Source organism: Ochotona curzoniae, unplaced genomic scaffold (assembly GCF_017591425.1).
Source record: "Ochotona curzoniae isolate NIBS_2020 unplaced genomic scaffold, NIBS_Ocur_1.0 contig_409, whole genome shotgun sequence".
NCBI lineage: Eukaryota > Metazoa > Chordata > Mammalia > Lagomorpha > Ochotonidae > Ochotona > Ochotona curzoniae.
The window spans coordinates 116,481-188,569 of record NW_024466121.1 but is presented as its reverse complement, the minus strand read 5'-3'; the positions used below and the strand labels follow the sequence as shown (position 1 = coordinate 188,569).

The 72,089-nt window shown below is 43.7% G+C and overlaps 1 protein-coding gene, 1 long non-coding RNA gene and 1 pseudogene across 2 annotated transcripts; all 3 read left to right on the top strand.

The window, feature by feature from the left end:
* Nucleotides 1-17,639: 17,639 nt before the first annotated feature.
* Nucleotides 17,640-18,421, top strand: LOC121159195 (annotated as a pseudogene).
* Nucleotides 18,422-36,700: 18,279 nt separating this feature from the next.
* LOC121159198 lies at nucleotides 36,701-54,477 on the top strand. The gene is made up of 3 exons (XR_005884320.1): nucleotides 36,701-36,757; nucleotides 43,009-43,066; nucleotides 54,347-54,477. It is a non-coding gene; the product is annotated as an uncharacterized LOC121159198 (long non-coding RNA).
* Nucleotides 54,478-57,259: 2,782 nt separating this feature from the next.
* Nucleotides 57,260-60,082, top strand: LOC121159194 (zinc finger protein 84-like). The gene is made up of 3 exons (XM_040984176.1): nucleotides 57,260-57,267; nucleotides 57,354-58,567; nucleotides 60,060-60,082. The coding sequence occupies exons 1-3, from the start codon at nucleotides 57,260-57,262 to the stop codon at nucleotides 60,080-60,082; spliced, it is 1,245 nt and encodes a 414-aa protein (XP_040840110.1).
* The last annotated feature ends 12,007 nt before the right edge of the window (nucleotides 60,083-72,089 follow it).

Below are 72,089 nucleotides of genomic sequence, written 5' to 3'. Positions count from 1 at the left end.
GAAAGCACTTGAGATTTAGTGCTGTGGGATAATTGTAAAGAGTGTGAATACCTGCAACTGCAGATTTCAGTAGATTTTAAGAATGTGGAAACCCAAGAAGCCCATAAGACAGTGACAAAAAAACTCTCAATAGTCAATATTTCCTCATGAAACATGACCTTCATTCACATTTGTGGGCTTTCTGTCTCCTTGTTTTTCAAAAATTTATCAGAAAACCGGCGAGAAAGAAAGAGAGAAAGACAATCAGAGAAACTGGAGATGGAGGTACCTAGGGGAGTTCGACTTCAGGGCCTCGGTGGTGAGAGGTTCGGGGCCTGGCTGCTGGATGATCTGTATGGATGAAATTGATACACCAGCCTACCTGTCAGTCCTATGTAGGTTTTGTTATCACCAAAGAATAGCAACCCCACAGAGTCAATGTGAAGGCTAGGACTGGAGTCCAGTCTAGCAGGGCTAGATCCTAGTACCTAACACAATGTCGGAACAAAAGATGGGTCACATTAGGCAGGGCTATAATACTAACCAGCATGCGAGACAACCAGGTCAGTAGGTAGATTCTGTGTGTTTGTGTGTGGGAGGGTGGGGGGGGAGGTGTGGGTCAAACCCTGTGGAAATACAAGTCCCAATGGTCAGCTTCAGAGTTGGGGTAGAAATGGGCTTAGCTAGGTGTGACCATGGAACTTATCATCACTCCTGGGTACAGGGACCAAGATTAGGATGGCCAGATCCAAGTTGCAGCACTCAAATGTGCATCCTTAAACAGGATGTGGGGTGGGTCAGGCTGCAATGTACACCAGCTCATATAAAGCCAAGATGGAAGGACACTATGCTGGGCAAGGACCTAACAGCAGCTGGCATGTATGAGATCTGGGTCTAGGAGTGGCCCAAGTAGGGGAACTTGGGAAACTAACCTACTGGGTCATAACTCCCACTGCTGATCACATGGTCCAGGACAAGGGGCTGGGCAACTGGGGAAAGAAGTTCCAACTGATGGCTAATGTGCGGGTTGTTTATGGAAGGGTGTGAATCAGGCAGGGCTAAGCAAAGCTTGGCTTACCAGCAAGAACAGAAACCAGGCTAGAGCACAGGTCATGCTGAGCTAGGCTCTTATACATATTGGTTTACATGAGCCAGGGATGGGACTAGACTGAGCATAGCTAGGTTCGATCACCTGCCAGAACAATTGAGACCAGGGCAGGCCGAGTCAGGCCAGGATACAGAATCTAAGGCAAAGACCAAGTCAGGGAAGGGACTATGTTTACATGGGTTAGAGCAAGCACTGGCACGTATGCAATCTACGGCTGGAAACAGGCCTGATTGGGAAGCTAAGGGGACATCGTGGTTGAGTTGAGGTTCTCACTGGTGAGTGTGGGGGCTAGAGTGGGAGCTGTGTTCTGGTCTGGATATGGCTGCAGTTTTCATTGGTGCAAGTGTGGACTGGGCCTGGATCCACTGTGCTAGGCTAGACTCCACACCCACTGGAGCTCAGGAGGACCAGGGTAGGCTGAAAGACAAGCTAAGCTAGGTCTCTGCCCCTACTGAGCCATGTGTGAGCTGTGTCTGGGTGTGTACCAGGATTGGCTGGTCTGACACATCCAACAGGAAGAACTAGAATGGGTTAAAAGCCAGTCAGGAAAGGCCACTGTTTCTGCTAGGACAGGAGGTGGAATAAGGTGGGCTGGCCTGTGGACACATCAGCGTGTGCAAGATCTAGGACTGGAAGAGGTTCTGATGGAGAACGTTTGAAACTGTTGGGAGAGCCCAAAACCTTTGGACCCTGCACCTGTACGGGAGACCCAGAAGATGCTCCTAACTACCAGCTTGTGATTGGTTCAGTTCCAGCCATTGTGGCTACTTTGAGAGTAAACTAGCTTAGGGAGAATCTTTTTCTTCATATATCTGCCTTTCCAATAAAGAAAAATCTTTTCATATGAATTTTTTTTGTTTTACCTTTAGTTTTGATTATACTAACACAGATGATAAGGATGGTATGCTTCAAGGCTTAGGGAAAATTGGGTATGATCTTTGTGTCCAGAGTTTCTATTTCTTCTTGTATAATCCTTAAAAAAATTCAAGACACATGAAAAGTCCAAGGTGTAAAAGCCAAAATATGAGAATCATTAGGTGGTTTCTCTGATCACACGGAATTAAATTAGAAATTATTTTTAAAATAAATTTAAGGCACAGCATAGGGTACAGAAACATCTGGGCTGATGGAGCATCTTTGGATAGGGTGAAGCACAGGGAGCAGAGTACTGGGGAAAATTAGGGGTCAGACAGCAGGAAGGGTGCATCCCTAAGACACCTTGGACACAAGAATGTGCTGGTGATGGCAAAGCAGTGTTGCAGTGAACAGGAAAACCCACCAGTGGCTGGCAAGCAGCAATCCAGACTACAGTGATCTGGATCCAGCAGCAGACTCTCCTTGGCTCTTGTGTCAACCAGGTGGGAACTTGGGTTCGCACAGGGAGCTCAGGAGGCGAATGCAGTCTGAGACCTGCCAATCTCACTGAACTATTTGCACCAGCCAGAAGCAGAGAAATGGTAATGTGCTCCGGGCTCCATCCATCTTGTGTGGTGAAGCAGTGGGGAGGGAAGCACCAGCTTTGAGCCCTGCAGGATCTTTGTGGTCTCTGGAGATGAAGGCCCGGAGGTCATGGTGGGTGCCAGGCTGGTATCGTCTCCATGCTTGGACCCCAATTCCAGCCACCACATCCACACAGTGACCTGTCCCTGTGCCTGCCTGAACTCCAGAGACTGCTCCATTCACGGTGAGTAACCGAAGGGGGACGTTTGGAGGGCTGGCCGGGCCCAGGCCCAACCCGCCGCCATCATGGCACAGTGGATGGGATTGGGGAAGGGGTGCAGCAGATGGGATTGGCTGCCTGCTTTGAGGTTCTGGGTTCTGAATTGCTGCTTAGGTGTCTCCATGCCAAATCTACTGTACTTCTGGGATGTTAATCAATCCTGAACGAATCCCAACGACAGAGAAACTTTTCCTTTGAAGGTTAGCAAGGGAAATGAGACCTAGTAGGTTGGAGGAGAGGGACCAGATGATGTTTATAGATAAGACTGATATACCAAACACTACTCCATGCAAAAGCTAAGGCTCAGGACTTGTCTAGCAGGATCATATTCCATTACCTGACATGATGATGGGTCACATTAGGCAGGGCCATGGAATTAAGTAGCACAAGAGAGAACCCTATCAGGGGGTAGATTCTGTGGGGGATATGAGGGCCAAACCCCATGGAAATTCCTAAATGGATCAGTGCCTTAAATCTACACCCAGAAACCATGAGACTATTTAAAGGAAACATAGGAAGCACACTCCAAGATATAGCAACAGGAAAGGTTTCTTAGAAAAGACACCAAAAGCAAAGGTAGTCAAAGCCAAAATGAACAAATAAGACTACATCAAACTTAAAAGCTTCTGTATGGCAAAGGAAACAATTACAAAGTGAAGAGGCAACCAACAGAATTGGGAGAAAATTTTTGCACACTACACGAGTGACAGAGGAGCTTCAGAAATCCAGTACATTAAACAAATCAAAACAAAACAAAACAAAAAAAAACTAACTAACAACAAGAAACCCTATTGAAAAAAAAATGGTCAAAGGAAAGGAACAGTCATAAAAAACACACACACACACACACACACAAAATTCAAATGGCCAACAGACATATGAAAAGATGCTCAGGCTCCTAGCCATCAGGGAGATAAAAACAAAAACCACATTGAGATACCACCTAACTCCATGACTGGCTACATTTAAAAACTCTCCTAACAAAGCTGCTGGCATGGATGGATGTGTGGAGAAAGGTAAACTCTTTTGCTGCTAGTGGGAGTGTAGGCTAGTACTACCATTGTGGTAATAAGCTTGGAGAATTGCAAATAAACATGGCAAATGACCCATCTGTCCTGCTCATAGGAATATACCCAATAGAAATGAAACCTGCATATGAGTAAGGGATATATAATCCTATATTGACAGCAGCATAATCTACAATAGCAAAGACATGGAAACAACCCAGATGCGTAACCAAAGAGGAGTGCGTAAAGAAGCAGTGGTACATCTACTCCATGGAATATAGAATGAAATTATACCATTTTCAGCAAGATGTTCCCAGCTACAGACCGTCATGCTCAGAGAAATACATCAATCCTAAAAGAACAAATGCCAAATGTTCTCTCTGATAGAAGGAACCCATCATGTAAAGTCTAACTTCAGTAACACATTCAATAATGTTATTTATCGATTTATCTATTTGTTTTTATTTCCTTATTTATTTATTTGTTTACTTGTTTGTCTTTGGCTGCATGCCATGTGTTTTTATTTCAGTTCCACTCTTCCAAATACTTTCTTTACTCTTGCCAAATTCATGACTCGCTCAAGGATTACAGGCGCAACATTTCACACAGAGGACGATTTTCTTTCTTTTTGTCATCCATGCGTAGTTACCCAGTGGGTGTTTCCTCATGGTGCTGTCATTTTGTTGTTGCTCTCTCAATTCATACCGGTTGTTTACCTTCTTTTTGGTTCTCAATCATGGGAATTATAGTGAAAGAAATAGAGATTACTTACCATATTCCAGATTTGGGAAGCAAATTGGCAAGCACCATTGGTGACCACGCCCCCTCCTGCTGGCCCAACCGCTGCCTCTCTAAGAGTATTGGTTCTTTGAATCACTGCATAGTCACACATGCCAAACCCTACTTATGCTCTGGGATGTGAATCAAATCCTATAGATTCCATCCCAACGACAAGAGAAACTTTTTTCCTTTGAAGACTTGTTTATCACTGAACATTGCTGACCACCGAATAACCAGTCCTGCAAAAGCTAAACTCCTGGCTTGTCTAACAGGATCAATTATTCTATTACCTGACAGGATGGTGGGTCAGGAAATGGGTCACCTTAGCAGGCCATGGGATTAAGTAGCACAAGAGAGAACCCTATCAGGGGGTAGATTCTGTGGGGTATATAAGGCCAAACACTGGAAAATTCAAGCTCCACTAGTTAGCTCAAAAGTTGAAGGGGTGATGGACTAAACTAGGTGTGACCAAGGAACCTGCCAACAATCACAGGTTAATGAACCGACAGCAGTCTGGACTGGTCAAAGCAGCAGCACCCAAATGTGCATCCTGAATACGGTGTGGGGTGGACAAGGATACAACATTCACCTGCTCATACAAGCCTAAACGGAAGGCAAGGCTAAGCCTGGTACTGACCTAAAACCCAATGGAATGTATGAGAATTGGGTCTGGGAGTGGGTCAAGTGGAGGAAATTGGAATACTCCCCTGGCGAATCACAGCTCTCGCTGGTGAACATGTGGCTAGGTCTCAACCCCTACTGAGCCATGTCTGAGCCATGTGTGGGTATGACGAGCCATGGCTGGGCTGAAACATCCAACAGTAAGAACCAGATTGGGTTGAAGGCCAGTCAGGAAAAGCCACTGTTCCTGCTAGGACAGGAAGTGAACTGAGTAGGTCTGGCTCTTGGACCCCCTGGTATGCACAAAATCTGGCATTGGGAGAGGTTCTGATGGAGGGGCCTGGGCAATTCCTCTGGCAGGACACAGACCCGGCAGGTAAGCGCAAGACGCACGCTAGGAAACAGCCCAGAACAGGCCATGGAAAGTTTCCCACTGGCATATATTTGCAATGGGTCAGGAGCAGACCATGCATGAGAACCAGGAAGGGAGAGGGTGGAGCCAACAGAGGGAATATGGTGGGGTTCCACTGCTTGACAACTACTCCCACTGGAGAGCGTGAGCTGGGATGGGTGCAGACCAGACTAAGCAGGACTACAACACCTGTGGGCCTCCTGTGGACAAGATTAGGGAAAAGCCAGGCTGGGCTGATGGTTCCTCATGGTGCAAAAAAAATAATAATAATAATTAGAGTGTGTGAGGGATGTGTGAGCTTAGCCGCAGCATCAGATGTCAGAAGCTGGCACTGGGGGCTAATTCTGTCAAGTTAAACCACAGAACCACCTGCAGAGTGCATAATCCAGGTGTGGGAGCGGCCTGGGAGGGAAACAGTGGGTTCCTCTGGGTTGGGTTACCACTCCCACTGGAGGGCACAAAAACCAGGGCAGGGGCTGGGGTGGCTTGACAGAGAGACACCCAACAACATCCGAGAGGACTGGATAGTGGAGCTAGTTAGATGGAACTAGACTTCAATACCCATTGACATGTGTGAGAGCTGAATGGGATGGGGGAAATACTGGGCTAGTCTGCTACACAGACTGGCAAACCAGGGTAGGGGGTGGGCCTGGTGGGGATTATTATGGGTCCTTCCAACTAGGCTAATCCCACTGGTTTATGTGACGGCCAAGTGTGTGCTGGGCAGAACCAGGCTGGACTGCAACACCCATTGGTGCCAGTGGAAGACAGGGCTGGAAACACCACCAACCCAGTAATTGCAACAACCAGCTGATCAGGGTGATGCCAGACTCAGAACACTAGCCATGAAAAGACACAGGGCAGAACAAGTTAATCAGCCGCCTCAGCCATATGTTGGCAGTGAAAAACTGGGCAAACCAAGCCTCTATGATGGACTATATCAATCAGTGGATTCTTCCACAACCTCTTCATTCTTGAAGTTGTGAGACTGACAGCCATTCATAACTGTTGAACTATTAAAACCACTTGAGCAAGACCCTCAGAGCATGCCCCACGTAAGGGACCTGGGGTGGGTCAGAGATTGGGTGAGGCTTCCTCCTTAAAATTCCCCTTTACCTCAGATAAGAAGGAAACAATACGCAAATAATGGTTTAACTCATTTTCCTGTAGCAGTTAAACTTTTTTACTCTAATTTACTATGTAAAGATTGTCAAAAATATAATTTAAAAATGAGAAAAAAAGAATAGCATTAGCAGCCAATTTGTAGTTACCAAGATTTCACTCCTATTTGCACATCACAGCACATTCAGTGTGGGCTGGTTTTAGGAATTGCTTTCCCAACATTAAACATTGTTGTGACATTGAAAAAAATCATTAAGTGTCACTGAGTGGTAGAGTTACAGGACAATCTCAATTTTTAGTTTGTGCATCAGTTGCAAAGCAAAAAATTTTGTATTATACTAGAAGTATGACTGTGAACTTAAATACCACCTGCTGGGCATGACTAACAGCCCACCTACCCGTAACCTCAGGCATGGCATGCACTGGTGTGCAGAATATGACCTGTGACAAGACTGGAGGGTTTAAAGGGATACACATGTCTTATAGTCAATTACAGTGTCACTGTTGGGTGGCAGGCCTGTCAGGCACTGCTCTGTTGCCATCTTCTTTCCGAGTCCATAGCAGTTGTGCTCACTTCACAATAAATGGACATGCCCTCAAACTGTCCACACTGGTTCTTGTAGCTGGAGAACACTGACGCCTCACCCCCTCAGATGGCACCCTCTTGGGGCCATCTGGCTGGAAACCACTGAACAGGCTCAAAAGCAATAAAAACAGATTCCAAAATGGACAAACAACTAAACAGTTATTTCTACAAAGATCAACAAAACCCTAATTAGCACAAGAAGGTTCTCAGCATGATTCATCATTAGGTGAGTGAAAATGGCAACCACAATGAGATACCACTTCATACCCATTGCAATGACCTTCATTCAAAAATGTTCACAGAGAAATGGAAATCAGGTATGCTGATTGAAGTGTAAAATGATGAAGCTAATATTACAAATGGTACTCAAGGACTGCCTATAGTGTTAACCATCTCACAAACTTTGGAACCAGTACAGGATATCATCTGGCAGAAGCAGGGAGCATGTCATATTTTCATGGTCTGTCCAATTCCTTTGAAAGAAGTCAGTATCTATGGACTGAACTGTGGCCTGATGGACTGAGCTGATCATATCAGTGTAGTTCATGTCCTGTGTGTTCCACTTCCAAACCAGTTTCCTGCTTTTGCCCCGGGAAACCAATGGAGGATGGCTCAAGCTCTTGAGCACCTGCACCCGTGTGCCACATCCAATAGAGGCTCCTGGCTTTGGATTGGCTTAGCTCTTGCCATTGCAGCCAAGTGGAAAAACTTTGCATTTGAAATGAAAACCAAACAGAATGAACAGGGACCCAGTCTTATGGTTTAGCCAATAAAGAGACTGGCATCTCACTGGCATTCACATCCTGGATGCTCCACTTCTGACCCCACTCTCTGAAAACAGGCCTGGAAAGCAAGTGGAGGATGGCTCAAGCACTTGGGTTCCTGTAATCAAGTAGGAGACCTGGACAATACACCTGGCTCATGGCTTCAGACTTGCTCACCTCTGCACATTCTGGTTATTTGAGAAGTAAACCAGCACATGGGAGATGTCTCTCCATTTCTTTCTTTCTGTGCAGATCTGCCTTTCAAATTAAAAAAATCTTAAAGACAAAACAAACAAAAAGGAAACCTTGCAATAGCAAAATCACCGTTCAGTAGTGAATGGCATTGTGGCATAGCAGCCTAAGCTACCATCTACGTCACTTCCAATCCAGCTCTAAGTCAATGTGAATTGGAAACAGTGGGAGATGACTCAAGCACTTGGGTGGGAGACTCATCTGGGAGACTCAGATGGACCTCCTGGTTCTTCTGTGACATGGTCCAGCCTGACCATTGTGACCATGGGAAAATCACTCCGCAGAGAGCAGACATGTCTGGCTCTGTCTCTCCTTCTCTTGCTGCAAGTCAGTCTTTAAATAAATAAATAGGATGATCAGTAAACACCATTTCAAACTTGATATCCCACAGTCATTAACAAATTCTTGGTTTCCATTTGAATCATGTAATAATAACCATGTCTTGGCTATGGCATCAGAAAATCTCATGGGAAAGATTCAACAAGTTTGACACCTCCAATGTCTTGGTTATGACAATTCTGCCTTCTTTCTTATACTTGTCTTTTCATTTTAGTTTAAAACCATCATACAGTTCCTAAAATGAAATGTAAAACAAGTGAGAAGTAAACAAACAACTTACTGAAGGTGTGCGTGTGTTCTGCAGCCTTGGAAGCATGAAGCACGCCGCAGGGCTACACCTGCAAGAGAAGGTGGGCAGAGGGAGTGATGAGTTTTTTTGCTTGTTCCCAGTCTCCTTGGTGATTCCTACGGTGCTAAGTAATGTGAAGGCAGGAAGCAGACACAATGGCTGGAGAAACGAAAGCAATCAGCTTCCCTGGGCAAGAGTAGTGCTTTACAAGGACCAGGAAGTCTTTCTTGAAGCAATATCAGCAATTTCAATAACTGGCACTGACTAAACTAAAACAAACTCAAGGAAACAACTATTAGTTATTTTAAAATGTGACTAGGCCCAGCACCATAACCTAGTGCTAAAGTCCTCACCTTGCATGTGCCAAGACCCCAGATGGGTGCTGATTCATATCCTGACTGCTACATTTTTATTCCAGCACTCTGCGTGTGTCCTGGGAAAGCAGTCAAAGATAGCAAAATACTTTGGGACCCTGCATCCACATGGGAGACTTGGAAGAAGCTCCTTGTTCCTGCCATGGATTGGCCGTCTTCTGGATGTTGGGGCTACTTGGAGGGTGAGCCAGGTGAAAGAAGAGCTTTTGTTCTGTCTCTCCTCTCTATAAATCTGACTTTCCAATGAAAAATAAATAAATCAATACAATCAAATAATGTGAATGCCAAGCAGCAACCATTTTTCCACAACTACTCTTACTATTGCACAAATTACAAAATATCATAGGGCCCGGCGCGGTGGCGCAAGAGGTTAAAGGTCCTCGCCTTGCACGCCCAGGATCCCATATGGGCGCCAGTTCTAATCCCGGCAGCCCCGCTTCCCTTCCAGCTCCCTGCCCGTGGACCGGGAAGGCATTCGAGGGCGGCCCAAGGCTTTGGGACCCTGCACCCGCGTGGGAGACCCGGAAGAGGCTCCTGGCTTCGGATCGGCATAGTATCGGCCCGTTGCGCTCACTTGGGGAGTGAATCATCGGACGGAAGATCTTCCTCTCTCTCTCTCCTCTCTGTATATCCGCCTTTCCAATAGAAAAATAATAAAAATAAATCTTTAAGAGAAAAACAAAATATCATAGAAAATATCATATTGTCACTAAGATGTCCACTACACAGAAAGGATTGGGAGGTATAAAGCATTTCTCTATTTCTACAATGAGCTGCATAGGACTCCACGTAACGACTTCCATTGGAACACACTTGAGGTTCATGCTAACATCTGTAGAAGGCAAACATCTTTCCATCAGAGCAATTTTGTCCACACAATATATGAAACATAGATATAACACACAATGACATGCGACTCTGCCATTTCAGTGGCCCTAGCCCATAGATATCCATATACATGACAGCAATATAGCTTGAAATGTATTCTTTCTGGGGCAAGACGCCAAAGCTTAGAGGATAAAGTGTTTGCCTTGAATGCACAACGATCCCATATGGGCACTGGTTCTAATCACAGCAGCTCCACTTCCCATCCAGCTCCCTGCTTGTGGCCTGGGAAAGCAGTCAAGAATGGCCCTGCCTTGGGACCCTACACCCATGTGGGAGACCTGGTGCAACACCAGTTGGTGCAGTCACAGGGAGAGTGAGTCATCGGACAGAAGATCTTTCTCTCTGTCTTTCCTCCTCTCTGTATATCTAACTTTGGACTAAAAATAAATCTTAATAAGAAAATACAAAAAGATGGGACATGAATCCTATGGTAAGAATCAACCTGCAATGCTGGCATCCCATATGGTGCTGCTTTGGTTTTGGCTGCTACACTTACACTCCAGAATCCCGCTAATGGCTAGGAAAGCAGCAAAGCATGGTCTATGTCCCTGGGCCCCTCTACTCACATCAGAGGGCAGGAGAAACCCCTAGCTCCTAACTAGGACCAGCCCACCTTCAACTAATGAACACATTTAGGGAGTGAAAGAAGGAGGAGAAAGAAGATCCCTCTCCGTCTCTATTTCTTTTTCTACAATGCTGTCTTTCAAATAAAAATATGGTGAAGATGGGAGCCAGGTGTCCTCATGCTCAATAAGAGCCTCATCACCCTTGCGGGCCCTGGGCCCATTCCTCTCACACCACTCAGCAGAGCATGGTGATGACAACAGGTAACTGAGGACAGAAAAAGTGCTGATGTCATCTTCTGCTGGCACTCAGCACGAGGGGGAGGACTGTGTTCTCAGTTGCAACTGCCTGGAGAGCAGTTCCCACTTGACCTGGTCCTCATGGGGGAGGGAGGAACCAGGTCTAGATTCAAATAACATGGAGTCTCCCCGCCAGGATCAAATCTTGATTTTTCTTCAAATATGAATCCATTTGCTGTCTCTCTGGCACCATTTGAGAATCTTCATAAGAACATTTTTTTTCCTTTTCTTTAAAACTAGTTTTTGAATGAGGGTTGTCATTGAGACACGACAGCTTGAGCCACTACTGGTACTGCTGTCATCCAGGTAGCAGAGCACCGGATTCTGCACCCGCCATTTGCTTCTGGTCAGTGTATAAAATACACCTGACATGGCAGGGAATGATGCCAGGAATTAGGCCCTGATACCTACATGGAAGACCTGTCGGATCCTGGAATAGAGACCCTGGGGTCATGGTGGGAGTGACCTGGTGAATGCAAGTTCTGTTTATCCTTTCCACTCTCATGAGTGCTTGCATACTCTGAATGTGCATGTCTCTACTTGCCACACAAGTAGGACACACTAGGCAAAAGAAAAATGAACTCAGTGATATGCATCCCATTAATGATCCTCATGATTTGTGTGCTTCAGAGGCTTTGATGATATTCACATAACATGTTTTAATCTTATAAGTACAATATAAATTTTCTTTTTACGCTTGCAAATGTCACCCCAAGCTCACTACATGGGCAATATCAGCTTCTGTGTTGACAAATACTCTTATCATGTACTTGACAATTTGAGTATTACAATTGCTTATCACAGAACAAAAAAATGCATTGATTCATTTTTTGTGCAACCATGGTATTAGGCTTATGCTTTTGGAAACGCATCATTCCATGTTTGCTTTAGTCCCAAGTACTACTTTCCAGTAACTGTGATTTAAAGTAGTAGGTACAGACATAGGAAGACACCCTTCATGCTGACTGTTGAGTAGGACTATTATGTCTGGACATTGCTTCATTTCTCAAATTTTAGAATGTATATTTTGAAAATTACAAATGTTGTTTAGTGCACATGTTACTTTTATCATTCTTTCTACTTAATGTTTTGTGGATTACCCAATGTTGACCTGCATATGTTCATCAAGCATATTCACAATGCTGTATATATGCTTATACAGGTGATCTGGGTATGTGTGGGTACGATTAGGCATGAAGCACTGCTGACAGAGATAATATTTAAAATGAAACCATGAGCAATCATAATGCTAGTTTCAAAAAGCAAATAAACTTCAAAGTTAATTGTCATTGTGTCAGATCACTGGCTCCTTCTAACTGCTCTAGACAGAAACGGGTTTCCCTAAATTTTATACCGTGGGGGCTGGATCCCCAATGTGACATTACTTTGAGACAGACAGCACATTCTTTTCTTTTCTTTCCTTTTTTAAAATTTCTTTTCATTGCATTGTCACATATACAGAGAGGAGGAAAGATAGAGGAAGGTCTACCGTCTGATGATTCACTCTCCAGGTGACCACAATGGCCAGATATGAGCCGATCGAAAGCCAGGAGGCCGGAGCCTCTTGGGTGCAGGTCCTGAGGCATTGGGCCATTCTTGACTGTTTTCCCAAGCCACAAGCAGGGAGCTGGATGGGAAGCATGCCCAGCAAGATTCAAACCGGCGTCCATATAGGATCCTGGCACCTTCAAGGCAAGGACCTTAGTCTCTAATCCACCATGCTGAGGATAAAACAGTACATTTTTTTCTTAAATACTTTTTACTTTTTCATTACAAAGTCAGACATAAGAGAGGAAGATCTTCTGTCCATTGATTCACTCCCCAAATGACCACAATGGCTGGAGCTAAGCTAATCTAAAGCAAAGAGCCTGGACTCTCTTCTGGGTCTTCCACAAGTCCAGAGTCCCAAGCCCTGTCCTCAACTGCTTTCCCAAACCACAAGCAGAGAGCTGAATGGGAAGTGGGGCAGTCGGGATTAGATTGAACACCCATATGGGATCCCAGCACGTATAAAGCAAGGACCTTAGCTATTAGGCTATCATTGTTGGCCCAAGAAAAGCACTTTTAAGGAGGTAAATACTGGGCCTAGCATGGTAGCCTAGTGGCTTTAGTCCGCACCTTGCATGTGCTGGATGAAATATTTATACTGGTTCTTTTCCCGGATGCTCCACTTTCCATCCAGCTCCCCGTTAGTGGCCTGGGAAAAGAGTCAGGGGTGGCCCAAAGACTTGGGATCCTGCACCTATGTAAGCAATCCAGAAGAAACTCCCGGATCCTAGCTTTGGATCAGCTCAGGTCTGGCCTCTTCATCCATTGCAGAGTGAATGAGTGCATGGGAGATCTTCCTCTGTTTCCCATCCTCTCTGTTTTTAATATTCCAATAAAAATATTTAAAAAAAAACTTTAAAGAGTGTGATTACCAGAAACGATAGTCACTGTGAATCCACTTCAAACTAATTTCAGTTCCTTTAAGGATGCCCAGGGACAGAGCAAACACCATGAAAGCTGTGAGTTGGCCAGGCAGTGACCTCAGGAGAAAACAAATCTATTCTCATCTTGTTCTTCAATGTTTAATCATTAGAACCACAAGAAATGAATGATAAGACTTGGGATGGTGATTATTCCAGGTTGGGAAGAGTGAGACCTGGGGACAGGAGGGAGATGGAACAGCTAGCAAAGAAACTGAGACAGAAGGAACAAGATCCAGGGTTCCATCCCAGCGTGTGGTGACTGCACTTCACAATATGATAAGCTTATGCAGGACACTGGAACGGAGGACCCCGTGTGCTGTCTAACAAAGCCTGGGCACCTGGTTTACTCAGCTTATGACATATATGTACTCAAATACTGCACTGTACCTGATGATAGCATTCAAGTACATGCTGATCAAAACTCACTAGAATTTGTTTAAAATCAGAGTCATACCTTCAAACTAACAGTGAGCCATCTGAAACCATTAAACAGTTCCAATCTACACAGTATACAGTACAGTTACCACCTTTCAAACTCATAATTGCATTTAAACTTTTTATCTATTCATTTACATTAGAAATTCAGATTTATACAAAGAAGCAGAGACAGAGAGAAAGAGCTTTTATTAACTGCTTCACTCCTAATTGGCCACAGTGGGCAGACCTGAAATGATCTGAAGCCAGGAGTCAGGAGACTCTTCAGGGTCTCCCATGGAGATGCAGGGTCCCAAGACTTTGGGCTGTCCTCTATTGCTTTCCCAGGTCACAGGCAGAGAGCACGATAAAAAGTGAAATACCCAGGACATGAACCGGCCAACATGTAGGATCCTGGCTCATTCAAGAGAAGGACGTTAGCCACTATGCTACCATGCCAGGCCCTTTTGAATTCTTTCAAAACAATTTATCATTGGCTTAAATGTGAGAATCACAGTACAAGAGTCAAACACAGAAAGACTGAGATCTTCCCTCCACTTGTTCACTCCCCTATGGGCACAACAATTAAACAAGGTCCAGCCAAAGCCAGGAGCCTGGAATTGCATTCAAATCCTCCACAGGGCTGCAGGTGTCCTAGAAATTGGGAATTGAGATGTTTATGTTATCTTCCACACACTGTAGCAGAAAGCTAGGTCATAAAGGGAACATCCCAGTGCCTATAAAACTGTGTCACATAATGCAATGTAATTAATAAATAAATATATACATACAGTCAAAAAAAAAAAAAAGAAAGGGAGCATCAGAGTATAACTGATCCTTATATGAAATGCTGGCATTGCATGCAGCAATGTAACATGTTAACTTACAACATCCATTCCAAGTATCATTTAAATACTCAAAACCCGGGACTGACATGGTAGTCTAGCGGCTTAAGTCCTCACATTCAGAGGGATCCCATATAGGTGCCAGTTCTAATCTTGGCTGCTCCACTTCCCATCCAGCTCCCTGCTTGTGGCCTGGGAAAGCAGTGGAGCACAGCCCGAAACCTTGGCACTTTGCAAGCACCCATGTGGGAGATCAGGAAGACACTGCCAGATACTGGCTTCAGATGGGCTGAGCTCCGGCTGTGCTTCACGTGTCGAGTCCACTTGAGGAGTAACCTAGAAAGCAGAAGATCTTTCTGTATCTGCTTCTCTCTGGATATCTGCCTTTCTAAATCAATCTTTAAAATAGGCAGATGAGTAAGCAGTAAATAAATAAATACACATATAAATAGACAAACAACATTGTAATCAAACCACAGGGCTGCTTTTCTCATCGAACCTCTTGCTCCTCTTGTACATGATTTGCAGTAAAATTTCTTGGTATTTTGTACATGCCACTGTGGGAAAGCTAACCTTGAACCTAGATAGAAAGAGAGTTACACTGCTTTTGTTGCTTTTGTTCAGTTGTGCCTATGCACTTGAAAGGAAGAATGATGGAAAAAGCATGTTTTGCAAAATGTTTTTGTTTGTTCTTCTGATTGCCTTGAACAGCTGTGGCTGTGTCAGACTGACTCTAGGCCCAACCCCATGCCTTGCAGGTCACATGTGGATGGGAGACACTCAAGTACTTATGCCACCACCAGCTGCTTCTCAGAGGCATTAGTAGGAAGCTGGATTAAGGGTAGAGTAGAGACCTGTGCTGTAGCCTAGTGGCTAAAGTCCTCACATGAACACACCCCTGATTCCATATGGTCACTAATCCATGTCCTGTTGGCCCCTTCTTTCATCCAGCTCCCTGCTTCTGGCCTGGGAGGGCAGTCCAGGACGACGCAAGGCCTTGGGACCCTGCACTCGCTTGGGAGACTCGGAAGAAATTCCTGGCTCCTGGTTTTGGATCAGCTGCATCAACCATGGTGGCCACCTGGGGAGGGACTGAGCAGACAGATGATCTCTCTGTCTCTCCTCCTCCTGTCTGTGTCTCTCACCTTCAAATGGAAACAAATAAATCTTAAAAATAAGACAGAGTGGAGCATCCAGCTTGAATTAAGTGCATTGAAATAAGATGCATTCGTTCCACCTCAACCAAAATATTCTCCTCACAATGTTTGATTCATTTTAATTCTACTGTCAACTCACAGACAACATATTCAAAATTGGATCAATGTACCCCAGTGGACACTAATGACTAAAAATATGACAAACAAAAAAAAAAGCCCCATACATGATGAGTGTTCAGCCTAGCAGGTAAGGAACTTCTACCTTACACTGCAGTCCGTGGGTTCCATTCCTACTTCTGACCTTGACTCCAGCTCTGTGTTAATGCAGACCTTGGGAAGCAGCGGTGATGGCTTAAGGCCCTGGGGTTCTGCTACCCACAGGAAAAATCCTGCATTCAGTTCTCAGCTCCCAGCTTAGCCCTCATTGATACTGTGCAGCTGTGGGCGTCTCAGAAATAAACCAGTGAATTCAAATTCTGATTCCTCTCACATCCTCCTAAACAAATGGAGAAATTAATCAGAAAGTACAATGTGATTTTGGAGGGTGGGTCATTGAAAAATGGGTTTAACACCAAACAATGGTACAAATATTCACTCTTACAATTTCCCTACCATTTAATCTATAAATCTTTATTCAAAATGACACTGCCAACACTGAAAAAATTGTTAGTTTTTAATAAGTATGACAGTAATTACACACAGAAAATGTTAAAATACTTGGGACTATAACACACCTTAACTTCTCAAGAAATAGTACAGTACAAATTAAAATTGGGTTTAGATTATATGCAAAAGCACAAGGCATACTCTAAGAAAATGATACAAACAAAAATATAGGAGACACATATCCTTGATATCTTAAGAAAAGACAAAAAACGCTATCCTATAAGTGCTCAGTTAAAACGAGGAGATGTGGGTCTGTGGGTGAAGGGTGGAGAAACTGCGAGGAGACCCTCACCCTATACTGGACTTCCTGTGTTTCCGTGAAAGCTAAGCACCAGTTGTGAAACACTGCCAATCTTGCCAATCGTGTTTATAACTAGTGAACCATCAAAACCACTTCAGCAAGAATCTCGGAGCATGTCCCACATCCAGGACCTGCGGAGGGTGGGAAATTGGGTGGGCCTTCTCCTTTAATACCCACCTTTTAAACTTGAAAGAAACAATATGGAAATAATAGTCTTACCCGTTTTCCTATAGCCCTTCAACCTTTTTATTCTAATTAGCTATGTAAAGACTGTCAAAAATATAACAAAAAATAAAATAAAGCTAAACAATGAATTCCATCTTGCTGCTAACGCACACCCTGGCAGCAAGCAGGGAATTTCTCAAATATGCAAGTCTTTGCAACTGCTGTCATGGACACAGATTTACTTCCTGGCTCCTGTTTTACCCAGGCCTTGTCACAATCTTGCAGGAATTGAAGGAGTTAACCATCAGATGGTAAATCACTGTGTCTCATGAATTTTTACATGAAATATATGAATAAAATCTTATTTAAAATAATGAGATCAACTCCCCAGGGGTGGGGACGCGGAGGCCCAGGAGGAGGGGGAAAAAGGCGGAGGCTCCCGGCTAACACTCCTCTGCATTGGATACCAATTCTCTTAGATCCCAGAGACCCAGAAAAGGGGAAAGTTATCCCTGTTCCCTTCCCTCCTCCTCCCCTCAGCCATAGCCATGGCGGAGGCAGGGGCCGGGCTGAGTGAGACCGTCACTGAGACAACGGTTACCGTGACAACTGAGCCCGAGAATCGGAGTCTAACCATCAAACTTCGGAAACGGAAGCCAGAGAAAAAGGTGAAATGGACAAGTGATACTGTGGACAATGAACATATGGGGCGCCGCTCATCAAAATGCTGCTGTGTTTATGAGAAACCACGGCGTTTGGCGAGAGCTCCACGGAGAGTGAAGAGGAGGAAGAGGAGGGCTGTGGTCATACACACTGTGTACGGGGCCACCGCAGAGGACGACGTCATGGAACCCTGGGACCGACTCCCAGCACCCCTCCCCAGCCTCCCGATCCCTCCCAACCCCCTCCAGGGCCAATGCAGCACTAAATTCCTCTCTCCCCACCTTTCCTGTGTGTGTCTGGCCCTGAATGTATCCACGTGGCTACTTGGGGACTAAACCCATGGTTTCATCCCTTCTCCGGCCCTCTCCTTCCCTCTTCTCTGCCAGATAGAGAGAAAAGGAAGTGGAAGTGGGCAGAGATCCTGGAATTCTGACTTGCTGCTATTTCCAGAACCCAGCTTTTCCGGGGTTCCCTCAGCCCTCACTTCTCTCAGTACCCACCCTCCTCTCTCTCCAGGGATCCAGGCACTTTGGTCCCAGGCTCTGCCCTTTGTTCTCACTGCCAAACTGCCTGTCCTGGGATCCAGTAATCTTGGCCCCTTGCATTCTCAACTTGAGTCCCAAATACTTAAATTAAGCTTTGTCATCTTAACCACTGTCACTCTCACACAGGGCAGTGATTCCTTCCTGTGCTGTGCCAGGTGGGCATGCACTGCTTTCCCCTCATGCCTGTTGTTGACAGTAAACAGTCCTGATCAAGAGATAATGCTGACTTTATGAGGGAAAAAAAAGTCCAGTTGCTAAAGTTAAATAAGTTGTATCTTGGGGGAAAGAGTGGATAGTGTTGTGATTTTCAGGGCAGATGGCAGCACTTGGCATTGTGGAAGAGCTCTGGACACTGAGGGGTTTATGCTCTGCCTTATTGCACTCTGTTGAACCTGCCTCATCCCCTCTACAATTCATGGGGACATCTAGTCCCCATCGTGAGAACTTAAGCAGTGGGGACGGGCAGCACCATGTCAGAAGCCAGCAGGATACATCAGTGCAGGCAACTGGTGCCCTCATGGTTTATAGCTCGGGTTCTGCTACAGAAGCCCCGTGACGTTCGTCCCTGCTGCACTCCCTTGACTTGTCTACAAGGTCGCTGTGCCACCCGAGGCCTCTGCCCAGCAGATGCCGCCCCTCAACCTGGGAGCAAAACTGTGAGGAAAACAAGACTGTCTGTTCTGACGGCTGGAGTCTGTGCTCAGCTGCCATCAGCAACAAGAAATCTGCCCAGACCTTTACAGGGGCTACACTGAGGACTGAGCTGTGGGCTTGAGACGCTGTTTCTCAACTCACAGAATGCAGCGTCAAAGGGAAAAGAAATCTTAACAAATTTAAAAAGGAACGAAAATCAGGGCCCAAATCAAGATCAGACTGTCCCTGGCCACTCTCCCCCCCTCACTGCACAATTTGGAAAGATGGGAGTCCCAAGATTCAAGGTCAGGGCTGCAGAGTGGGACAACAAGGTCCCCCTGCCGTCCCCTCCCGCCCTGGGGCCCGAGGAGATGCGCTCACACACTCACCCTTCCCAGCTCCTGAGGAGTCGGGTGTCCTCCAGAGGGCTCCTGCGGGCCACGGGGTTCACAGGGCAGCACTGCCTCAGCTCCCTGGGCCTCTCTCAGGAGCAGGACCAGCCGCGGCAATGGCGCCACCTCTACACATCAGCCCCCTTCATCCACAGGCTTTCAAGGCCGCGCGTGATTGGGCGGCTTGCACAGACGTCAGACTGTGCGCAGCCAATGAGATCGACCCTGGTCTCAATGGTGGACATGTGTGTTTTAGGGCCGTTGGGGGACAAAGGGGCGGGGCTGCACCTCAGCTGTTGGCAGTTGGAGCTTCCCAACAGCAGGGGACTCTGTCACTTCTCAGATAAGTCCACCTGCTGGCCTCTCTCCTTCCCTCTCTAGTTCAAGATCCTGTTGAAGTCTAGAATCCAAAAAATGGGTGACAATCCCCAAAACAAGTTAAAATACACTGAATGTTCAGTAGGTTTTGAGGCTTTTCTTCTTTGTGTTGGTTTTTGGCGTTGGTTCATTTGACTGCGTTTCTTTAAAGATCATTTATTTTTATTGGAAAGGAAGATATGCAGGGAGGAGAGACAGAGAAGAAGACCTTCCGTGGCATGTGTCACTTCCCATGGTACCACAAAGGCCTGAGCTGAGCCAATCTGAAGGCAGGATCCAGCAGCTTCCTCTGGGTCTCCCATGCGGGTTTAAGGTGCCAAAGGTTTGGTCCGTCCTGGTCTGCATTCCCAGGCCACAGGTCTGCTTCCCATTCAGCTCCCTGCCTGTGCCCTGGGAAAGCTGTCAAGGGCGGCTCAAAGCTTTGGAGCCCTGCACCAGATTGCTAGATTTCCCAGCTTCTGGCTTTTGTTTGCCTCAGCTCCAGCTGTTGCAACTGCTTAGGGAGTGGACACAATCATTGGACACAAGATCTTACTCTAATCCTAGTACTAACCATAGCATTGATCCTAATCCTAACCCTGAACTCAGTCTCTTGACTTTTGATAGCTTAGCAATCAACCTGGTTGCCACAAGAGCTGACCAGATGCTGCTGTTGCTGTCGGGACTGTTGTAGTCTGAATTGCTTCTCTCCAGCCACTGGTGGGTTTTTCTGTTCATTCACTGCAAGACTGTTCTGCCATCACCACCACTTCCTTGTGTTCATGGGGTCTCCAGATACCCCCTACCTGTTGCCTGACCCATATTTTCCCCTCTTTAATCTGCTTCCTGTGCTTCACCATTTGTGAGGATTCCCCATCATCCCAGACGTGTCTCTACCCTAAGGCATGCCTTAAATTTATTTTTTAAATAACTTCTAACTTAATTCCATGTGATCAGAAAAACTACCTAATGATTTTTATATTTTGGCTTTTGGATCTCGTAGTTGTCATGTGGGTTAAAATTGTTTTAAGGATTATACAGGAAGAAGAAATTAAAAATTTCGAAACAAAGATCACACCCACTTATTCCTAACCCTTGAAACTTCCCATCTTGATCATCTACGTAAACATCATCAAAACTGAAAATATATTTTTAAAAATTCATATGAAAAGAGTTGTTTCATTTTTTAACTGGAAAGGCAGGTATACTGAAAGAAGGTGATACAGAGAGAAAGATTTTCCATATGTTGGTTCACTCCCAGACTTGATTCAGTGACTGGAACTGAACCAATCAGAAGCAGAAATCAGGTGCGTCTTCTGGATCTCCATATCTCACTAAACCATTCTTTCTTTTTATTTAAGATTTATTTTATTTTTAATGGAAAGGCGGATATACAGAGAGGAGAGACAGAGAAGAATTATTTCCATCTGATGATTCACTCCCCAAGCGGCCAGGGAAAGCAGGCAAGGATGACCCAGGCTTTTGGGACTGTACACCCGCGTGGAAGACCTGGAGGAGGTTACTGGAGCCAGGTTTGCATTGGTTCAGTGCCAACCTATGGTCACTTGGATAGTGAAACATCAGAGAATCTTCCTCTATCTCTCACTTTGTAATTAAAAAAAAAAAAACTATTTAAAAAATAATAGCTAGGACCCGGCATGGTGGCCTAGTGGCTAAAGTCCTCACCTTCAGCGTGCCAGGATCCCATATGGGTGCCTGTTCTAAACTTGGCAGCTCCACTTCCCATCTTGCTCCCTGCTTGTGGCCTGGGAAAATTGGCTTTTCAGATATACATAAATCACCTGTCACTCTGTAACCGCATGTGCTGCCAACCGTGGAGTTCCTGGCTTCAGCCAGGTGAGTGCCGGTTGGAATGAGCAATGGCTTGCTGAGAATGTTTTCATAAAGTAAATTGATAATTTTTTAGAATTTTTTGGTAATGATTCTTTAATCAAATGGTGGAAATAAAACAACTGGATGTTGTGTAAAAGCTTGTGATGCTTCCTATGAAATAAGGAAGGCAACTATTCTGAGTTGTCTATTATGAGCATCACACTGTAGTGCTCTGTGTCTCACCTTGCCTTCTGTTCTGCCAATCATGCACCCTTCCTGAGCTCTGAAATTGGCTGCAGCTGGTCTCCAGCAGAATTAGCTTAGAGTTACAATTATGGTAATAGTTATGGTTACACATATGGCTATGGTTATTGCAGGAATTAGTGTTAGCTTTAGGAATTTGATTTGTGTTTGAGCTGGGGAGGCTCCAAGTAGGGTCATCATTTCAGTCAAGGGGCATTGTTAGGTAAAGCATAGAGCTTGGCTTAGCATTGCACACAGGGTTGGACTTAGGGCAGTGTTATTATTAGCGTTAGGGCTAGAATTTGAGATTTGGGATAGTGCTGGTATGAGAGCTACAATAGACTACAGTTGGTTATAGATTTAATGATAGGACTTGAACAAGGATTACGATTTGGGTTACGAATAGATTTAGAATCAGGGCCAGACTGAGAATTAATAATCAGTTTAGTGTTAGCAATAGGGTTATGGTTAGTGCTCGCAGTAGGGCTAGATGAGAGTTAAGATAAGGGTTGTGGCTAACCCTAAGCATAGACAGTAGCAGTCTCAAGAACTAACCCCAGGCCTAACTCTAACCCCAACCGTAAACTTTATCCTAACCCTCAATCTCCTTCCACCCCTAACTCTAAACCTAGTACCAACCTTTGCAATACTCCTAATCCTAACCCTGACTGTAATGTTAACTCAATCTCTTGACTTTTTACATCTGTAGCCATCAGCCAAGCTGCAGGCTGAATTCTAACACTAACATTGACCCAAGTCTTAAACTCAATCTGAATATGCATAATTCTTTTTCATATATAATTTATTCCTTTTCATTTCAAAGTCAAATATACAGAAAGCAGGAGAGACAGAGAGGAAAATCTTCCATCTGATGATTTACTCCTCAAGATGTCGCAATGGCTGGGGCCGCACCAATCTGAAGCCAGGAGCCAGGAGCCTCTTACAGGTCTTTCACATGAGTCCCAAAGCTTTTGGCCATTCTAGAATGCTTTCCCAGGAGACAAGCAGGGAACTGGACAGGAAGCAGGGCTGCTGGGATTAGAACTGGAACCCATATGTGATCTCGACACATGTAAGGCAAGAACATTAACTGCTAGGCTATTGTGCTCGACCTAGAAGAATTCATACTAAGATACTAGCCAGAACCCTAACCCTTGCTGTGACCATGCCCCTAACCCTATTCCCAATATCCCTGATATAGCCCTAGTCTTAATCTAAATCTATCGACAATGCTAATATTAACAAAACTCAAACCCTAGCCATTAACCTAAAACTAAACATAGACCGGGCACTTACCCAACTCCTATCTCAAAACCTAGCACTGATACGTATTACAACCTAGGGCACATCCTAAACCAGAAATGATTACCCCTAATTCTTGCCTCATACTGACACTAGTTCAAGCTCTAGCCCAAACCAGAAATGTGATCCTAACCCTAAACAGAAACTGAGCCATAGTCCTAACCCTGACTCCAGCACTAACACAGATCTGGTCATCAATGTAATACTAAGCCTAGCCGTAATACTGAACCTTACCATAGATGAATTTCTAAAGCTAACCCTAATGCTAACTCTAATCATTACCCTGATTACACCACTAAACGCAAATGCAACACTAACAGCCAAAACCTTAGTCACAAACCTAACACTAGATTTTGACCTAACCTTAATCTTAGAAGAACTGTAGCACCAGCTCATACCCTTACCTTAACTCTAGCTCTAAGCATAATAATTCCAGCATTGACTCTAACCTCACCATAATATGAAAATTAACACAACACAACTTCTTAATCCTCAATGTAGCCACATTTTTAATCTTAACACTAATTGTAACCCTAACTGTATTCTAAAATGACAGAGCCCTTACCCCAGTCCTAACAATAACCCTCAATCTAGCATTAATGAAAACTAAGTTTGAATCTAAAATATAACCCAAAGTCTACATTTAGCAATAATCAAATCTATCTGTACCTAATACTAATCTATCCCTAATATTAATTATCCTAAATACTAATCTTGATGCAAATCCTACTGCATGCAACATACAAAAAGTGCTCTGTACCTAATGCTAGTTGTAAGTTTAAACCTAACCCTAACCATAGGGCTAACCATAGCTCAAGTCTCAATCCTTACAGTCATCTCACTACTAAACCTAACCTTTAGCATTAGACCTAGCCCTAACCCTAATTACATCTAACATTAATCCTAGTTGTATTCCTAATGATAACCCAAGTCACAGGCCTAAATGGAACCCTAACACCAAAATTAGCCCCAATCATAAAACTAAGCTTTGACCTTATCACTACCATATCCCAAGATATAATGATAACCCTGATCCTAACCCTACAATGAACCACAACATTAAAACAATCCACGTCTTTGACAGAACAACTTTTACACTATGGCGCGCCGGTTCATGACACTGTTCTAGCAGGGAAAACTCACTGAGAGCCAAGCCAGGACGTCATGGGATCTGCCTACAGAAATTGGCCTGACTTGGCTCTTGTACATTCCATAGATTTTTCCAAACACTACCTTTAGTGAAGAACTAGGATCAGTTTGGCTCCTTCAAGAGACATAAGCATTCTCATCGATGGAAAAGTGAAATGCTTTGATAGTACCAGGGTTGAAAAGGCCCTAGGCTTCACTACATTTTCAGCCCAGCCACACAAACTCACGCTCTGCCGAATTTCATGGAGTCTGAATGTCCTCCCTGCCAGGGGCCTTTAGTTAAGAAAAACCGGAGAAAGCAGAGCTTGAGCCACTCACCAGCAGTCTCCACCACGCAAATGAGGCTGATGCTCCAGCCCCAATGGAAGTCCACGTTTGGGCTTATTAGCATGGGACATGGCTGAACCCCACGTGACAACACACAGATAAGCTATCGCTGGCAGGACTAGATCCTAGTAGCGGACAGTGAGTTTGGATCAGGAGATGGTTCACGTTAGACTGGGCCATGAAGCCAAACAGCACAAAAAAATACTGAGTTCCCAAGATGGATTTGTGGGGGCATGTTGGCCCAAAACTATGGAACTACAAGTCCTGCTGTTTAACTTGAGAGTTGGGATGGTGATGGGCTGAGACAGGCATGACCATGGCACTTACCAATGCTTACTGGCATTGGGGCTAGGAGCAAACAGGCATATTCACATTACAGCACCAGCCTGACACCCTGGGATGGTTGGGAGGCAGGGTGTGGCTTCTCCCCTTATATCTCCCCTCTCCCCAGATACAGGAAGGAAGAAAGAATGTCAAAACAATGGTCACACCCACTTTCCTCTAGCCCTGACCCTTCACACTCTAATCAAACATGTAAAAAGTACAAAAAATAAAATTTATGCAATACAAAATGGATATAATACAAGGCATTAATCCAAAATATTTACTCAAGAAAAGAAAGCATGGAGAAAGAAAGGAGGGAAGGAAGGAAGGAAGGAGAGAGGGAAGGAATGAAGCAAGGAAGGAAGGAAAACACCAGTAAGCAGAGTAATTCTAAGAAATCAAAATGGTGGCGTCACAGCACCTCACGGAGATTATTCTGATCTCACTAGCAATCTCAATGTAATCATTTCACATAACACATTAGTTGATGCAACCGAGTATGGTGTTAATTTATGCTGTGTACACATGTTGACCATTTTTTCAACATCACTACAGTGTATCATGCTAGAAGTGTGTCAAACATTTTAGAAACTCAGAAACTTAAAAAAAAGAAAAAACAACACTGATAAAGTGATGTTGACTCTAGAACTCAATGTCTGTAAGTACCCTAATATTTATGATTACTCCACTGATGATCATGATGTTTTCTGAATGTTTAAATGATAGGTAATGCCAGGGGGACTAATTACATCTGAAATATATACACTCATAATACTCCTAGTCTGCTATGAGCGACAATATACCAAATGTAGATCTAGGTACTAAAACATTGTATGAACAATATACTCTGCACAGCCACAAGCAATTGTACAACTCTTCGTGAATTTTTCCTACCAGGGTACAGTGCCATGAAATAGTCCTGCCATAGTGTAAGAGATGTCACTTCAATGGATTCTTCCTATGTGCCTGAAAGTTGTTACGCACTGACAAAATTGGCTACAACTAGATCCAGTCTTTTTCTTCATTTGGGAGCAAATATTCCTGTGGTAATAGTTAAGTCTGGCTTTCTCTTTCATGAACCACTCATTTCATGTTCTGGAAGATAGCAATATCCTCCCAGGACATGCATTGCTAGGATCTTCTGGTTTCGAGTTTCATTTTGATTCTCTTTAGAGTCACTTAGCGAGACTATTGCCATTGCAAAATCCCACAAATGTATCCTGGAGCAGCTATGGAAATTACATTTGTCTCAGTGAAATGGGGACTGAAGAGAACAGTTTTGCACAGAATTGTGGGTGTCCCATGTATGAAGTGAGCCATCTGGTCAGTGAAGACAAACTGTGGAAGACACAGATATGTCAGCAGCTTTTGTTTACCGTGGATTCACTGAGTAGAAGTGTCTCAGCAGGGAATGCAGCAAGATGTGGGCATGAGAAACAGAAGGGACATTCAACTGCAGAAAAGAATGTTTGCCACCATTTCCAACTTTGACACAAAAAGCATCAGCGCTGAAGAATCAAAGTGAGCATGGAGATATTCTTTTTCAGTTCTGGAAGTCACCATCTTCAGTAACACAGTTCAATATACCTTGAGAATATATGAGACTTTCTACAGTTCTGTATGCCTATACTTCCATGGTGTCAAACTGTAGGTGTAAAGGTGGGACTATACCACTGCCCTGAGATGGGTGTGAATAGGGAGTGAGGAAAGGAAAGTGGGACTCCCTAGACCTACAGACTGAATCATGGAAAATGTGGCTTGCACTTTTCTTTTTCTGAATTTAGGATTACTACAGGGCAGTGGTTATCCAAGAAGTGTTTTCCTATACCAGAAACAGAGAAAGGTAACAAAGGAACAGAATGGAAAGCCTAGAGGTGAGTCTACACATGTGTAGGCAACTAATCTCAGCCAAGAGAACTGAAAATATCTAAAGTGATAAGCATACATGGACAAGTGGCTGTTAGCCCAGAGCCAAAGTAGATGGACTTCAAAAACTTGTAACCTGCATGTCACATAGGCAGGATGAAGGAGGGTTTGAAGCAGGATGTCATTTATTTGCTAGCAGCAAAGGATGGTCCATCAGTCAATATATGCTCTAGCAGGCACCTCTGAGATCTGAACCCAAAAGGGTAATTGGGGAGTTCCTGCATTTCTATACCTACTGTGGCATGATGTTTGCATTGCATAATCTGAATTGATGGTGTTAGAACTGCAAGGCTTCACATCCACTTTGCTGTCTTCCCAGAATGGGTAAGATCCCTGTGCCTTGGGAAAATAGCAAGATAAACAAACAAACAAACAAAATGGAATGCAGGAGCCCATATTGGCACCAATTCTAATCCTGGCAGCTCCACTTCACGTACAACTTCCTGCTTGTGGCCTGAAAAAGAGGATGAGGATGGCTCAAAGCTTTGGGACCCTGCTGCCTTGTGGTAGACCTGGATGAAGCTCCTGAATCCTGGCTTCAAGTCAGCTCAGCTCTGGCCTTTGTAACTGATTGGGGAGTGAATGCATGGACAGGAGATCCACCCTTCTGTCTCTCATCTTCTCTGTATATCTGAGTTTCCATTAAAAATAAACTAAATTTTAAAAACCAATGGAATGAATGAATTCCCACAGTCATGCATAAAATACTTTCAAAAAGTTACAAACATCATAACTTGCTTACTCTCATCCACATAGTCACAAATAAGCCTAGAAGATATAGCTCAGGTAACACAGGATTATTGAGAAGGTTTCCCTAAGATTGGATGCACACTGGGTTGCATCTTCTCATGACCACACTACATACTACAGTGTAAATGTAGACATTGAAACATTCAACAGAAAAAATAAGACCAGAGACTCCATTATGAAGCAACTACAGATAAATCAATCAATGAATCAATCAACCAATAAGTCAAAGCATATTCTACAAAATCTAAGTCAACCTTCCACAATTTGGTAAGAGGTCGAGACACAATGAATGGAAAACAAGAACCTAAGCATCTCTTTTTAACCAAACACAAATAAGTTCTTGAATCTATTTTACACCCATGCAGAAAATATATTGAATAGAATCAAACTTTTTTTTTTTATTGGAAAGGCGGATATACAGAGAGGAGAGACAGAGAGGAAGATCTTCCGTCTGATGAGAAAAACTTTTAAAACTTAATCTTCTTAATCTCATCCAGATTGTTACACATAACCCTACAACATACAACACAAGTAACACAACATTATTGAAAATGGTTCCACTGGGATTGGATGTAAAGAAGGTTGCATGTTATCCTGAGCAGGCTCCAGGTTTACAACGAAAATGTGGTCATGGAAACAACCAACAAACAGAAAACACAAGGTCTAAGCATCTATGTGAAGCATAAATACACAAATAAACACTGCGAAGAATACCCTACATAATCCAAACTCTAAATTGCCCAATTCTCATGGTGACTGGATCCATATTTATGGATAGAGGAAGAATAACAATTCACACAATGATACAAAGGCACCAAGATCAAACACAAAATGGTATTCCATCAAGAAAGGGGGGAATGCAGGGGGTGAGGCTAGGAAGCGTGACTACCTAAAAAAAGAAATGCATCAAAAATTAGATGTATGTATGTAAGATTTGTAAGTATTCTTTCTCGCATACTTATAAATAGCACCCAGGAGAAAACATAACACATGGGTGGGGAGCATGAAGAGAAGTTCTAAAAAAGTGTAGGGGTGAATGGTTATGGAAGTTTATCATGCGTAGGATTATAACAGCTTCCACAGGTTGAGAGATAGTAGGCCCATGGACAGACGAACTCGACCTATAAGAAGGTGACCACAGATAAACTTTGGAGGGCTATGACCAAGTGAATTATCAAAACTCTGAACATGAGCTCCGGCCTAAGCCCTCACTCTTACTTCACTCACATAACACCATTTTGCTGTCCTGGTAACAGGGAGCATTCTGATTGGCTGCCTCTCTTTGACCTCATTGGGTTGCATGGCCATATAAGCTGTCCAATCAGCAGCTGCCTGGTCATAAGAGCCCAGAATCCTGCAGCCTCAGCATTCTAGAAAAGTCATGGTGACAGACAGCCTCCTCTGTGTGGTGGAGAAAGATGGTGAGTGGCTGAAGCTCTGCTTTCTTTTGCCTTTCTTCTCCACAGCCCCTGGCAGGGAGGACATTCAGACTCCATGCAATGCAGCAGAGTGTGAGTGTGTGGGGCTGGGTTTATCTTGAGTGGGAGTTTTCAAATCTGCTGAAAATGTAGTGAAGCCTAGGGCTTTTCAACCCTGGTACTATCAAAGCATTTCACTTTTCCATCGATGAGAATGCTTATGTCTCTTGAAGGAGCCAAACTGATCCTAGTTCTTCACTAAAGGTAGTGTTTGGAAAAATCTATGGAATGTACAAGAGCCAAGTCAGGCCAATTTCTGTAGGCAGATCCTATGACATCCTGGCTTGGCTCTCAGTGAGTTTTCCCTGCTAGAACAGTATCATGAACAGGCGCGCCATAGTGTAAAAGTTGTTCTGTCAAAGACGTGGATTGTTTTAATGTTGTGGTTCATTGTAGGGTTAGGATCAGAATTATCATTAGATCTAGGGGTATGGTAGTGATGAGGTAAAAATCTAGATTTATGGATAGGGTAAATTTTAGTGTTAGGGTTCCATTTAGGCCTGTGATTTGGGCAATCATGAGGAATACAACTAGGATTAATGTTAGATGTAATTAGAGTTAGGGTTAGGTCTATTGCTAATGGTTAGATTCCGTAGTGAATTTACTGTAAGGATTGAGACTTGAGCTATGGTTAGCCCAATGGTTAGGGTCAGATTTAAACTTACAACTAGGGTTAGGTTCAGACTTAGGTTTTGTGTGTTGCATGAAGCAGGATTTGCATCAGGATTACCATTGGGGAGTGATTAGTGAATGGGAAGCAGAGTTGTGGCCTGGGAATGCAGACCAGGACGAGTCAAACCTTTGGCACCTTAAACCTGCATGGGAGACCCAGAGGATGCTGCTGGATCCTGCCTTCGGATAAGCTAGCTCAGGCCTTTGTGGCCCCTTGGGGAGTGAACCACGTCATGGAAGGTCTTCTTCTCTGTCTCTCCTAGCTGCATATCTTCCTTTCCAATAAAAATAAATAATCTTGGGCCCGGCGCCGTGGCGCAAGTGGTTAAGTCCTTGCCTTGCACGCCCGGGATCCCATATGGGCGCCGGTTCTATCTCGGCAGCCCCGCTTCCCTTCCAGCTCCCTGCCTGTGGCCCGGGGAAAGCAGTCGAGGACGGCCCAAGGCTTTGGGACCCTGCATCCGCGTGGGAGACCCGGAAGAGGCTCCTGGCTTCGGATCGGCTTAGTATCGGCCCGATGCGCTCACTTGGGGAGTGAATCATCGGACGGAAATTCTTCCTCTTTGTCTCTCCTCTCTGTGTATCCGCCTTTCTAATTAAAAAAATAATAAAAATAAATCTTAAAAAAATAAATAATCTTTAAAGAAACGCAGTCAAATGAACCAACGTCAAAAACCAACACAAAGAAGAAAAGCCTCAAAACCTACTGAACATTCAGTGAATTGTAACTGTTTTTTGGGTTGTCACCCATTTTTTGAATTTTAGACTTCAACAGGATCTTGAACTAGAGAGGGAAGGAGAGAGGCCAGCAGGTGGACTTATCTGAGAAGTGACAGAGTCCCCTGCTGTTGGAAAGCTCCAACTGCCAACAGCTGAGGTGCAGCCCCGCCCCTTTGTCCCCCAACGGCCCTAAAACACACATGTCCGCCATTGAGACCAGGGTCGATCTCATTGGCTGCGCACAGTATGACGTCTGTGCAAGCCGCCCAATCACGCGTGGCCTTGAAAGCCTGTGGATGAAGGGGGCTGATGTGTAGAGGTGGCGCCATTGCCGCGGCTGGTCCTGCTCCTGAGAGAGACCCAGGGAGCTGAGGCAGTGCTGCCCTGTGAACCCCGTGGCCCGCAGGAGCCCTCTGGAGGACACCCGACTCCTCAGGAGCTGGGAAGGGTGAGTGTGTGAGCGCATCTCCTCGGGCCCCAGGGCGGGAGGGGACGGCAGGGGGACCTTGTTGTCCCACTCTGCAGCCCTGACCTTGAACCTTGGGACTCCCATCTTTCCAAAGTGTGCGGTGAGGAGGGGAGAGTGCCCTGGGACAGTCTGATCTTGATTTGGGACCTGATTTTCGTTCCTTTTTAAATTTGTTAAGATTTCTTTTCCCTTTGACGCTGCATTCTGTGAGTTGAGAAACAGCGTCTCAAGCCCACAGCTCAGTCCTCAGTGTAGCCCCTCTAAAGGTCTGGGCAGATTTCTTGTTGCTGATGGCAGCTGAGCACAGACTCCAGCCGTCAGAACAGACAGTCTTGTTTTCCTCCCAGTTTTGCGCCCAGGTTGAGGGGTGGCATCTGCTGGGCAGAGGCCTCGGGTGGCACAGCGACCTTGTAGACAAGTCAAGGGAGTGCAGCAGGGACGAACGTCACGGGGCTTCTGTAGCAGAACCCGAGCTATGAACCATGAGGCACCAGTTGCCTGCACTGATGTATCCTGCTGGCTTCTGACATGGTGCTGCCCATCCCCACTGCTTAAGTTCTCACGATGGGGACTAGATGTCCCCATGAATTGTAGAGGGGATGAGGCAGGTTCAACAGAGTGCAATAAGGCAGGGCATAAACCCCTCAGTGTCCAGAGCTCTTCCACAATGCCAGGTGCTGCCATCTGCCCTGAAAATCACAACACTATCCACTCTTCCCCCCAAGATACAACTCATTTAACTTTAGCAACTGGACTTTTTTTCTCTCTTAAAATCAGCATTATCTCTTGAACAGGACTGTTTACTGTCAACAACAGGCATGAGGGGAAAGCAGTGCATGCCCACCTGGCACAGCACAGGAAGGAATCACTGCCCTGTGTGTGTGTGTGATAGCGTGACAGTGGTTAAGATGACATGGGACTCCTGTGTCTCCATCAGAATGCCCAGGTTTCAGTTCTGTTTAAGCCCAGTGGTCCTCCACTCACCCTTCTCTTTCAGTTTTGCTGAGTTTCAAAATTCTTTGTAGCAAACCAACATGACCAACTTTTCCTGGCTCACTCCTTCCCCCTGAAAGATAGTAGAAGAAGTGGGTTGGCATTCAGAGTGGCATCTGATGCCCTAAAACTGGAGGACATCTGTTGTGTTTCCTCTATTTTATATAGCTAACCCGTTGGAGCAGTAACACTCTCTTTATGCATCCATAGTTCCATTCCTTGGTGACATATTAGTATCACCTAATTCAATGCTGATATTGAAGGGTCAATGCAGAAATGATTGAACTCTTGGTTGTCTCAGCCTTGCCTAGCTGGGGAGTAAAACCTTTGCAAAGGCCTAGGTAAATCCTAGGACAATGTGCTTGGGATACTCCTAGGTTTCATTTTGCATCAATAAATTGATTAAGTCAGAGGAGAATTTGCACCCACAAAGAATCTTTGTGAATGTGCAAATCTGGTGGCCAGAGCACTTATCATTTCTGAGTGTATTTGTTTCAAGAAAAAGTTATTTTTGCACTCAGTATATGGCACCAGGACCTTAAGATGATGGGGATTTCTGAGACAAAAGAGTAGCCCTGATTCTATATAACTTGCCTCTTCAGACCCTTGATTAGCCTATGCTAAGGAGATAGGAGTGCGTGGGGTTGAGAGGTAGATTCGTAAAGGGGATAAAAGATAAAGCTAATATCTGCTGTCCACTGAATTAACCTGCACCCTTGTATAGAGTTTGAGCTTTGATTCTGAGGTCTCTACTAACTGTAGATGATTAAAGCATTGAATTGTTTTGTGATTCGTTGTTTGTGGTAAATTGGTATTTTGCAACATAACACATCTGGTGTTAGTATTGCTAAGAGAAAATCCCAGTGGTCACAAGCTTCCCTTGGTTTGAGTGTGTGGTTTCAGAAGGGAACTAAGATGCTGGAGGTGACACTGCAGGCTGTGAGGAGTTCCCAGGCCACACTGTCACATTGCTGGTGCTTGGGATCCCCTGAATCAATGCAATGAGTCCTCTGGGCAGTGTGTCCTCAGGGAGAGTGCTCCCCAAGGCCTGGGACCCTGAGTCAGCTGCTGAGTGTGGATCTCGTTGTGAAGTGTAAGCAGGCTGCTTCCCAGAGCTCATTCTCTGTCATGTCCTTGTGCTTTGATTTGCAGTTTGCCCACTTCTGTAAGAATGCTGTCTCCTGATTTGGATGTTACATCTTTGTTCTCTTGCATGGAGCCCGAGTTTATTCAGTGGTCTTAGGAAGAATAGAAAATTCATTTTTTGGAGATATTTGTTTTTATTGCAAAGTCAGATATATAGAAAGGAGGAGAGACAAGGGAATATCTTCATCCGATGATTCACTGCCCAAGTGACCTCAGTGGCTGCAGCTGAGCCAGTCCAAAACCAGCAGACAGAAGCCTCTTCTGGGTCCTCCACACAGGTGCAGGGTGCCAAAGATTTGGGCCCTCCTTCACTGGTTTCCCAGGCCACAGCAGCGATCTGGGTTGGAAGCGAGGCTACCATGATTAGAACTGGCACCTATATGGGATACAAATACATTCAAGGCAAGAATGTTAGACACTATGCCACAGCGCTGGGCCCAGAATAGAAAATTGTTGACAACTTGATTTTCTGCCAAGATTGAGTAAGACTGTAAATAATGTAAACTGAATTCCTAGGTGAGAAAAAGGGTTTTGTCAGTTCAGGTCTTGGTCTCTTTTACCTCTCTTCCCAGAGGTGATTTAGTCCTGCTTCTCTCTATTTTATTTTTAAAGATTTATTTTATTTTTATTAGAAAGTCAGATATTTTTGGTGGGGCACCCAGAAGAAGCTCCAAGTCCCTTGCTTTTGACTGGCCCAACAAGTGCTGCCATATAGAGAGTGAATCAACACATAAAAGATCTCTTTTTCTGCTGTTCCAATAAATAAATATACCTTTTAAATATGCATTCACTTATTTTCAAGTGAGAGTTACAAAATAAAAGAGACAGAGATCTTCTATCCATTGTCTCTCTCGCCAGTTGGCCAAAATAACTAATCCTGGACCAAGCCAATTCCTGCAGCCTGCAGCTTTTCCCAGGTGATTAGAGAGAGAGCTGCGTTGAAGTGGAACAGCTGATTCCATATGGGATGCTGGTGTTGCAGTTGGCAGCTTCACATATTATGCCACAATGCTGGCCTTTGCTTTCGTTGTTGTACTGATTGCAGTGTTTTTCTGGCTTTTACTTCTCATATGCTGATTCATGGCAAGTGTTTTCCGTATGGGAAATATTCTTTTGTTACAAATTGTGGGTGAATTCTGATGCTGTATTAGGTGTTGGTAGGGTAGAAGGATTGGAGTCTAACATTTCCCTCCTGTGCTCTTCTTTCTTTTGTGATTCTCTAGGACTTGGTTTGACTCTCTTTTCTTCATGTGCTGTTAACTAATATGCCTGTGTGATCACCTTGGCAAGCAGTCTCCACAACTGGCTGGGCACTGACACTGCAGCATTAACTTGTCCTGATTGCTGCCAGTCGGTGTGGACCTTCCCTTGCTGTTCTGTGAGATTTTCCTTCCCATAATATGCTGCTCTGTTTAGGATCAGTGGGAAGAAGCATGTGGTCCTCTAAACTGTGTGTGTGAAAAGCTGCACCAAACATTTTCAGTTACTATTTTCAAATTATTCCTTGTTCTCATTCTTTTAAATAAGATTTTATTCATGTATTCCATGTAAAAATTCATGAGACACAGTGATTTACCATCTGATGGCTAACTCCTTCAATTCCTGCAAGATTGTGACAAGGCCTGGGTAAAACAGGAGCCAGGAAGTACATCTGTGTCCATGGAAGCAGTTGCAAAGACTTGCATACTTGAGAAATTCCCTGCTTGCTTCCAGGGTGTGCGTTAGCAGCAAGATGGAATTCGTTGTTTTGCTTTATTTTATTTTTTGTTATATTTTTGACAGTCTTTACATAGCTAATTAGAATAAAAAGGTTGAAGGGCTATAGGAAAACGGGTGAGACTGTTATTTCCATATTGTTTCTTTCAAGTTTAAAAGGTGGGTATTAAAGGAGAAGGCCCACCCAATTTCCCACCCTCCGCAGGTCCTGGATGTGGGACATGCTCCGAGATTCTTGCTGAAGTGGTTTTGATAGTTCACTAGTTATAAACACGATTGGCAAGATTGGCAGTGTTTCACAACTGGTGCTTAGCTTTAACGGAAACACAGGAAGTCCAGTGTAGAGTGAGGGTCTCCTCGCAGTTTCTCCACCCTTCACCCACAGACCCACATCTCCTCGTTTTAACTGAGCACTTACAGGATAGCTTTTTTTGTCTTTTCTTAAGATATCAAGGATATGTGTCTCCTATATTTTTGTTTGTATCATTTTCTTAGAGTATGCCTTGTGCTTTTGCATATAATCTAAACCCAATTTTAATTTGTACTGTACTATTTCTTGAGAAGTTAAGGTGTGTTATAGTCCCAAGTATTTTAACATTTTCTGTGTGTAATTACTGTCATACTTATTAAAAACTAACAATTTTTTTCAGAGTTGGCAGTGCATTTTGAATAAAGATTTATACATGCAATGGTAGGGAAATTGTAAGAGTGAATATTTGTACCATTGTTTGGTGTTAAACTCTTTTTTCAATGACCCACCCTCCAAAATCACATTGTACTTTCTGATTAATTTCTCCATTTGTTTAGGAGGATGTGAGAGGAATCAGAATTTGAATTCACTGATTTATTTCTGAGACGCCCACAGCTGCACAGTATCAACGAGGGCTAACCTGGGAGCTGAGAACTGAATGCAGGATTTTTCCTGTGGGTAGCAGAACCCCAGGGCCTTAAGCCATCACCGCTGCTTCCCAAGGTCTGCATTAACACAGAGCTGGAGTCAAGGTCAGAAGTAGGAATGGAACCCTCGGACTGCAGTGTAAGGTAGACGTTCCTTACCTGCTAGGCTGAACACTCATCATGTGTGGGGCTTTTTGTTTGTTTGTGTTTGTCATATTTTTTAGTCATTAGTGTCCACTGGGGTACATTGATCCAATTTTGAATATGTTGTCTGTGAGTTGACAGTAGAATTAAAATGAATCAAACATTGAGAAGAGAATATTTTGGTTGAGGTGGAACGAATGCATCTTATTTCAATGCACTTAATTCAAGCTGGATGCTCCACTCTGTCTTATTTTTAAGATTTATTTGTTTCCATTTGAAGGTGAGAGACACAGACAGGAGGAGGAGAGACAGAGAGATCATCTGTCTGCTCAGTCCCTCCCCAGGTGGCCACCATGGTTGATGCAGCTGATCCAAAACCAGGAGCCAGGAATTTCTTCCAAGTCTCCCAAGCGAGTGCAGGGTCCCAAGGCCTTGCGTCTTCCTGGACTGCCCTCCCAGGCCAGAAGCAGGGAGCTGGATGAAAGAAGGGGCCAACAGGACATGGATTAGTGACCATATGGAATCAGGGGTGTGTTCATGTGAGGACTTTAGCCACTAGGCTACAGCACAGGTCTCTACTCTACCCTTAATCCAGCTTCCTACTAATGCCTCTGAGAAGCAGCTGGTGGTGGCATAAGTACTTGAGTGTCTCCCATCCACATGTGACCTGCAAGGCATGGGGTTGGGCCTAGAGTCAGTCTGACACAGCCACAGCTGTTCAAGGCAATCAGAAGAACAAACAAAAACATTTTGCAAAACATGCTTTTTCCATCATTCTTCCTTTCAAGTACATAGGCACAATTGAACAAAAGCAGTGTAACTCTCTTTCTATCTAGGTTCAAGGTTAGCTTTCCCACAGTAGCATGTACAAAATACCAAGAAATTTTACTGCGAATCATGTACAAGAGGAGCAAGAGGTTCGATGAAAAAAGCAGCCCTGTGGTTTGATTACAAGGTTGTTTGTCTATTTATATGTGTATTTATTTATTTATTTACTTATTTACTGCTTACTCATCTGCCTATTTTAAAGATTGATTTAGAAAGGCAGATATCCAGAGAGAAGCAGATACAGAAAGATCTTCTGCTTTCTAGGTTACTCCTCAAGTGGACTCGACACGTAGAGTGCAGCTGGAGCTCAGCCCATCTGAAGCCAGTATCTGGGAGTGTCTTCCTGGTCTCCCACATGGTTGCTTGCAAAGTGCCAAGGTTTCGGGCTATGCTCCACTGCTTTCCCACGCCACAAGAAGGGAGCTGGATGGGAAGTGGAGCAGCCAAATAAGAACTGGTGCCTATATGGGATCCCTCTGAATGCGAGGAATTAATCTGCTAGACAACCATGTCAACCACAGGTTTAGAGTATTTAAATGATACTTGGAATGGATGTTGTAAGATAACATGTTACATTGCTGCATGCAGTGCCAGCATTTCATATAAGGATCAGTTATACTCTGATGCTCCCTTTCTTTTTTATTTTTTTGACAGTATGTATATATTTATTTATTAATTACATTGCATTATGTGACACAGTTTTATAGGCACTGGGATGTTCCCTTTCTGACCTAGCTTCCTGCTACTGTGCTTGGAAGATAAAATAAACATCTCAATTCCCAATTTCTAGGACACCTGCAGCCCTGTGTAGGATTTGAATGGAATTCCAGGCTCCCGATTTTGGCTGGACCTTGTTTAATCGTTGTGTGGCCATAGGGGAGTGAACAAATGGAGGGAAGATCTCAGTCTTTCTGTGTTTGACTCTTGTACTGTGATTCTCACATTTAAGCCAATGATAAATTGTTTTGAAAGAATTCAAAAGGGCCTGGCATGGTAGCATAGTGGCTAATGTCTTTCTCTTGAATGAGCCAGGATCCTACATGTTGGCCGGTTCATGTCCTGGGTATTTCACTTTTTATCATGTTCCCTGCCTGTGACCTGGGAAAGCAATAGAGGACAGCCCAAAGTCTTGGGACCCTGCATCTCCATGGGAGACCCTGAAGAAGCTCCTGACTCCTGGCTTCAGATCATTTCAGGTCTGCCCACTGTGTCCAATTAGGAGTGAAGCAGTTAATAAAAGCTCTTTCTCTCTCTCTCTGCTTCTTTGTATAAATCTGAATTTCTAATGTAAATGAATAAATAAATAATTTAAATGCAATTATGAATTAAAAAGGTGGTAACTGTACTGTATTCTGTGTAGATTGGAACTGTTTAATGGTTTCAGATGACTCACTGTTAGTTTGAAGGTATGACTCTGATTTTAGACAAATTCTAGTGAGTTTTGATCGGCATGTACTTGAATGCTGTCATCAGGTACAGTGCAGTATTTGAGTACATATATGTCATAAGCTGAGTAAACCAGGTGCCCAGGCTTTTTTAGCACATGGGGTCCTCCGTTGCAGTGTGCTGCATAAGCTTATCATATTGTGAAGTGCAGTCACCACACGCTGGGATGGAACCCTGGATCTTGTTCCTTCTGTTTCAGTTTCTTTGCTAGCTGTTCCATCTCCCTCCTGTCCCCAGGTCTCACTCTTCCCAACCTGGAATAATCACCATCCCAAGTCTTATCATTCATTTCTTGTGGTTCTAATGATTAAAAATTGAAGAACAAGATGAGAATAGATTTGTTTTCTCCTGAGGTCACTGCCTGGCCAACTCACAGCTTTCATGGTGTTTCCTCTGTCCCTGGGCATCCTTAAAGGAACTGAAATTAGTTTGAAGTGGATTCACAGTGACTATCGTTTCTGGTAATCACACTCTTCTTTAAAGTTTTTCTTATTTATTTTTATTGGAATATTAAAAACAGAGAGGATGGGAAACAGAGGAAGATCTCCCATGCACTCATTCACTCTGCAGTGGATGAAGAGGCCAGACCTGAGCTGATCCAAAGCTAGGATCCAGGAGTTTCTTCTGGATTGCTTACATAGGTGCAGGATCTCAAGTCTTTGGGCCACCCCTGACTCTTTTCCCAGGCCACTAACGGGGAGCAGGATGGGGAGTGGAGCATGCGCGAAAATAACCAGTATAAATATTTCATTCCAGCACATGCAAGGTGCGGACTAAAGCCACTAGGCTACCATGCTAGGCCCAGTATTTACCTCCTTAAAAGTGCTTTTCTTGGGCCAACAATGATAGCCTAATAGCTAAGGTCCTTGCTTTATACGTGCTGGGATCCCATATGGGTGTTCAATCTAATCCCGACTGCCCCACTACCCATTCAGCTCTCTGCTTGTGGTTTGGAAAAGCAGTTGAGGACAGGGTTTGGAACTCCGGACTTGTGGAAGACCCAGAAGAGTGTCCAGGCTCTTTGCTTTAGATTAGCTCAGCTCTGACCATTGTGGTCATTTGGGGAGTGAATCAATGGACAGAAGATCTTCCTCTCTTATGTCTGACTTTGTAATGAAAATGTAAAAAGTATTTAAGAAAAAAATGTACTGTTTTATCCTCAGCATGGTGGATTAGCGACTAAGGTCCTTGCCTTGAAGGTGCCAGGATCCTATATGGACGCTGGTTTGAATCTTGCTGGGCATGCTTCGCATCCAGCTCCCTGCTTGTGGCTTGGGAAAACAGTCAAGAATGGCCCAATGCCTCAGGACCTGCACCCAAGAGGCTCCGGCCTCCTGGATTTCGATCGGCTCATATCTGGCCATTGTGGTCACCTGGAGAGTGAATCATCAGACGGTAGACCTTCCTCTATCTTTCCTCCTCTCTGTATATGTGACAATGCAATGAAAAGAAATTTTAAAAAAGGAAAGAAAAGAAAAGAATGTGCTGTCTGTCTCAAAGTAATGTCACATTGGGGATCCAGCCCCCACGGTATAAAATTTAGGGAAACCCGTTTCTGTCTAGAGCAGTTAGAAGGAGCCAGTGATCTGACACAATGACAATTAACTTTGAAGTTTATTTGCTTTTTGAAACTAGCATTATGATTGCTCATGGTTTCATTTTAAATATTATCTCTGTCAGCAGTGCTTCATGCCTAACCGTACCCACACATACCCAGATCACCTGTATAAGCATATATACAGCATTGTGAATATGCTTGATGAACATATGCAGGTCAACATTGGGTAATCCACAAAACATTAAGTAGAAAGAATGATAAAAGTAACATGTGCACTACACAACATTTGTAATTTTCAAAATATACATTCTAAAATTTGAGAAATGAAGCAATGTCCAGACATAATAGTCCTACTCAACAGTCAGCATGAAGGGTGTCTTCCTGTGTCTGTACCTACTACTTTAAATCACAGTTACTGGAAAGTAGTACTTGGGACTAAAGCAAACATGGAATGATGCGTTTCCAAAAGCATAAGCCTAATACCATGGTTGCACAAAAAATGAATCAATGCATTTTTTTGTTCTGTGATAAGCAATTGTAATACTCAAATTGTCAAGTACATGATAAGAGTATTTGTCAACACAGAAGCTGATATTGCCCATGTAGTGAGCTTGGGGTGACATTTGCAAGCGAAAAAATAATATTTATATTGTACTTATAAGATTAAAACATGTTATGTGAATATCATCAAAGCCTCTGAAGCACACAAATCATGAGGATCATTAATGGGATGCATATCACTGAGTTCATTTTTCTTTTGCCTAGTGTGTCCTACTTGTGTGGCAAGTAGAGACATGCAAATTCAGAGTATGCAAGCACTCATGAGAGTGGAAAGGATAAACAGAACTTGCATTCACCAGGTCACTCCCACCATGACCCCAGGGTCTCTATTCCAGGATCCGACAGGTCTTCCAGGTAGATATCAGGGCCTAATTCCTGGCATCATTCCCTGCCATGTCAGGTGTATTTTATACACTGACCAGAAGCAAATGGCGGGTGCAGTATCCAGTGCTCTGCTACCTGGATGACAGCAGTACCAGTAGTGGCTCAAGCTGTCATGTCTCAATGACAACCCTCATTCAAAAACTAGTTTTAAAGAAAAGGGAAAAAAAAATGTTCTTATGAAGATTCTCAAATGGTGCCAGAGAGACAGCAAATGGAGACATATTTGAAGAAAAATCAAGATTTGATCCTGGCAGGGAGACTCCATGTTATTTCAATCTAGGCCTGGTTCCTCCCTCCCCCATGAGGACCAGGTCAAGTGGGAACTGCTCTCCAGGCAGTTGCAACTGAGAACACAGACCTGCGCCTCCTGCTGAGTGCCAGCAGAAGATGACATCAGCACTTTTTCTGTCCTCAGTTGCCTGTTGTCATCACCATGCTCTGCTGAGTGGTGTGAGAGGAATGGGCCCAGGGCCCGCAAGGGTGATGAGGCTCTTATTGAGCATGAGGACACCTGGCTCCCATCTTCACCATATTTTTATTTGAAAGACAGCATTGTAGAAAAAGAAATAGAGACGGAGAGGGATCTTCTTTCTGGTGGCTCACTAGTGCTCATTAGTTGAAGGTGGGCTGGTCCTAGTTAGGAGCTAGGGGTTTCTCCTACCCTCTGATGTGAGTAGAGGGGCCCAGGGACATAGACCATGCTTTGCTGCTTTCCTAGCCATGAGCGGGGTTCTGGAGTGTAAGTGTAGCAGCCACAACTAAAGCAGCACCATATGGGATGCCAGCATTGCAGGTTGATTCTTACCATAGGATTCATGTCCCGTCTTTTTGTATTTTCTTATTAAGATTTATTTTTAGTCCAAAGTTAGATATACAGAGAGGAGGAAAGACAGAGAGAAAGATCTTCTGTCCGATGACTCACTCTCCCTGTGACTGCACCAACTGGTGTTGCACCAGGTCTCCCACATGGGTGTAGGGTCCCAAGGCTGGGCCATTCTTGACTGCTTTCCCAGGCCACAAGCAGGGAGCTGGATGGGAAGTGGAGCTGCTGTGATTAGAACCAGTGCCCATATGGGATCGTTGTGCATTCAAGGCAAACACTTTATCCTCTAAGCTTTGGCGTCTTACCCCAGAAAGAATACATTTCAAGCTATATTGCTGTCATGTATATGGATATCCTATGGGCTAGGGCCACTGAAATGGCAGAGTCACATGTCATTGTGTGTTATTTCTATGTTTCATATATTGTGTGGACAAAATTGCTCTGATGGAAAGATGTTAGCCTTCTACAGATGTTAGCATGAACCTCAAGTGTGTTCCAATGGAAGTCGTTACGTGGAGTCCTATGCAGCTCATTGTAGAAATAGAGAAATGCTTTATACCTCACAATCCTTTCTGTGTAGTGGACATCTTAGTGACAATATGATATTTTGTTTTTTTTTTTAAAGATTTATTTTTATGATTTTTCTATTGGAAAGGGAGATATACAGAGAGGAGAGAGAGAGGAAGATCTTCCGTCCCATGATTCACTCCCCAAGTGAGCGCAACGGGCCGATACTATGCCGATCCAAAGCCAGGAGCCTCTTCCGGGTCTCCCACGCGGGTGCAGGGTCCCAAGCCTTGGGCCGTCCTCTACTGCCTTCCCAGGTCACGGGCAGGGAGCTGGAAGGGAAGCGGGGCTGCCGGGATTAAAACCGGCACCCATATGGGATCCCGGGCGTGCAAGGCGAGGACCTTTAACGTCTTGCGCCACCGCGACGGGCCCTATGATATTTTGTAATTTGTGCAATAATAAGAGTAGTTGTGGAAAAATGGTTGCTGCTTGGCATTCAGATTATTTATTTATTTATTTATTTTTCATTGGAAAGTCAGATTTATAGAGAGGAGAGACGGAACAAAAGCTCTTCTTTCACCTGGCTCACCCTCCAAGTAGCCCCAACATCCAGAAGACGGCCAATGCATGGCAGGAACAAGGAGCTTCTTCCAAGTCTCCCATGTGGATGCAGGGTCCCAAAGTATTTTGCTATCTTTGACTGCTTTCCCAGGACACACGCAGAGTGCTGGAATAAAAATGTAGCAGTCAGGATATGAATCAGCACCCATCTGGTGTCATGGCACATGCAAGGTGAGGACTTTAGCACTAGGTTATGGTGCTGGGCCTAGTCACATTTTAAAATAACTAATAGTTGTTTCCCTGAGTTTGTTCTAGTTTAGTAAGTGCCAGTTATTGAAATTGCTGATATTGCTTCAAGAAAGACTTCCTGGTCCTTGTAAAGCACTACTCTTGCCCAGGGAAGCTGATTGCTTTCGTTTCTCCAGCCATTGTGTCTGCTTCCTGCCTTCACATTACTTAGCACCGTAGGAATCACCAAGGAGACTGGGAACAAGCAAAAAAACTCATCACTCCCTCTGCCCACCTTCTCTTGCAGGTGTAGCCCTGCGGCGTGCTTCATGCTTCCAAGGCTGGAGAACACACGCACACCTTCAGTAAGTTGTTTGTTTACTTCTCACCTTGTTTTACATTTCATTTTAGGAACTGTATGATGGTTTTAAACTAAAATGAAAAGGCAAGTATAAGAAAGAAGGCAGAATTGTCGTAACCAAGACATTGGAGGTGTCAAACTTGTTGAAACTTTCCCATGAGATTTTCTGATGCGATAGCCAAGACATGGTTATTATTACATGATTCAAATGGAAACCAAGAATTTGTTAATGACTGTGGGATATCAAGTTTGAAATGGTGTTTACTGATCATCCTATTTATTTATTTAAAGACTGACTTGCAGCAAGAGAAGGAGAGACAGAGCCAGACATGTCTGCTCTCTGCGGAGTGATTTTCCCATGGTCACAATGATCAGGCTGGACCATGTCACAGAAGAACCAGGAGGTCCATCTGAGACTCCCAGATGAGTCTCCCACCCAAGTGCTTGAGTCATCTCCCACTGTTTCCAATTCACATTGACTTAGAGCTGGATTGGAAGTGACGTAGATGGTAGCTTAGGCTGCTATGCCACAATGCCATTCACTACTGAACGGTGATTTTGCTATTGCAAGGTTTCCTTTTTGTTTGTTTTGTCTTTGAGATTTTTTTAATTTGAAAGGCAGATCTGCACAGAAGGAAAGAAATGGAGAGACATCTCCCATGTGCTGGTTTACTTCTCAAATAACCAGAATGTGCAGAGGTGAGCAAGTCTGAAGCCATGAGCCAGGTGTATTGTCCAGGTCTCCTACTTGATTATAGGAAGCCAAGTGCTTGAGCCGTCCTCCACTTGCTTTCCAGGCCTGTTTTCAGAGAGTGGGGTCAGAAGTGGAGCATCCAGGATGTGAATGCCAGTGAGATGCCAGTCTCTTTATTGGCTAAACCATAAGACTGGGTCCCTGTTCATTCTGTTTGGTTTTCATTTCAAATGCAAAGTTTTTCCACTTGGCTGCAATGGCAAGAGCTAAGCCAATCCAAAGCCAGGAGCCTCTATTGGATGTGGCACACGGGTGCAGGTGCTCAAGAGCTTGAGCCATCCTCCATTGGTTTCCCGGGGCAAAAGCAGGAAACTGGATTGGAGGTGGAACACACAGGACATGAACTACACTGATATGATCAGCTTAGCCCATCAGGCCACAGTTCAGTCCATAGATACTGACTTCTTTCAAAGGAATTGGACAGACCATGAAAATATGACATGCTCCCTGCTTCTGCCAGATGATATCCTGTACTGGTTCCAAAGTTTGTGAGATGGTTAACACCATAGGCAGTCCTTGAGTACCATTTGTAATATTAGCTTCATCATTTTACACTTCAATCAGCATACCTGATTTCCATTTCTCTGTGAACACTTTTGAATGAAGGTCATTGCAATGGGTATGAAGTGGTATCTGATTGTGGTTGCCATTTTCACTCACCTAATGATGAATCATGCTAAGAATCTTCTTGTGCTAATTAGGGTTTTGTTGATCTTTGTAGAAATATCTGTTTAGTTCTTTGCCCATTTTGGAATCTGTTTGTATTGCTTTTGAGCCTGTTCAGTGGTTTCCAGCCAGATAGCCCCAAGAGGGTGCCACCTGAGGGGGTGAGGCGTCAGTGTTCTCCAGCTACAAGAACCAGTGTGGACAGTTTGAGGGCATGTCCATTTATTGTGAAGTGAGCACAACTGCTATGGACTCGGAAAGAAGATGGCAACAGAGCAGTGCCTGACAGGCCCGCCACCCAACAGTGACACTGTAGTTGACTATGAGACATGTGTATCCCTTTAAACCCTCCAATCTTGTCACAGGTCATATTCTGCACACCAGTGCATGCCATGCCTGAGGTTATGGGTAGGTGGGCTGTTAGTCATGCCCAGCAGGTGGTATTTAAGTTCACAGTCATACTACTAGTATAATACAAAATTTTTGGCTTTGCAACTGATGCACAAACTAAAAATTGAGATTGTCCTGTAACTCTACCACTCAGTGACAATGATTTTTTTCAATGTCACAACAATGTTTAATGTTAGGAAAGCAATTCCTAAAACCAGCCCACACTGAATGTGCTGTGATGTGCGAATAGGAGTGAAATCTTGGTAACTACAAATTGGCTGCTAATGCTATTTTTTTTCATTTTTAAATTATATTTTTGACAATCTTTACATAGTAAATTAGGGTAAAAAAGTTTAACTGCTACAGGAAAATGAGTTAAACCATTATTTGCGTATTGTTTCCTTCTTATCTGAGGTAAAGGGGAATTTTAAGGAGAGAAGCCTCACCCAATCTCTGACCCACCCAGGTCCCTTACGTGGGGCATGCTCTGAGAGTCTTGCTCAAGTGGTTTTAATAGTTCAACAGTTATAAATGGCTGTCAGTCTCACAACTTCAAGAATGAAGAGGTTGTGGAAGAACCCACTGATTGATATAGTCCATCATAGAGGCTTGGTTTGCCCAGTTTTTCACTGCCAACATATGGCTGAGGCGGCTGATTAACTTGTTCTGCCCTGTGTCTTTTCATGGCTAGTGTTCTGAATCTGGCATCACCCTGATCAGCTGGTTGTTGCAATTACTGGGTTGGTGGTGTTTCCAGCCCTGTCTTCCACTGGCACCAATGGGTGTTGCAGTCCAGCCTGGTTCTGCCCAGCCCCCATTGGCCGTCACATAAACCAGTGGGATTAGCCTAGTTGGGTGACCCATAATAATCCCCACCAGGCCCACCCCCTACCCTGGTTTGCCAGTCTGTGTAGCAGACTAGCCCAGTATTTCCCCCATCCCATTCAGCTCTCACACATGTCAATGGGTATTGAAGTCTAGTTCCATCTAACCAGCTGCACTATCCAGCCCTCTCGGATGTTGTTGGGTGTCTCTCTGTCAAGCCACCCCAGCCCCTGCCCTGGTTTTTGTGCCCTCCAGTGGGAGTGGTAACCCAACCCAGAGGAACCCACTGTTTCCCTGCCAGGCCGCTCCCACACCTGGATTATGCACTCTCCAGGTGGTTCTGTGGTTTAACTTGACAGAATTAGCCCCCAGTGCCAGCTTCTGACAGCTGATGCTGCGGCTAAGCTCAAATAACCCTCACACACTCTAATTTTTTTTTTTTTTGCACCATGAGGAACCATCAGCCCAGCCTGGCTTTTCCCTAATCTTGTCCACAGGAGGCCCACAGGTGTTGTAGTCCTGCTTAGTCTGGTCTGCACCCATCCCAGCTCACGCTCTCCAGTAGGAGTAGTTGACAAGCAGTGGAACCCCACCATATTCCCTCTGTTGGCTCTACCCTCTCCCTTCCTGGTTCTCATGCATGGTCTGCTCCTGACCCATGGCAAATATATGCCAGTGGGAAACTTTCCATGGCCTGTTCTGGGCTGTTTCCTAGCGTGCGTCTTGCGCTTACCTGCCGGGTCTGTGTCCTGCCAGAGGAATTGCCCAGGCCCCTCCATCAGACCCTCTCACAATGCCAGATTTTGTGCATACCAGGGGGTCCAAGAGCCAGAACTACTCAGTTCACTTCCTGTCCTAGCAGGAACAGTGGCTTTTCCTGACTGGCCTTCAACCCAATCTGGTTCTTACTGTTGGATGTTTCAGCCCAGCCATGGCTCGTCATACCCACATATAGCTCACACATGGCTCAGTAGGGGTTGAGACCTAGCCACATGTTCACCAGCGAGAGCTGTGATTCACAAGGGGAGTATTCCAATTTCCTCCACTTGACCCACTCCCAGACACAATTCTCATATATTCCATTGGGTTTTAGGTCAGTACCAGGCTTAGCCTTGCCTTCCGTTTAGTCTTGTATGAGCAGGTGAATGTTGTATCCTTGTCCACCCCACACCGTATTCAGGTTGCACATTTGGGTGCTGCTGCTTTGACCAGTCCAGACTGCTGTCGATTCATTAACCTGTAATTGTTGGCAGGTTCCTTGGGCACACCTAGTTTAGTCCATCACCCCTTCAACTTTTGAGCTAACCAGTGGAGCTAGAATTTCCAGTGTTTGGCCCTCATATCCCCCACAGAATCTACCCCCTGATAGGGTTCTCTCTTGTGCTACTTAATTCCATGGCCCTGCCTAATGTGACCCATTTCCTGACCCACCATCATGTCAGGTAATAGAATATGATCCTGTTAGACAAGCCTGGAGTCTTAGCTTTTGCATGGACTGGTATTCGATGGTCAGCATTGTTCAGTGATTGCAAGTTCTTCAAAGGAAAAGTTTCTCTGTCGTTGGGAATCTTTAGGATTGATTCACATCCCAGAAGCATACTGGGTTCAGCATGGAGCAACATAAGCAGTGATTCAAAGAACCAAAGCCTTAGAGCAGGCAGCCGGGTGGTCAGCAGGAGGAGCCTGACACCAAATGGCACTGGCCAGCTGGGCACAGCTCATCACGTGCACATGGTGCCTGCAGTCAGGGATCCTAGCATGGAGACGCCACCGCCTGGGACCCACCATCAGCCAGCTGGCTGCTGGAAGTTTTAATCCCCAAGGCCAATGTCGTGCCCCTCCCCAATCATATCCCCTTCCCAGTGATGTCGGCGGGGGGTTCCTGGCCTGCTCAGGCACCCGAAATTTCCCTCCTCAGTATACTCACCCTGAATTGAGCAGTCCTGGGAGCCCAGGCAGGTCCAGGGACAGCCCACCACATGCACATAATGGCTGGAGTCAGGGATCCGCTCATGGAGACTTATAATGTAATCCTTAAGGTACAAGTTTATAAACTTATTTTCTAATTGGTTTTGATTGGAAAGTCAGATTTATAAAGAGATGGAGAGAGAGATCTTCTACCTACTGTTTCACTCCCCAATGGGACACAACGGCCGGAGCTTCTGGAGCTGAGCTGAACTTAAGCCAGGAGGCCAGGGCCTCTTCCAGGTTTCCCACACAGGTTCTGGGTTCCAAGGCATTGGGCCCCTTCTACTGCTTTCCCAGACCACAAGCAGGGAACTGGGAGGGAAGTGAACAGCTAGGATATGAACCATATGTGATTCTGGAGCATGCAAGGCAAGGACTTTAGCTACTAGGCTCCCATGAGGGGCCCTCAGTATATTTATTTATTTTTGCTGAATTTTATTTTGCATTTTTGAGTTTTATGGTACAATTTCTTAGACAATGGAATCCCTAGCTGCCAAACTCCCACCCCTTTACATTTTCCCCAGTTGCTACAATAGTATAGTGCTTCATAAGGAGTCAGGATTCCATAACTCTTTATGTTATTTAAGTATGGCCGAACTTTGCTGGTATAGACAATGTCATTCCAGCAGCCCATTGTCTACACATTTCCAAAAGTTTCATTGTGAGTTCATCTTTGGTTTGGAAGCAGGGATGCCTATTGCATTGTTTCCCCAAATCTGAATATGGTAATCTCTATTTCTTCATCACTATACATTCCCATGAATGAGAAGCCAAAAAGAAGGTAAACAACCGGTATGAATTGGAGCAACAACAAAATGACAGCACCATGAGAAACACACCACTGGGTAACTAACGCATGGGTGACAAAAAGAAAACACAATAGTCCTCTGTGAAATGATGCCACCCTGTAATCCATGAGCTAGTGATGAATTTGGCAAGAGTAAAGAAAGTATTTGCAAGAGTGGAACTGAAATAAAAACACATGGCATGCAGCCAAAGACAAACAAGTAAACAAATAAATAAATAAGGAAATAAAAACAAATAGATAGATAAATAACATTATTGAATGTGTTACTGAAGTTAGACTTTACATGATGGGTTCCTTCTATCAGAGAGAACATTTGGCATTTGTTCTTTTAGGATTGATGTATTTCTCTGAGCATAACGGTCTGTAGCTGGGAACATCTTGCTGAAAATGGTATAATTTCATTCTTTATTCCATGGAGTAGATGTACCACTGCTTCTCTACCCACTCCTCTTTGGATATGCATCTGGGTTGTTTCCATGTCTTTGCTATTGTAGATTATGCTGCTGTCAATATAGGATTATATATCCCTTACTCATATGCAGGTTTCATTTCTATTGGGTATATTCCTATGAGCAGGACAGATGGGTCATTTGCCATGTTTATTTGCAATTCTCCAAGCTTATTACCACAATAGTAATACTAGCCTACACTCCTACTAGCAGCAAAAGAGTTTACCTTTCTCCACACATCCATCCATGCCAGCAGCTTTGTTAGGAGAGTTTTAAATGTAGCCAGTCATGGAGTTAGGTGGTATCTCAATGTGGTTTTTTTTTTAATCTCCCTGATGGCTAGGAGCCTGAGCATCTTTTCATGTCCGTTAGCCATTTGAATTTTGTGTGTGTGTGTTTGTGTGTATTTTTTTTTTGACTGTTCCTTTCCTTTGACCATTTTTTTTCAACAGGGTTTCTTGTTGTTAGTTAGGTTTTTTTTTTCGTTTTGTTTTGTTTTGATTTGTTTAATGTACTGGATTTCTGAAGCTCCTCTGTCACTCGTGTAGTGTGGAAAAAATTTCTCCCAATTCTGTTGGTTGCCTCTTCACTTTGTAATTGTTTCCTTTGCCATACAGAAGCTTTTAAGTTTGATGTAGTCTTATTTGTTCATTTTGGCTTTGACTACCTTTGCTTTTGGTGTCTTTTCTAAGAAACCTTTCCTGTTGCTATATCTTGGAGTGTGCTTCCTATGTTTCCTTTAAATAGTCTCATGGTTTCTGGGAGTAGATTTAAGGCACTGATCCATTTAGGAATTTCCACGGGGTTTGGCCCTCATATCCCCCACAGAATCTACCCCCTGATAGGGTTCTCTCTTGTGCTACTTAATTCCATGGCCCAGCCTAATGTGACCCATTTCCTGACCCACCATCATGTCAGGTAATGGAATATGATCCTGCTAGACAAGTCCTGAGCCTTAGCTTTTGCATGGAGTAGTGTTTGGTATATCAGTCTTATCTATAAACATCATCTGGTCCCTCTCCTCCAACCTACTAGGTCTCATTTCCCTTGCTAACCTTCAAAGGAAAAGTTTCTCTGTCGTTGGGATTCATTAGGATTGATTAACATCCCAGAAGTACAGTGGGTTTGACGTGGAGATACCTAAGCAGCAATTGAGAACCCAGAACCTCAAAACAGGCAGCCAATCCCATCTGCTGAATCCCTTCCCAAATCCTATCCACTTTGCCATGATGGCAGCGGGTTGGGCCTGGGCACGGACCGCCCTACAAACGTCCCCCTTCGGTTACTCACCGTGAACGGAGCAGTCTCTGGAGTTCAGGCAGGCACAGGGACAGGTCACTGCGTGGACCTGGCTGGTGTTACCCTCCCCACTGCTTCACCACAGAAGATGGATGGAGCCCGGAGAACTTTACCATTTCTCTGCTTCTGGCTGGTGCAAATAGTTCAGTGAGATTGGCAGATCTCAGACTGCATTCGCCTCCTGAGCTCCCTGTGTGAACCCAAGTTCCCACCTGGTTGACACAAGAGCCAAGGAGAGTCTGCTGCTGGATCCGGATCACTGTAGTCTGGATTGCTGCTTGCCAGCCACTGGTGGGTTTTCCTGTTCACTGCAACACTGCTTTGCCATCACCAGCACATTCTTGTGTCCAGGGTGTCTTAGGGATGCACCCTTCCTGCTGTCTGACCCCTAATTTTCCCCAGTACTCTGCTTCCTGTGCTTCACCCTGTCCAAAGATGCTCCATCAGCCCAGATGTTTCTGTACCCTATGCTGTGCCTTAAATTTATTTTTAAAATAATTTCTAATTTAATTCCATGTGATCAGAGAAACTACCTAATGATTTTCATATTTTGGCTTTTACATCTTGGACTTTTCATGTGTCTTGAATTTTTTTAAGGATTATACAAGAAGAAATAGAAACTCTGGACACAAAGATCATTCCCAATTTTCCCTAAGCCTTGAAGCATACCATCCTTATCATCTGTGTTAGTATAATCAAAATAAAGGTATAACAAAAAAAAATTCATATGAAAAGATTTTTCTTTATTGGAAAGGCAGATATATGAAGAAAAAGATTCTCCCTAAGCTAGTTTACTCTCAAAGTAGCCACAATGGCTGGAACTGAACCAATCACAAGCTGGTAGTTAGGAGCATCTTCTGGGTCTCCCGTACAGGTGCAGGGTCCAAAGGTTTTGGGCTCTCCCAACAGTTTCAAACGTTCTCCATCAGAACCTCTTCCAGTCCCAGATCTTGCAAACACTGATGTGTCCGCAAGCCAGCCCACCTTACTCCACCTCCTGTCCTAGCAGGAACAGTGGCCTTTCCTGACTGGCTTTTAACCCATTCTAGTTCTTCCTGTTGGATGTGTCAGACCAGCCAATCCTGGTACACACCCAGACACAGCTCACACATGGCCTAGTAGGGGCAGAGACCTATCCTAGCTTGTCTTTCAGCCTACCCTGGTCCTCCTGAGCTCCAGTGGGTGTGGAGTCTAGCCTAGCACAGTGGATCCAGGCCCAGTCCACACTTGCGCCAATGAAAACTGCAGCCATATCCAGACCAGACACAGCTCCCACTCTGGCCCCCACACTCACCAGTGAGAACCTCAACTCAACCACGATGTCCCCTTAGCTTCCCAATCAGGCCTGTTCCCAGCCGTAGATTGCATACGTGCCAGTGCTTGCTCTAACCCATGTAAGCATAGTCCCTTCCCTGATTTGGTCTTTGCCTTAGATTCTGTATCCTGGCCTGACTCGGCGTGCCCTGGTCTCAATTGTTCTGGCAGGTGATCGAACCTGGCTGTGCTCAGTCTACTCCCATCCCTGGCTCATGTAAACAAATATGTATAAGAGCCTAGCTCAGCATGACCTGTGTTCCAGCCTGGTTTCTGTTCTTGCTGGTGAGCCAAGCTTTGCTTAGCCCTGCCTGGTTCACACCCTTCCATAACCAACCCACACATTAGCCAACAGTTGGAACTACTTTGCCCAGGTTGCCCAACCCCTTGTCCTGGACCATGTGATCACCAGTGGCAGTTATGACCCACTAGGTTAGTTTCCCAAGTTCCCCTACTTGGGCCACTCCTAGACCCAGATCTCATACATGCCAGCTGCTGTTACGTCCTTGCCCAGCATAGTGTCCTTCCATCTTGGCTTTGTATGAGCTGGTGTACATTGCAGCCTGACCCACCCCACATCCTGTTTAAGGATGCACATTTGAGTGCTGCAACTTGGATCTGGCCATCCTAATCTTGGTCCCTGTACCCAGGAGTGATGATAAGTTGCATGGTCACACCTAGCTAAGCCCATTTCTACCCCAACTCTGAAGCTGACCATTGGGACTTGTATTTCCACAGGGTTTGACCCACCCCCCCCCCACCCTCCCACACACACACACAGAATCTACCTACTGACCTGGTTGTTTTGCATTCTGGTTAGTATTATAGCCCTGCCTAATGTGACCCATCTTTTGTTCCGACATTGTGCTAGGTACTAGGATCTAGCCCTGCTAGACTGGACTCCAGTCCTAGCCTTCACATTGACTCTGTGGGGTTGCTATTCTTTGGTGATAACAAAACCTACATAGGACTGACAGGCTGGTGTATCAATCTCATCCATACAGATCATCCAGCAGCCAGGCCCCGAACCTCTCACCACCGAGGCCCTGAAATCAAACTCTCTTAGGTACCTCCACCTCCAATTTCTCTGATTGTCTTTCTTTCTTTCTCGCTGGTTTTCAAATAAATAAATTTTTGAAAAACAAGGAGACAGAAAGCCCACAAATATGAATGAATGAATGAAGGTGTTGTTCCATGAGGAAATATTAATTTTTGAGAGATTTTTTTTAACAGTCTTATGGGCTTTTTGGGTTTGCACATTCTTAAAATCTACTGAAATCTGCAGTTGCAGGTATTCACACTCTTTACAATTATCCCACAGCACTAAATCTCAAGTGCTTTCATCACAGTGTGTCATATCAATGGAGTCCTTTCTCACAACACATTTTTGCACTCTCGGAGAGATAAGATGAATAAATCTTCATAAGTTTCTATATTGCACTTAAAAATTGTTGAATATTATTAAATGAATAACAAAAACATTGACTTATTCAAATGTGAAAAGAAAATTCTGCACATTCCACAGATATTCTGCTATAGTTTTAATGTTCTGTATTTGTAAACTGGTGTGATTGACATATTTGTATTCATGATATTTAGAGCCTTTTTCTCTTGAACTATGATGATATTCTTTTCCTTTTAATCACTTAGAGATTAAGAGCTTGAATGCAATGTAAGTTTAAAATGCTATTTCAAATGTTAATTCTGTTTTTTAAAATTCTGTATATAAGCTATATTCATTCTTTTTCTAATAAAATGAGTAAATAGATAACCAGAGAAAAGCCTGCTAACTTTAGATTAAAATTAAAGGGCTTCACAAACATGTGCAAAAGCAGTGATGCTACAACATGGCCTTTGCTGTATGTGTATATGTATATGTATATATACTGTTCAACTGGTTGATTGTGAGTGGCTGATATTAGTTATTGTTACAAAAAAATAGTTTTGTATGAGGCTGAAGTTTGGTTTCCTTCTAAGCCACAGTTCACTATGAAGAAATTAAAATTTTAGTTTAATTTAAATGCAATTCCATATAAAAGCTAAATAAAAAAGTACAAATGGTTTTAATAGGTTCATACTAAAAATTAAAAAATAATGGCAAGGGATACTTATATATCTTTATTTCCAATGTAAGATTTAAGAAATATTTACACATTTATACATGTCTCTTCCTAATCCAATCTAACAGGTTATTTGCCATGTGTTTGTGTGAGTGTGTGTGTCTGCAGATTACAAAGTTAATCTTATTTAGAATTGTTGTAGGAACCAATCTGATACAGAATCATAATGGAATTGTAGCTTCAGAATTGCAGAAATACTGCAGAACAACATATTATTTTTACCCTATGTTGCAATATAGATTGTAAATTTAGCTGCATCCACACAAGTTGCAAGTTAAACAAGCACAAAAAAAAAATTGCACTCAGCTTACTATTACAGGCACTGAGTTAATAGTTTGGCTCAGTGTTAAAGAGATTGTTTAATTTAATTTTATTAAAAAGCAGAACGGCAATCATAGGGACAAACTGAGTGTGATGTCTTCCTCTTGCAAGTTTATTTAAACAATGCCCTCAAAAGTTCCTTAGATTCAAAATATTTCGAGAAAACAACCTTTAAGAGAATAATAAGGGATATTCTATTGTAGTATTGGAGTTGCACAAGTAATACAGGAGAACTTATTTTTGTTTTGTTTTTACTCTGTAGACTGTACATTAAATTGCATCCATTAAAGTTGCAAATTAAATATACATACAATTCACCGTCAGTCTTTGTATTTGATGATCCAGAACTGAGGAGACATGTACTTTATAGGTGTTGGTGTCATTTGAAGATGTGGCTGTGGACTTTACCCAGGAGGAATGGCAGCACATGGACAACACTCAGCGGACCCTGTACAGGGATGTGATGCTTGAGACTTATAACAATCTGCTGTCCTTGGGTGAGTGAAAATCTGTCATGCCCAAACAGAACACTTCTTTATGGTTGACAAATGAAAGGAGAGTTTCTGAAGTCCCATACTAGGTAAGACTAAGTAGTGATGTCACAAAATCTACATCATTTTCCACGAACAGGTTACAGCTTGACAAAGCCTCATGTGATCTTGAACCTGGAACGAGATTTAGCACCATGGACAGTGGACAAATCTACACACCAGAGACTTCCAGGTAGGTGAGCACTTAGTGGGCATTGAAGTTGACACATAGCTCATTAAAGGTGGACTGGAACCCTTGCCTTTTGTTTTTGTTTTTGTTTGTTAAAGTGTCCTCCCAGAGGATAACTGTTGAGACACAGGAGTTCCATAATCCTCATGTGTAGGTTTACCCTAGCAATGCCTTTCAAAACTTGTTGGCAAGTCACCCTACAGCTAGCACTACTTATTGCTCTTTTCATGATCCCTAGCACTTGAATCATCATCTGCCACCTGCCAGATACATTCTCAGGAAGTTGTGCTTGAGTCAGACTACTCAAGCCAAGACAGATTGGTGCTCTTATGGGATGTAAGACATCCCAAACCTTATGTTGAGTTTTTGTGCCATATTTTCACTGCTATCCTGCATCAACTTAAAATGCACAATTCCAAGTAATTGAAATTTGCATTTTAAAAAGCCATTATGTTAATGCATTAATAAAGAAGTAATGCTCATTATTTATGCTCATAAATGTCCACATTGCACTAATGTTAAAATATGCTGTATTTAAAATGGCAATAAACCTCATTGGCTGTAATTGAGCCTTGTAACAGAAAAACTTAGATGAGCTCCATGGAGATGGTTACTCTTTTCCTCATTTCAGATTCCTACAGACAGAATGAACTGCTTGGAGCGAATCAGGAAAGTCAAGAAATAATCTTCAGGCAAGTTGTAATCACAAAAATTTTATAATACCCGAAAAGAGAGTTGCCCAAGATGACTTTTTTCTTAAGATATACTTATTTTTATATTAAAGTCAGACCTACAGAGAGAAGGTGAGAGAGGAAGATCTTCCATGCATTGATTCACTTCCCAGGCAACCACAACGGCTAGAGCTGAAGTGAGGAGCACGGAACCCATTCCAGGACTCCCACACCGTTCCGCAATCCCACGGCTTTGGTTGTCCAAACTATAACTGATCTGCCAATCTCAGAGCACCATCTCCCTAAACATCTCCATCCTTCATCTCACTTCTAATCCTAACTCACCCTCCCACATATCACATTACCCAATAACACTTCCAAACTGTTCACTTTTATCCATTATAACCCCTACTCACAATCATAATCTCTCCCAATACCATCCACCTCAAACCACAACCTAAACCCCCCACAAACACACCAATCACAACCAAATCCTCCCCATATACCCCCTCATTCCCATCCAAAACAAATTTTTTTTTTATTATATAAATCTACTCTCTTATATCCCCCACACCCTAATAACCAAATCAAATATTCTTCTCCTCCAACTACTTAAATATACTCACACACTCCATATACCAAATTCCCTATCCACCTTATCCCATACTCCTCCTCATTCACATCCCAACCCAACCAAATTCTCTTCCTTTTTAATTATATCACAATCCATTCTCTCTTACTATCCCCCCCACAAACCCCCCATAACCTCAACCCCCATATATATCTCCCCTCATCCAAACCTTCACCATTCAAATATATCACCTCACCCCAATTTAACCCAATTTTCTAATCCACCCCCTTCCTTACACAACCACACATCCCACCCCACCATAATCTACACACAACCACCACCCCCCCCACCCTCAACCCCCCCCCCCCCAAACCCTTCCCTCATCCACCAACCACCCTCTCTTCACCCCCCCCCATCCCCCATCTCCTCCTCCCCTCCCCACATTTTACCCCATACCTTATCAATTCCACCTCCACCCCACTTCATAAACCCTACCTTCTCCCTATCCCCCAATCCTTTCCCATCACACAACCCACTTCTCTTCTATATACCCCCCCCCCATCCCCCTCTCCCACTCCCACCCTAAATCCAATCTTAATTACCTTCCACTATCCCAAATTACTAATCATCTACTATTACATCCCAATCACCTCATACACAACCACCACCCCCCACATCCCTATAACCACTTACATTCTAAAACTCCAATCTAACTTCCGTTAATTCAAATTTACAATTAACCACCAAACACTATATCCCCCCAATCCCCCCTAACCCCCTCCCCCCAACAAACCTTCAAACACACTCCCCCTCCCCCTCCCACTAAAACCCACTCCTCAAACATACCTATCCCCCCCCCTTACCAATTCATCCTTTCCTCTCCCTCCCCACCCTCTCTCACAACTCCTACACATTCAAAACTCCTCTCTTCCTACATCCCCACTCCACCAAATCCACCAAAACCAACCCCCTTCACCCATTATCCCATCCAAATCTCACCCCCCATCAATCAAACATCTCCCCCCCCCCCCCCCACCTTCTATTTTCCCCACACTACCCCCCCCTCACTCATCCCCCCAATACCTCCTCAAAATCCCCCCCCTTTTCCCTCCCCCCCACACCTCCTTCTTCTAACAACAATATCCTATCTCCCTACAACCCTCTCCCCCATACCAAGAACCAGTCAGTGTGGGAGAGTCTGTGCAGTTTAAAGAGAAAAAATTAAATAACAATTCTGACTTTAACAATCATCCACAAACACACTCAGGAAAGAAATCCCAAGAGCATTTCAAGAGTGAGAAATCACTTATTTATAAAACAGATGTGGAAGTCAATCAGATAGCCCAAACAGCTAGAAGTCACTGTATATGTGGTTACTGTAAAAAGCCTTTTCACAATAAATCTTGCATTACCAGCAAACATAGAAGTGACAGAGGAGCAGATTTCTATGTGTGCAATGGATGTAAAGAAAACATTGACCAGGAGTCAGAACTCATAGGAGATCAGATTCTTGACACTGTAGAGGAGCCATATGAATGTAATGAGCATAGAAAAGTCTTTCACCAGGAATTCTCTCTCATTAGGGATCAGAGAATTCACACAGAGGGGAAACCGTATGAATGTAATGAGTGCGGAGAAGCATTTAAAATAAAGTCATATCTAATTGCACATCTGAGAGTCCACACAGGGGTAAAACCTTATGAATGTAATGAGTGTGGACAAGCTTTTAAGCATAAGTCATCCCTAATCACACATCAGATAAACCACACCGGCATAAAACCTTACGCATGTAGTGAGTGTGGAAAAGCTTTTTCTCGGAACTCACACCTAATTAGACATCAGAGAATCCACACAGGGGTAAAACCTTATGAATGTAGTGAGTGTGGAAAAGCTTTTTCTCGGAACTCACACCTAATTGGACATCAGAGAATCCACACAGGGGTAAAACCTTATGAATGTAATGAGTGTGGACAAGCTTTTAAGCATAAGTCATCCCTAATCACACATCAGATAAACCACACCGGCATAAAACCTTACGCATGTAGTGAGTGTGGAAAAGCATTTACACTGAAGTCATATCTAACTTCACATCAGAAAATACACACTGGGGAAAAACCTTATGAATGTAGTGAGTGTGCAAAAGCATTTAAGCATAAGTCATCCCTAATCAAACATCAGATAAACCACACCGGCATAAAATCTTATGAATGCAGTGAGTGTGGAAAAGCATTTAAGCTGAAGTCATCCCTAATCGGACATCAGAGAATCCACACAGGGGAAAAACCTTATGAATGTGTTGAGTGTGGAAAAGCATTTAAACAGAAATCATACCTATCTATACATCGGAGAATCCACAACTGGGAAAAGCCTTATGAATGTAGCCAGTGTGGAAAAGCATTTAAGCTGAAGTCATCCCTAATCGGACATCAGAGAATCCACACAGGGGTAAAACCGTATGAGTGTAGCCAATGTGGAAAAGCATTTCATTACAAGTCAGACCTAATCATACATCAGAGAATCCACACTGGGGAAAAACCTTATGAATGCAGTGAGTGTGGAAAAGCTTTTTCTCAGAAGCCACAACTCATTAAACATCAAAGAATCCACACCGGGGAAAAACCTTATGAATGTAATGAGTGTGGAAAAAGTTTTTCTCAGAAGTCAGACCTCATTACACATCAGAGAACCCACACAGGATAAGAACAATATGAATGTCCTGTGTGGTGAAAAAAAAAGGGGGGAGATTTCATTGCACATCAGAATTCACATGGGAGAAACATTACGAATGTAGATAATGTGCAGAAGCCTTTTGGGAGCCGTCAATTTTCATTACTAAAGCATGTAAGCATATATTAGCGACCATAAACATACTGGCATGCTCTGTCAGCTTACAACATGAGTGAAACAAGCTTTAACAACATTGCAAACAAAGTACTAAAAGTAAAATCAAAGTGAAAAAACACTTCAGAAGTTCCAACAAGTGTTAAAAGGTATACATGAGATTACCAGTGTGTTTGAGAACACAGCTATGTGTTGTTAAAGTAAGATGCAATTTGTGAGTGATCTACCTTTATTGTGAGGGGTAAAATGTGAATGAGTACTGCTTTCAGATTCTTATGTTGATAATAAATGTTCAGTGCATAACACTTGTTTGAAATACCATCTTTATCATTTCCAGAATGTATGTAGTATGAGTTTCTTGAATTTCAATATCCCACATTCTGTTTCAGAATAAATTGGAAGCAAAAATATCAACTGATGCATGTTGCAATCCTAATGCTAAAGACTCAGCTATGAAGCATGAATCTTGATCAGAGTGATGAATCTTGTGACACCTGGCCAAATGTGGATCCCATTTGGCCACTGTCCCTCCTTGAATTCTCGAATGTGGGAGATTGCCCCTGGATCTGTGCCCACTTAGTTCTTGTAGGAAGCCATAGGCCCATGACACACCATGTCCCTGGGGGAAACCCTAACAATAACTGTGGACCTGTGCACGACATTGCTTAGAAACCTGCACCAAGGAGAAGAATCTGATAAGTAGAAGTACAATTATCTAGAGCAAAAGAATACACAGAAGTAAAATGAACATTATTAAAGACTCCCCTGCAAAGGAGCAAAACCTGATGCCGCCCTCAGAGTTAACTGAGGAAGACAGTGAGAAAATTGGGAACTCAGAATTCAGAAAACTCATTATAAAGCTTCTGATCAACATTGAGAAGCACATACAAGAGTTCAAAAAAATTAAGGAATATGTTACACAAAAAATAACAGCAATAGAGCAAATTAAGGCTGACATTTCAAAAAATAAGAATAGTAGAGCAAATGAAAAGTGCAGTGGAGAGTCTCAAATAAAATGAAGCAAGTGGAAAAAAAGAATCTCAGAATTGGAAGGTATTTCCACATGGGACGGTCACCCCACAGCAGTGACAAAACTCACTCTGTCACAGCGAGCCCAGGGCCATTGTCCTTCTGTGTGAGCAATTTTTGCATGTTCCTTTTTCCTTTTTGATGTTATATACATGAGTCTCCTTTATTAGTCCTAGACTTGTTTTTTTATTTTGTGGGGGACTGGAAGGTCAGTATTTTGGTTGGTTATTTGATATTTTGTTATTGTTTAGGTGTTGGGCATCTGAACTCATAACTTTGGATTTGTATATGTCTCTGACGGTGATGGGTTCTTTCTCATTGCTATAGGAATGATAGTTATAATGCAGAGTGTGCTTTAGTCAACATAACAGATAGAGTATGTGTCCTGAATCACAGTCATTCATTTCTTGTGGTTCAAATGTTTGAAAATTGAGAGCAGGTTGAGAATAGGTTTGGTTTCTCCTGAGGTCACTCCCTGGCCAACTCAGCTTCTGTGGTATTTCCTCTGTCCTTGTGTATCCTTAAAGGAACTGAAATCAGTTCGAAGGGGATTCACAGTAGCTATAGTTTCTGGTAATCACCCTCTTTTTAAATTTTTTAAATTTTATTATTATTGCAATATTAAAAACAGAGATGAGAGGAGAGAGAGAAAGATCTCCCATGCACTTATTCACTCTGCAGTGGATGAAGAGGCCAGACCTGAGCTGATCCAAAGCTAGGATCCGGGAGTTTCTTCTGGATTGCTTACATAGGTGCAGGATCTCAAGTCTTTGGGCCACCGCTTACTGTTTTCCCAGGCCACTAACAGGGAGCAGGATGGGAAGTGGAGCATCCGGGAAAAGAACTGGCACACGTAGGGCATCCCAGCACATGCAAGGTGCAGACTAGAGCCACTAGGCTACCATGCTAGGCCCAGTAATTACCTCCGTAAAAGTGCTTTTCTTGGGCCAACAATGATAGCCTAATAGCTAAGGTCCTTGCTTTATACGTGCTGGGATCCCATATGGGTGTTCAATCTAATCCCGACTGCCCCACTTCCCATTCAGCTCTCTGCTTGTGGTTTGGGAAAGCAGTTGAGGACAGGGCTTGGGACTCTGGACTTGTGGAAGACCCAGAAGAGAGTCCAGGCTCCTTGCTTTAGATTAGCTCAGCTCTGACCATTGTGGTCGTTTGGGGAGTGAATCAATGGACAGAAGATCTTCCTCTCTTATGTCTGAATTTGTAATTGAAAAGTAAAGTATTTCTTCAAGATAAAAATTGTACTGTTTTGTCCTCAGCATGGCGGATTAGTGACTAAGGTTCTTGCCTTGAAGGTGCCAGGATCCTATATGGACGCCGGTTTGAATCTTGCTGGGCATACTTCCCATACAGCTCCCTGCTTGTGGCTTGGGAAAGCAGTCAAGAATGGCCCAATGCCTTGGGCCATGCACCCAAGAGGCAGCCATGTGTGCTAATGAACAATTGTAATTTTCAAAATATACACTCTACAATTTGAGAAATTAAGCAATGCAAAACCCAGACATAACAATTCTACCCAGCAGTCAGCATGAGGAATGTCTTCCTATGTCTGTACCTACTTTAAATCAGAGTTACTAGAAAGTAGTACCTGGGACTAAAGCAAACATGGAATGATGCATTTCCAAAAGCGTAAGCCTAATGCCATGGTCATACAAAAAATAAATCAGTGCAGGTTTTCTAGTTTTGATAAGCAATTTTAATACTGAAAATGTCAAGTGTGTCATAGGTGTATTTGTCAACACAGAAGCTGATATTGCCCATGTAGTGAGCTTGGGGTGACATTTGCAAGCTTAAAAAGAAACTTTATATTGTACTTATAAAATTAAACTTTTTATATTAATATAATCAAACCTTCCGAGGCACACAAATAATGAAGGTCATCAATGGGATGCATATCACTGAGTTCATTTTTCTTTTACCTAGTAGGTCCTACTTGTGTGGCAAGTAGAGACATGCAGATTCAGAGCATGCAAGCACTCATGAGAGTGGAAAGGACAAATAGAACTTGCATTCACCAGGTCACTCCCACCATGACCCTGGGGTTCTCCATTCCAAGCTTGGCCAGGTCCAAATCAGGAACAAAAAATCACATTGTGATCTCTCATGTAGGTATCAGGGCCCAATTCCTGGCATCATTCCCTGCTACTTCAGGTGTATTTTATACACTGACCAGAAGCAGAAAGGCTGGTACAGAATCTGGAGTTCTGATAACTGAATGCCTACATGATCAGTAGGGGCTCAACCATTGAAGTGTCTCAATAACAACCCTCATTCAAAAGTATTTTAAAGGAAAGCAAAAAAAATTCTTATGAAGTTTCTCAAATGGTGCTAGAGAGACAGCAAATGGAGACATATTTGAAGAAAATTCAAGGTTTGATCATGGCAGGGAGAGTCAGTGTTATTTGAACCTAGAACTGGTTCTTTCCTCCCCCATGATGACCAGGTCAAGGGGGAACTTCTCTCCAGGCAATTGCAGCTGAGCATGCAGACCTATTGAGTGTACAGTATACTCTGCACGAATGTACAGTATACTCTGCACAGCCACAAGCAATGGCATGGCTCTTAGTGTGTTTTCCCTAGTAGAATACAGTGCCATGAAATAGTCTTGTCAAATTGTAAGAAATGTCAATTCAATGGGTTGTTCTTAAGTACCTGAAAGTTGTTACCCACTGACAGAAATGGATACAAGTAGATTTATTTTTATTATTTTTTCTTTAATTGGGAGCATGTTTCTGTGGCAATATTTAAGTCTGGCTTTCTCTTTCATGAATCAGGTCAGTCTCTGTCTTTCTACTTGATATCTGCTTGAGAAAGCTGATACTCATTTCATGTTCTGGAAGATAGCAATATCCTCCCAGGACATGCATTGCTAGGATCTTCTGGTTTGAGTTTCATTTTGGTTCTCTTTAGAGTCACTTAGCGAGACTATTGCCATTGCAAAATCCCAAAAATGTATCCTGGAGCAGCTATGGAAATTACATTTGTCTCAGTGAAATGGGGACTGAAGAGATCAGTTTTGCACAGAATTGTGGGTGTCCCATGTATGAAGTGAGCCATCTGGTCAGTGAAGACAAACTGTGGAAGACACAGATATGTCAGCAGCTTTTGTTTACCTTGGATCCACCGAGTAGAATCCTACAACATACAACACAAGTAACACAACATTATTGAAAATGGTTCCACTGGGATTGGATGTAAAGAAGGTTGCATGTTATCCTGAGCAGGCTCCAGGTTTACAATGAAAATGTGGTCATGGAAACAACCAACAAACAGAAAACACAAGGTCTAAGCATCTATGTAAAGCATAAATACATAAATAAACACTGCGAAGAATACCTTACATAATCCAAAGTCTAAATTACCCAATTCTTATAGTGACTGGATCCAAAGGAGTAAGAATAACAATTCACACATTGATACAAAGGCACCAAGATCAAACACAAAATGGTATTCCATCAAGAAAGGGAGGAGAAGATGCATGGGGTGAGGCTAGAAGGGTGACTGCCTTAAAAAGAAATGCATCAAAAGGACGATGTGTGTATTTTAGATCTGTAAGCATTTTGCACAATATACTTATAAATAGCACCCATGACATTAACATAACACATGGGTTATGTTAAAACGCGTTATGAAGAGAAGTTCCAAAAGAAGGGTATGGGTGAATGCTTGTGGAAGCTTAACACGCATAGGATTGTAACTCAGCTGCCACAGGTTGTGTCAAGCTCCAGACACAGTAGATAGTAGGCCCATGGACAGATGACTTGGACCAACAAGAAGGTGACTACAGATAAACTTTGGAGGGCTATGACCAAGTGAATTAGCAAAGCTCTGAGCATGAACTCTGGCCTGGACCCTCACTCTTGCTTCATTCACATAACACCATTTTGCTGTCCTGGTGACAGGGAGCATTCTGATTGGCTGCCTCTCTTTGACCTCATTGGGTTGCACGGCCATATAAGCTGTCCAATCAGCAGCTGCCTGGTCATAAGAGCCCAGAATCCTGCAGCCCCAGCATTTTAGAAAAGCCATGGTGACAGACAGCCTCCTATGCGTGGTGGAGAAAGATGGTGAGTGGCTGAAGCTCTGCTTTCTCTGGTCTTTTTCCCCACAGGCCTTGGCAGGGGGACATTTAGACTCGATGGAATGCAGCAGAGTGTGAGTGTGTGGGGCTGGGCAGAAAATGTAATGAAGCCTAGGGCTTTTTCAATACTGGTACTGTGTAAGCATTTCACTTTTCCATTGATGAGAATCCTTGTGTCTCTTGAAGGAGCCAAACTGATCCTAGTTCCCTGTTAAAGGTAGTGTTTGGAAAAGCATTTGGAATATAGAAGAGCCAAGTCAAGCTGACTTCTGTAGGCAGATCACTTGAGCTTTCTTGACATGGCTCTCAGTGAGTTTTCCCTGCTAGAATACGGTGTCATGAAGCAGGCTCACCGTATTATAAAAGAGATCACTTCAAGGACATCATTAGTTTTCATGTTGTGGTTCTGTGTAGGGTTAGGATCAGGGTTATCATTATATCTTAGGGTATGGTAGTGATGAAGTCAAAGTCCAGTTTTATGATTGGGGCTAATTTTAGTGTTAGGGTTCCATTAAGGCCTATGATTTGGGTTATCATTAGGAATAAAACTAGGATTAAGATTAGATAGAATTAGGGTTAGGGCTAATGCTAATGGTTAGATTGGGTATTGAAGTTACTATTAGGTTTAAGATTTGAATTATGGTTAGCCTTATGGTGAGTGTTAGGGTTAAACTTACAAATATGGTTAGGTTCAGACTCAGGTTTTTGTTTGTTGCATGAAGTAGGATTTGCATCAGGATTAGTATTTGGGATAGATTCGTCTTTGACTGAATGCTAGATATAAAGTTCAGGTCGTATTTCTGGTTCCAACTTAGTTTTCATTAGTACTAGATTGAGGACTATTGTTAGGACTTGGGTAAGGGCTCTGTCACTTTAGAATACAGTTAGGGTTACAATTAGTGTTAAGACTAACGATGTGGCTACATTGAGGATTAAGAAGTTGTGTTGATTTTCGTAGTATGGTGAGGTTAGAGTGAATGCTGAAATTACGCTTAGAGCTAGAGTTAATGTAAGGGTATGGGCTAGTGCTGCAGTTCTTCTAGGATTAAGGTTAGGTCAAAATCTAGTGCTAGGTTTATGACTAAGGTTTGGACTACAGTTGGATTTAGGATTCGTGTTATAATTAGGATGTGATTCCAGTTATCATTAGGGTTAGCTTTAGAAATACATCTATGGTAAGGTTCAGTATTAGGGCTAGGCTTAGTATTACAGTGATGGCTAAATCTGTGTCAGGGTTGAAGTCAGTGTTAGGACTATGGCTCAGTTTCTGTTTAGGGTTAGGATCTCATTTCTGGTTGGGGCTAGGGCTTGAACTAGTGTCAGTATGAGGCAAGAATTAGGGGTAATCATCATATCTGGATTAGGGTGTGCCCTAGGTTGTAATAAGTATTAGAGCTAGGTTTTGAGATAGGGGTTGGGTAATTGCCCGGTCTATGTTTAGTTTTAGGTTAATGACTAGGCTTTGAGTTCTGTTAATATTAGCATTGTGGATAGATTTAGAATAAGATTAGAGCTCTATCAGGGATATTCTGAATAGGGTTAGGGGCATGGTCATAGCAAGGGTTAGGATTTTGGCTAGTATCTTAGTATGAATTCTTCTAGGTCCAGCACAATAGCCTAGCAGTTAAAGTTCTTGCCTTACCTGTGTCGAGATCACATATGGGTTCCAGTTCTAATCCCAGCAGCCCTGCTTCCCATCCAGCTCCCTGCTTGTCTCCTGGGAAAGCAGTCTAGGACGGTCCAAAGCTTTTGGACCTGCACTCATGTGAAAGACCTGTAAGAGGCTCCTGGCTCCTAGCTTCAGATTGGTGCGGCCCCAGCCATTGCAACATTATCGGATGGAAGATTTTCCTCTCTGTCTCTCATGCTTTCTGTATATCTGACTTTGAAATGAAAAGGAATAAATTATATATTTAAAAAAAGAATTATGCATGTTCAGATTGAGTTTAAGAGTAGGGTCAATGTTAGTGTTAGGATTCAGCCTACAGCTTGGCTGATGGCTACAGATGTAAAAAGTCAAGAGATAGAGTTAGCATTACAGTCAGGGTTAGGATTAGGAGTATTGCAAAGGTTGGTACTAGGTTTAGAGTTAGGGGTGGAAGGAGATTGAGGATTAAGATAAAGTTTACAGTTGGGGTTAGAGTTAGGCCTGGTGTTAGTTCTTGAGACTGCTACTGTCTATGCTTAGGGTTAGCCACAACCCTCATCTTAACTCTTATTTAGGCCTATTGTGAGCACTAATCATAACCCCATTGCTAACCATAAACTGATTCCTAATTCTCAATCTGGCTCTGATTCTAAATCTATTCCTAACCCAAATCGTAATCCTTGCCCAAATCCTACCATTAAATCTATAACCAACTGTAGTTCTATTGTAGCTCTCATCCCAGCACTATCCCAAATCTCAAATTCTAGCCCTAACCCTAATGATAACCATGCCCTAATCCATCTGTGATCTTGCTCTAACCTTAAGCATGGATTTAACACTACCCAAGGCTCTAACCATAATACCAAATGAATCTTAGGACATAGCCCTCATCCTGTCTTAACCCTGACACTTCCCCTAACATTAAACTTAGCTCTAACCTGAACTCTCACACTGATTTTAATATCAACTATACTCCCAGCCCTAACTCTAATTCTAGCTCTAACTCCTTACTCTGACCTTAGCCCGAATCCTAATGAACCTTTCTCCATAACCATTGAATTATCCCTAACATTAACCACAGCATGAACATCAACCATAACCATAGTTGTAAGTGGAATCCTAATTTTCATCATAAATCCCAACCTAACCCTACCCTATCCTAAGAGTAATATCAAGTCACAGTCCTAACTTAACACTAACCTTAACCATAAACCTAATATTATCCATTATCATTCTACTCCTAACTCTAATTCTAACGTTAATCTCAACATTAGCGCTTGCTTTAACCCCAGCTCTAATGCTAACACCAATCTTAATCCTAGTGACAATGGTAGCACTCACCCAAAGTTTAATACTAGCCCATTCCTAACACTACAACTTTCCTTAAAACTCACTGTAATCCTAACACTAATGCCAAGGAAATTTCTAGCCTTCATTCTAATACTAGTCTTAACTCTTATTGTAAAACTACCCCTATTTCTAATCTTAACCCTAACCCAAATACCTCTCATATACCTCTGCTTTTACTTAACCCTGTGCCAAATACTGACTCTAATCCTTGCCCATCCATACGACTACTCTAGCCATAGTCTTACCAAATCCTATTCCCAGAATTTTAAGACAGTCTAACTGAAATATGAGCATTAAAGCTAGACAATATGCCCACCTCACTCAAAGCCCCAACTTCCTCTGTTCTCCACACGGGTGCTGGATCCCAAAGCTTTGGGCCGTCCTTGACTGCTTTCCTAGGCCACAAGCAGAGAGGTGGATGGGAAGCAGGGCAGCCGGGATTAGAAATGGCGCCCATATGGGGTCCCGGAGCATTCAATGCAAGGACTTTAGCCGCCAGGCCCTGGTTTTTATTAATTGTTAACTTAGTCAAACACTAGTTAATCATCACCTTCATCTAGTACTGATGTACCTGTTTTTTCTTCTTCTTCTTCATCCTTGCTGTTCTTTTGTTAAAGGTAAGTGAGATGGGTCAGGGCAGACAAATGTTTTAAATGCTCTTCTTTGTGTATTCACAAGAAATGTTTCATTGCTGTAACTCTTTTAAAGGATGACCACAGGTCCTAGGGACCCTGCAGCCACATGTAAAGCCTGGAATAGCTCCTGGCTCCTGACTTTCAATGGCCCTTCCCCAGCTATTGAGGCCATTTGGAGAGTAACTCAAGAGAAGAAAGAGGTTCTGCTGTGTCTCAGTCATTTTTTAAGAAAGATTTATTTATTTTTTAGGAAAGGCAGATACACAAGAGGTGAATAAGCAGAAAGGAAGATCTTGTGTCCAATGATTGACTCACTGAGAGGCTGCAACAGCTGGAGCTGAGCCAAGCCAGAGCCAGAAGCTGAGAGAATCTCCCAATCTGGTGCAGGGTTCCAAAGCTTTGGGCCACCCTGGACTGCTTTCCCAGGGCACAGGCAGGGAGCTGAATGGGAAGCAGATGAGAATGGGCGCCCCTATTGGATCCCGCAGTGTGCAAGGTGAGGCCTTTAACCACTGAGCCATAAGCTAGGCTCTAAATGATGCATTTTTAAATGATGCATTTTTTTAGAGATTCATTTTATTTTTATTGGAAAGGCGCATATACAGAGAGAAGAGACAGAGAGGAAGTTCTCCCCCATATGATTCACTGCCCAAGTGAGTGCAATGGCCGATACTATGCCGATGTGAAGCCAGGAGCCGCTTCAGGGTCTCCCACGCAGGTGCAGGGTCCCAAAGCCTTGGGCTGTCCTCGACTGCTTTCCCGGGCCACAGGCAGGGAGCTGGAAGGGAAGTGGGGCTGCCGGGCTAGAACCGCCGCCCATATGGGATCCCGGGCGTGCAAGGTGAGGACCTTAACCACTTGCGCCACTGCACCAGGCCTAATGATGCATTTTTTAAATGACACGATTTAAGGATGAACACACATCTCATTCACATTAGGTGTTGAAATGGCAGGTCACCTGTGGTCCTAGGAAGAAGATGAGAGATACACAATACCAGATGTAATCACAGCCTCATGGGGCTGGAGATATGAGGAGGCAGACAAGGCTTGTCAGCATAGGTTTCTGAAATTCGGGAGGCAGTACAGAATATAATAAATAAAATGGCCCAATAGGTGGGGATCTACTTGAGTCCATAAAACATCAGGCGTATTGAAGATTCACTATTGTGGCAATTCATTAACAACATTAATAAAAATTGGGGGATTGGACTGATGGCTCAGAAGTTAAATGTTCGTCTTGCACATGGCAGGATCATATACAGGTGACAGTTCATGTCCTTGTGACTCCACGTCCTGTCCTTGTGACTCCACTTCCCATCTAGGACTCTGCTTCTGACCTAGAAAAGCAATGCAGAACTCTAAAAGCCATGGGACCCTGTACCAGCATGGGAGACCCAGAAGAGGCTCCTGGCCATGGAGCAGCTCAACTCTGGCTGTTGCACAACTTGAGGAGTGAACCAGCAGACAGAGGATCTTTCTCTTCTCCTTTCTCCCATCCAAGTACTAACCAGGCCGGACACTGCTCAGCTTCCAGATCAGAATAGATTGAACATGGAACAGTGGTATGGCTGGAGACTATTTCTTTTTCTATGAGCTTGATTTTTACAATAAAAATGGATAATTTTTAAATAAATAAATAAATATGAACAAAAATCATTTAAAAGGAGAAATGTGACATAAACAACCAATTTCAGAAATATAAACACCATCCTGCACATTTGACACACTTTCACAAGATCATAACAGTATTTTAAGAAATACTTAGGAATAAGACATTTTAAAGCAGAAACTAAAAACTACTACATTTTTTAAATCAATTTGTAAAAATATGCATATTTAGTAACAGGAACTATAAGCTACATTGAAGCAGAATTTGAAAAATCAAATCAACCAAAGAACAAAATTAACCATCAAAACTACAAGCCCAGACTTGTAGAACATTTGATTCAAGGGGGAAAAAGACCAAAATCAAAAAACAAAAACACTCCATTTCCAAAATGATCACAATTAGAAAAAAAAAAAAAAGTTTGATGTTCTTCTCTGAGTTCAGCATCACATGGATGACACAGTCATATCAGGACTTGAAATAAAATGGTTAATATTCCAAAATTAATGAAGTAAGTAATTCATGTGGAAGGCAAAATTTTTAAAAGTCCATTAATATCAAATGTTAAAAATGTTGTTTAAATGAAATTCAGCTTCTAGTAATAAAAGGAACCTGCTAGCAGAGTGACAGGAAATGGCAATTTCCCTGCTGTAACTGAGACTACACTGCATGTATAATGACCAGCGTTGCGAACATGTAACAGTGAAAGTCTTTTCTTGGAATAAACACAGACAAGATTTCTTCTTCTCACTTTCTCTCTCTCTTTTTTTAAACATTCATTTATTTATATTACAAAGTCAAATACACAGAGAGGAGGAGAGACAGAGAGGAAGATCTGCCCTCCGATGATTCACACCCCAGCTGAGTGCAATGGCTGGTGCTATGCCAATCCAGAGTCAGGACCCAGAAATTTCCTCCGTGTCTCCCACATGGGTCCAGGGTCCTAAGGCTTTGGGCCGTGCCCCACTGCTTTCCCCGGCCACAGACAGGGAGCTGGATGGGAAGTGGAGCTGCCAGGATTAGAACCGGAGCTCATATGGGATCCCGGCATGCTCAAGACGAAGACTTTAGCCGCTAGGCCAAGGTGCCGGGCCTGTCTCTTTGTCTCTTAAACATTGTTCTGGATGTGTAATCAGGAAATTAAACACAGGAAGGAAATTGTATGCATAGTGGCCAAGTTCTAAGCAGCAGAACCATCAGTCTGTACTAGTGACCCTAAAATGTGCAGTGATAATCCAACAGATTGGAAAACCAAAGAGAACCTGATAAGAGAAGCAAGCAAGATTTTTACGTACTAATCAGAAACAGATATGGAACAACATCGAAATCCAAAATACAGACCACAAAATAAACATTGGTAAGAGAAATGATATTGAAAGGATTAATTTATATTGTATTTTCAAATATCCTTCAGTTCCGTAATTTAAAAACTCAAATGGAGCCCAGCGGGATATCGAAGTAGTTAAAGACCCAGCCTTGAACTCACTGGGACCCCATATGGACACCAGTTCTGATCCCAAACAGCTCCCTGCCTGTGTCCTGGGAGGGCAGTCCAGGACAGACTAATCCTTTGGCATCCTAAACCCGCACGGGAGACCTGGAGGAAGTTGCTGGATCCTGCCTTCAGATTGGCTCAGCTCAGGCCTTTGTGGCCCCATGGGAAGTGACACATGCCATGGAAGATCTTCCTCTCTGTCTCTCCTCTCTGCATATCTTCCTTTCCAATAAAAATAAATAATCTTTAAAGAAAGGCAGTCAAATGAACCTACGTCAAAAACCAACACAAAGAAGAAAAGCCTCAAAACCTACTGAACATTCAGTGAATTGTAGCTATTTTTTGGGTTGTCACCCATTTTTTGGATTCTAGACTTCAACAGGATCTTGAACTAGAGAGGGAAGGAGAGAGGCCAGCAGGTGGACTTATCTGAGAAGTGACAGAGTCCCCTGCTGTTGGAAAGCTCCAACTGCCAACAGCTGAGGTGCAGCCCCGCCCCTTTGTCCCCCAACGGCCCTAAAACACACATGTCCGCCATTGAGACCAGGGTCGATCTCATTGGCTGCGCACAGTATGACGTCTGTGCAAGCCGCCCAATCACGCGCGGCCTTGAAAGCCTGTGGATGAAAGGGGCTGATGTGTAGAGGTGGCGCCATTGCCGCGGCTGGTCCTGCTCCTGAGAGAGGCCCAGGGAGCTGAGGCAGTGCTGCCCTGTGAACCCCGTGGCCCGCAGGAGCCCTCTGGAGGACACCCGACTCCTCAGGAGCTGGGAAGGGTGAGTGTGTGAGCGCATCTCCTCGGGCCCCAGGGCGGGAGGGGACGGCAGGGGGACCTTGTTGTCCCACTCTGCAGCCCTGACCTTGAACCTTGGGACTCCCATCTTTCCAAATTGTGCGGTGAGGAGCGGAGAGTGCCCTGGGACAGTCTGATCCTGATTTGGGACCTGATTTTCATTCCTTTTTAAATTTGTTAAGATTTCTTTTCCCTTTGACGCTGCATTCTGTGAGTTGAGAAACAGGGTCTCAAGCCCACAGCTCAGTCCTCAGTGTAGCCCCTGTAAAGGTCTGGGCAGATTTCTTGTTGCTGATGGCAGCTGAGCACAGACTCCAGCCGTCAGAACAGACAGTCTTGTTTTCCTCACAGTTTTGCTCCCAGGTTGAGGGGCGGCATCTGCTGGGCAGAGGCCTCGGGTGGCACAGCGACCTTGTAGACAAGTCAAGGGAGTGCAGCAGGGACGAACGTCACGGGGCTTCTGTAGCAGAACCCGAGCTATGAACCATGAGGGCACCAGTTGCCTGCACTGATGTATCCTGCTGGCTTCTGACATGGTGCTGCCCGTCCCCACTGCTTAAGTTCTCACGATTGGGACTAGATGTCCCCATGAATTGTAGAGGGGATGAGGCAGGTTCAACAGAGTGCAATAAGGCAGGGCATAAACCCCTCAGTGT

Coding starts and splice junctions, on each gene's coding strand:
- LOC121159194 (XM_040984176.1), top strand. Junction 58,568..60,059: donor CGGGGAAAAACCTTATGAAT/GTAATGAGTGTG, acceptor GTTATTGTTTAG/GTGTTGGGCATCTGAACTCA.